A 71,919-nucleotide genomic window follows, 5' to 3' on the forward strand; every position below is an offset into this window, starting at 1 on the left:
CTGGGCATGGGAAGCAGTCTGAGTTTTGTCCATTCTTGTTGCAGAATTCTAAAAAGGAAATAGTCCCATGGCCTGGGTAGCAATCAATGATAGCTAAGAGTTCACCAAGGGCCTGGTACAACTTGCTGGAAGCTGCACCTATGTGAGCCACATGCTACATGGAGAGCCCTTTAAAAGAACCTTGTGGCCACTGCTTAGTCACTGAAGATGAGTAATAAAGTCTTTTCCTGGGAGCCTCCACGTCCCCGTTGCCTGCCGTCTCTGAAATGTGGTGGCCCAGTGTAGTGTCTCAGAGACTGAGTCCTGTGCTCAGCAGCCAGAACACTGTAACCCTTGGGCAAGGGAGGGAGGAAGCCTGCCACAGGTCAACACACTAGGGAGGGTTGGGTTGCCATGTTTCCCATCAGCCAGAACACTGTAACCCTTGGGCAAGGGAGGGAGGAAGCCTGCCACAGGTCAACACACTAGGGAGTGTTGGGTTGCCATGTTTCCCATCAGCCAGAACACTATAACCCTTGGGCAAGGGAGGGAGGAAGCCTGCCACAGGTCAACACACTAGGGAGGGTTGGGCGGACATGTTTCTCATTAGGGTGATAGGTTTACTACCTTAAAGGGAAGTCTTTAAATGTTGTATCTGATTTGAGAAGGCGCTGTTCCATACAACTGGACAGAGGGTGCCCAGGTAAAGCATGCAGGCTTATGACAGAGCCATCTTCATATGTCACTTCTGTCCTTGGAGCCCAGTCATCGCCTCAGCTGCTGCATGAACATCTTCATTATACCAAAGCTTCTGGCAAAACTCTGCTGTCCTTCAGCAGTCCCCCCGTGACACCCCAGACTGCCAGCGAAAGGTTCAGTCGAATGCTGGCACTGTGTACTGGGCCGTGACAAGACTGAGAACAGGCCTTGGGCTCAAAGAGTTCTCAGTAGGGACAGGAGGAGGCTGTCACATGAAAGGATTGTCATGTACTCATGTAGAACAGTACAGTGAGGGACAGGGACTCACGGACTACCAGGTTCTTCCACAGTAAAAAACCAAGCAACTTCTGACAAAGAAATCCAAAGAAAGGGAAACTTGATGCTATCCATCCTTTGAGCTGGCCACATTATAAAAACCAGAGGTGGCCAAGCAAAATTGACAGAGCCATGAGATCAGCCCTGAATGAGGCCAGGGGTACTGTGGGAGACATGCAGTGTGGGGAAGTGGTGCTAAACATTGATGAATGTTCTACTTTCTTCCAGACGTCTCTTCCTTGTTTTAAGAAAAGGGGTTTAGTATGTAGCTCATGGTAGTCTCCAGCTCACAATCCTGCCTCAATGAAATTGCCTGTCATGAGTGCAAAGGAAGCATGAAACACTCAACAAACCCGCTTAGGAGTTTATTAGAGGAGATGTGTACAGGCCTGGTGAAGTCAGCGTGCAGAGAGAGAGAGTGCTGAAGATGGCGCATCCAGCTTTTAAACGCTGCCTAGCGCATGTGCACAGGGGGATGATGTAGCTACATCATACACAGATGATGGAGCTCACGCAAGGGCTTACGTAGCTGCGCCATATGTAGGCGATGCAACCATGCAGCCTTTTAAGGTCCCCAGGGTGGCTAGGTGTTTTTGCCTGAGGGTCCACACATGCGTGGCCCTGGAACCCAGAAGTGCCAGCTGTGCTGGTTGGCTAAAATCATAACACTCAGCCTCCCAAGTTCAGCCGCTGAAGACCTATAGTTTGAGAAACATTTCCGGGAGGGAAGCAGGACTTGTTAGTGGGAAGGCAGCGCAGTCCCTGAATCACAGTGTTAACTATTTCCACCCCTCACTGCTTCAGCTCAGTTCCCAGGAGACCAGCAAGTTAAACACATCAAGAACCTGGGGCCAGAACCCCCAGAAGTGGAGATGCCAGGGAAGTCTTGGGCACGGGAAGCTGATTGGGTTTGTCTGTCTAAGTCTACCCATCTGAAGAACTCCAGCTCCCTCCTAGTTTGACCTCCTGACCTTTTGAAAATTGTCGCACAAAGCCTGTCATGGTAGTCCTGCTTGTAATCCAAGCACTTGGGAGGTGGAAGCAGACAGATCAAGGCCTGCTTCAACCATTTAGAGTTTGAGATCACTCTAGATTAAGTACACTGTCTAGGAAAACAATGTAGCAAAAGCTGGACACAGTAGTACACACACTTTTAATTCCATCACTTGTGTGGTGGGGACAGGGTTATCTTCCACTGTGTAGCAAATGTGAGAGCAGCCTGGGTTACCTGCAATTCCTTCTCAAAACAAAACACATTAATCAGAGAAGCTCCTCCTCCCAATCCCCCCTGCCATAGGCAGCCGCTGAAGAGAAGGCTCCTGACTGGCCAGAGTGCTAAGAGTATGTGACTGGTGAGTACCCAGCCCTGATATGACATCTGTACCAGGCCTTTACCCAGAAAGGCCCAGGGACCATCATAGAAGAGAGGGTGGAAAGGTTTCAGGAGCCAGAGTGCTGTGAACCGCTGTCTTCTAGACATGCAAGGCTGTTGCAATCATGAACTCACCGCCGCTGTGGTTTTCTGGGCACAGTCAAGCTGTTCCCTCAGTGGCAGCTCAAGGCTACTGGGAAGGAGAAATCATATTGTCGGGGGTGTGATCAATGACAGGTTGCCTAGGCTCCAGAGTCTGTCCCACGTCCACACACATAAGAGCATCACTAGGTGGACCCGGTAGGTTAATCAAAATATCATCTTTAAAGGGACATGACGTTTGGGGATACCAGGAGGAGTTGGAAGGTGAGAATAGGGGTAGTTATGTTATTTTTTTTTTAAAAGTATGTATTTATGACATTCTCAAGAAAAACGTAACAATAACAATAGAAATATAGCAAAACACTAGGCTTACCCTAACATTTAGCATGCTTAAATGTGTGATTCAGAGGCACTGAGTGCATTCGTGTCATTGTGCGGCCAACACCACCGCTCATCCCCAAAACTCTTCCATCTTCTGGGACAGAAGCCTGGAGTGAGAGGGACTCCCGCTGTGCTAACCTTTGATCTGTGGATGCCCTGCCCTGTCCATTCTCCGCTGCCAATAGTCTCTGGACTAACAGATCCTCCGTTTTCCCGACTGGAGTGTGACACTGTTCTGTGGCTGGGCTCTGGTGTGACAGCTCTGAGAGGGAGTTAGCTAATGCGAGTGGACATCTCCACCCCAAGTGGAAAACTGAGGCAAGGGGACCCCGGAAGTCTACTCCCAGCACAGTCAACAAATAAACAAAGGCTCCGGAACTTTTGACATGAGATCCTGGACAGTGAAGGACCCGTGCCGAGCAGAGGGCAGAGCAGGTGGAGACAGGCAGGGGAGAGAGATTCGGAGCCTCTGTGCACCCAAGAGCCCAGCTTTAATTACATTCTGATGGAGCGGTTTGTCCCCAGAGGAGACGCTGCCGTTCACAGTTACTGCTTCCGTCCTTCCGGCTAACATCGTCAGTTAACAGATCGTTTGGCCAGAGGCTGAGTGGAGCCTCCCCAAGATGGAGCTCTGTGGGACAGCAGCAGGGCTGGTTGCAACTTGTCCCCTACTGGAGCCCTGCGGGCCTGCCAAGCGACATGGCTCCTGTGTGGGTAGTGTGACTGAGTGGATTTGACTCTGCTGCTTTGCCTCCCATTACCAAGCGGCCTGAGAGCATAAAAGCCAGAGAAGACGGCATTAAGGTGGCCTGATTCGTGACCGGGGAGCAAAGGGAAGAGGAGGAGGCGTAGGACTGCAGACATGTTCTCCCTGTTCAGTGGCTTAGCTTTCCTGGCTGGTTCCTTCCTGGTCCTGAAGCTTGTCACCTTCTGCTGGAAAAGGAGCCACCTTCCTCCTGGCCCCTTCCCTCTCCCCTTCCTGGGGAATTTATGGCAGCTAAACTTTCAGTTGCACCCAGAGACGCTCTTCCAGGTATGAAGCAGGACCTCAAGTGTGAGGCCCGAAAGGGATAGACAGGAGACCTTTGTCTTCTCAGCCTAGGGACACTGGAGGTAGAAGCAAGAATTGGGGCCAAATGTGAGAAGGAGGAGATCCTGGTCTTGTCACTGTCAGTGCTGAAGCCTTGAGCCTCTGTGTCCTCACCTGCCAAAAGCAGGGGCATACTGAGCTCGTAAAAATAAAGACGTGCAGGAAGTGGGCTGGGAGAATGGGGAGCTCAGGCACAGGAGAAGCCCATCCAAGAAACTCTGGATGTTTACGGCATGTACAATACTAGAGCACACCTGTTCCCAGGACTGGTGGGGTGTGAGCGTTGACCCCCCAACTCCAGGGAGTCTGTCATCCTGGGCTGGTTTCTGAGGAGCGGGTAAGTGCTCTGAGGCGGTATCCTGGAAGTTGAGTGTTGGGTGCAGGAAGGCAGGGATTGCTGCCAAGACGGCCATCCCAGCAAGTGAGGCCTGTGCTGCCCGGTCTCTCCACAGCTGGCTCAGACTCATGGCAATGTGTTCACCGTGTGGTTGGGCTCCACACCCGTTGTGGTGCTGAGCGGCTTCCAGGCGGTGAAGGAAGCACTGGTCTCCAACTCAGAACAGTTCTCGGGGAGGCCTCTCACCCCATTCTTCCGAGACCTGTTTGGAGAAAAAGGTGAGTCTGCCCTTCCAGAGAGGGAGGGAGGGGCAGGCTGTATGGAAGGGCACAGGACTGAAGCTGTACATCACTGTACAGCATTCAAGAGGGCTGTTACCAGGGAGATGTACTCAAACCCTCTGTGTGAGGGGTGATGTTAAACAGGCCTGCATCCGAGCCCAGCTTAGCTCCTCCCTGGTTTCGTGGCCTTGAGTGCACCACTTCCTGCTCAGACCCTCGATGTGTTTGCTCATCATAGTTAGGAAACTGTTCTCCTTCCCCAGGTGTTGGAGAATATGCCATCCAAAATACCCAAAAGAGCCCATGACTGTGCCATCTCAGAAAGGGCCTTGTCCCTCCTGGCCTCCCCTTACGCCTCTTTGTCTCTTTCCTCCTTTATTTCCTCCTTCACTTCTGTGGGGACTTGGGCAGAACAGACTGGAGAGCTGGGGACAGACATATCGGAGCCCACCCTCAGAGCCCTAGACTCACTGGCTACCACCCCACAATCCCCCTCTTCTCTTGGTCAGAGCAGCAGCCCCGCGCAGCGTGAGAAGGTTATTTGAGGGTCTGCTCTCAAGGCCTGGTGGAGTTGCCTAAGGGATGGGAGTGGGGCTGGTGACTGTTCTCTCTCCCTCCCTGGGCCCAGGAGTTATCTGCAGCAATGGGCAGACATGGCGGCAACAGAGGCGCTTTTGTCTGAAGACTCTTCGAGAGCTGGGCCTTGGCAAGCAGGTGCTGGAGTTGCAGCTGCAGCGTGAGGCAGCAGAACTGGCTAAGGTGTTCAACCAGGAGCAGGGTATGAGCAAGTGGGCCTATCCTTGTGTGCCCCCACACTCATGCACACCGTTGCAGAGACTTGTGTGTTTGTGCATACGTGTGGTGTGTGTGTGTATGTGTGTGTGTGTGTATGTTGTACTCCTGAAGCCTAAGAACATTACTAGTGGATTTGACTATAAGTTTTCCCAAGGTGAGTGGACACAGACCTAAGAATACTTAAGTAAGCCTAACAGTGGTGGCACACGCCTTTAATCCCAGCGCTCAGGAGGCAGAGTCAGGTGAATCTCTATGAATTCAAGGTCGGCCTGGTCTACAAAGCGAGTTTCAGGACAGCCAGGGCTGTTACAGAGAAACCCTGTCTCGAAGAATGCCTACGTAAGTAGAAAAGCAGATGTATTCTCTGTCAACACCTAGGGCCGTTCATCCTGGCAGCCTTGTGCACATGTTGATTTTCCTTCCTGACTTTCATAAGCCACAACCCTTCCTTCCCTGTGCGGAACCAATACTCACCCTGCCAGGCCTCAAAAGACTTAAGTTCTCCCCGAAATCTGGGTGGTGGCATGCGCCTTTTATCCCAGCACCTGGGAGGCAGAGGCAGGCGGATCTCTTGAGTTTGAGGCCAACCTGGTCTACATAGTGAGTTCCAGGACAGCCAGGGCTGCACAGAAAAACCCTGTCTTGGGGGGAGAAAAACTGTCCCTGAGTCCTAGGCACAGCTAGTTCCCATCCCACCTTCTTCCCAGCAGTGACAGGCCTGCCCCTTATTAAGAGTCTAACCAGCCTCTCACAGCGTCTTCCATAGAGCATGGCCCACAGAAGGTGTTGGGGAGCACCTGACAGGCACTTGAAGGAGGAACGAGAATGAATTAAGAAACAGAAGTGTTTGAGGCTGGATGAATGCTGAGGCGGAGCCCTCTGTGCCTCTTCACCCTGATCCCTGTCCCTCTCCTCACAGGTAGACCCTTTGACCCTCAGGTCCCTATTGTCCGATCTACAACGAGAGTCATTGGGGCCCTGGTGTTTGGCCATCACTTCCTCTCGGAAGAGCCCATCTTCCTGGAACTAATTCAAGCCATCAACCTTGGCCTAGCCTTTGCCAGCACTATTTGGCGCCGGGTAATTGGCTTTGAGGGAGGCTGGTATGCAGGCCATAGGAATGTCTGGATCCAGGTCAGGCAGGAGCCTCAGCCAGGGTCTGGCTGGGAGGGTAAACATAGGCAGGAGGCGTGGCAGGGTCTGACTCTGGGTTCCTCAGGCTCTCGTTTCTGTCTAGACAATTTGGGGCTCTCCACATAAAAGGCAGCCCTGAGCTTTTAAGTCAGAAGGCTAGCCCATTTTGGAGCTATCAGTACAGTGCTCAGCTGTCCTGACACGGGACTGGTGCCTGAGTAGGCTCTGAGTGGACCATTCTCTCTGTAGCTATACGACATGTTTCCCTGGGCCCTCTGCTACCTCTCGGGGCCCCATCAGAAGATATTTCAGCACTGTGAGGCTGTGAGGGGCTTCATCCACCATGAAATCATCAGACACAAGCTCAGGGCTCCGGAGGACCCCAAGGACTTCCTCAGCTGCTACCTGTCACAGATTACCAAGGTTAGCCTGGAGCACAGGGACTGAGGGGCTGGGTTCCTGGTTTGTCTCTCCTTTCTCAGCCATGAGCTCTGTTTCTCATGTTTGACTTGTGCAAACTTTTGGGGACTTTGAAACTTGGGTTAAGAAAGGATCTTTCCAGACCAGAGCTGGCTTCTCTGCAGATGAGACGCCATGAAGCAGAGGGTGTAGCTGGAGGGGGCAGAACTCCACCTCAGTTCTCTGCTGAAGCCAATCTAGTCCAAGGACTCAGGCCGTCCAAGGGGTCCCACCCTCAAGAAGCTCTGGTCCTATAAGTATTGGGACACGTCAGACCTTAGAAAGACGCTAGGGCTGCTCCTTCTCCAACCCCACCAGACCACGGACGACCCCGTTTCCACGTTCAACGAGGAGAACCTGATCCAAGTGGTGATTGACCTGTTTCTGGGAGGCACCGACACCACGGCCACCACACTGCACTGGGCACTCATATACCTGGTCCATCACAGAGCCATCCAGGGTAGGGTGCCCTCAGTTATGTCCCACCTAACTTCCCTAGTCTGTTAGTCCCAATGGGGGCTTTTGGCTTCAGGCACCATGCCCCCATCACTCCGTTCTGTGGCCATGGGGGAGGGTCCTGTTCTTATCTCTGTGGCACATGGATCAGGCACCATGCACCCCCCCCCATCACTCCGCTCTGTGGTCATGGGGGAGGGTTCTGTTCTCATCCCTTGTCGCACTGAGATCATTGACAGATCTGACACAGAGTCAGATGTGAGGGATTTCAGTCGCCAGCCTGTGACTTGCTGCGTGACCATGGGACTCAGAACTGTTGTAACCGGGGAAGCATTGCTCCACTCACTCAGTGATGATTCAGGGCCCACTAAGTTCCAGGCTCTGGGCTAACGTTAAGATTACAGTTGTGAGGAACGAACGTAGCTGGAGTTCTCCAAGGAACAAACCAAGCTACAATCAGCTATGAGGGCAAAAGTACCTGCCCTGTGGAGCCTTGGTTTCGTCACATGTCAAATGAAGACAACAGTTCCTAGGCTGTGGGACTTACATCCAGGGCCTCTCCCACGGAACAGCTGGTGGTGGGGTGGGGGTGTGACCTAGGGCTGTGGACTTGAGCAGCTCTCTCTGGGTGGAACACCAGATGGAGGCGTGCAGTGGGAAGGGGAGGGAGGCTGGGCCTCAGGCGCCTTCCCAAGACCCTCACTGAGCCATCCACAGAGAGAGTGCAGCAGGAGCTGGACGAGGTGCTGGGCGCTTCGCAGGCCATCAGCTATGAGGACCGGGAGCGACTTCCCTACACCCGCGCTGTCCTCCATGAGGTGCAGCGACTGAGCAGCGTTGTGGCTGTGGGCGCTGTGCGCCAGTGTGTGACTTCCACCTGGATACATGGCTACTATGTGCCCAAGGTAAGTAGTCTGCAATGGGCCCAGCACTTGCAGAAAGCCCACCTGCCCAGCACAGCCACTTGCTACAGCTTCTGTCACCCTGACAACTGGCAGTCACTTGGTCATGAGTAGCATTTGGGATATAACTACGATAGGATGCTGTCATTGATAATCTTGAAGTTTCCTGTGGTTCAGGGGTAATTTTTCTTTCCAGTGCTTGTGGTCCACACATATTTTATGTAGTTCTGCCCTGTGCAGGGCCCTAGGTTTAATAACCGACCACATCAAATAAACCAACCAATAAAAGTTAGTAGTACATACCTGGAACTCAGGAAACAGAGGCAGGAACATCAGGAGTTCAAGGTCATTTTCAGCTACATAGTCAGGGCCAGTCTAGACTACATGAGATCCTGTCTCAAAAACACAACTAGGGACTGGAGTGATGGTTCTGTGCATCTTGATCTTGCAGAGGACCCTGGTCAGTGAGGGAAAGTCAAGGCATTGGGAACCTGAGAGAACTGGTAATTCTACCCAGTCAGGAGCAGAGAGTAATGAACCAATGCCAAGTTAGTGCCCAGCTTGCTTTTTCTACCCTTACACAGGCCTGGGTCCCTTGCCTAGGAAATGGTGCTACCTTACCCACTGTGAGTCGGTCTAGCCACCTCAGATAGCATAACCAGAATAATCCCCCACAGCCAAGCTTGAGGCCCAGCTACCAGGCGATTCTAGATTTTGGTGAGTTGACAGTTACCACTATCAACACGCTGATTCAATAACTGAGGGACAGTAACAGCAACGGGTCCACCAAAGTGGACACACGAGGTGTCTCTGCTCAGACAGTCTGCGTGACGGTAAACTTCAAACTGCCATTTACCCAGGACAGGCTAGAACAGTCCTCAGGAGGCAGATGGGTCTGTAACCTGGGGGAAAGGCATGCTGGTCTTTTATGTGTGGATATGGGGTGTTCTGACCCAGCTCCACCAACCAAGATCAGTCCGTGCTTTGCATGGCACCACATACAATTTGGGATGGGATCTATGAGGGACCATACCCTCTTTGCAGATGTCTCCTTCACCCGAAGGAGGTTCTTAGGAACCGTTGAGCTGGGCTAGAGAGATGACTCAGCTGTTAGAGGCTTAGGCCCACAACCCAAAGGACAAGCACTGATGACTTGGCTGAAGTGTGGCTTGGAGGTAGAGCACATGTGCATGAAACCTTAGGTGTATTTCCCAGCACCACAGGGGAGGGTGTGGGGGTCATAATGCATCTGGCTATTTAATTTCAGGCAGAGACCCGGGACATTCCCAGAACTGTAATGGGGGATGTGCAGCTCACCCCGGTACTGGTGGAAGCATGAGCCTCCCCATCACCGCTATGTAAAGCCACAGGGGTGACCAGATCTGGGTGTCCTATTGGCCCAGATGGCTAGAGCCTGGCCTGTGCCCTCAGCCCAGGTAGTGCAGCAATCTCAGCAATAGCGCACATCTACTGGAAATCTTTGCGTGGCTCCCCTTCTGTGTTCTGCATCAGTTTTTGCTTGGGATGCAGACTTCAAATTCTTTAGAAGTGTTTGTTTTGCTTTGGTTTTAAACTTGAAGCTCTCTTTGTCAAAACCAAGAATCCTGATGTCAGTCAGTCTCTTGGTGCCCATGGGATACTGGCCTAGTTCTATGGCATTGAAAAAGCACTCACAGGGTAGGAAGCCTTCACCAGAATCCTGAAGCTGAGTATCCGAAGACTTGGGGCCATAACTAACCCTCATTCTTCTTTGCTTGGACCTTTTCATTGCCTCCCTTCTCGCTCCTCCCACCCTCCTTCCTTGCTGTGCCAGGACTCCAGGGTTAAACTCAGGCCCTTGTGCTAGGCAAGCGCTGGGCCACTGAGCTATGTCCCTAGCTGCTAATGGTGTTTCTCCTTAGCCCAGGGCTGGCCTGGGAAGGACTGGAGATTCCTAGGGCTGAGGCCTTTGGCCCTTTCTGCTCCCATTGGCTCAGTGTGATTCTCTTTTCAGTCACACATTCATTTCACTCGTGAGACAGAGTGGGCACTGGGGTTAGGGCTGCAGGGTAGGTAAGGCTTAGAAGTAGGGCTATGGCGAGTGTCAAGGTGAGGATATATTCATGGTCTCCCCAGTCACATTTCCATCTCTGGCTCGACATTTTCTCTTTCCAACACTTGATCTTTCTCCCCCCGCCCCGTCCCCCTACCTTTTCATTCTCTCCACTCTTCCCTTCCCCCATTGTGGGCTGCCATGAATCCAGAGGAATGAGACTCAGCTCCGTATTGGCTGTGTGTCTGGAGGGAGGGCCACCGAGGGCCTGCCTGCTAGATCTCCCTGGGTCCTTGGCACCCTGGCCACCCCTACCCATACACTGGAATTACGTTAGCCCCAGGCCAAGGCTGGGAAGTGGTCAGTCTGAGCCCCCATGAGCTACACCAGTTCTTCTCTGCAGGGTACCATCATCTTGCCTAATTTGGCCTCTGTGCTGTATGACCCTGAGTGCTGGGAGACCCCTCAGCAATTCAACCCTGGCCACTTCCTCGACAAGGATGGAAACTTTGTGACCAATGAGGCCTTCCTGCCCTTCTCTGCAGGTATTAAGCACAGAGCTGGGGCTTGGAGTGGTAGGTGGGAACATAACTGGGACAGAAACAGTCCCCAGCTGCCCTCTGACCTTTCCCTCTGCTTCCAGGGCATCGGGTGTGTCCTGGAGAGCAGCTTGCTCGAATGGAGCTCTTCCTGATGTTTGCCACCCTCCTCAGGACCTTCCAGTTTCAGCTACCAGAAGGGAGCCAGGGCCTCAGACTGGAATATGTCTTTGGGGGGACACTGCAGCCTCAACCCCAGAAGATTTGCGCAGTGCTTCGCCTAAGCAGCCTCCCTAGGGAGGAGGGCCTGTAGTCACCAGGAGTAAGCAGACCTGCCACTTCAGCTGCCAACAACGCTCTCAGCCCTGCAAAATCAGACAACAGGAAGAAGTGGGTTTTCACCTAGCTTAGTTGCCCACAGTCTCACACTGATCTGATGGTAATCCCAGCAAATGGACTTGGCAGGGGTCCAGCACCAGTCACTAACTGGGCGTGAGGGTTCAGTTCTTAGAGTAAGATAATTCTGTTTTGGCAGAGGAGGATTTTGTAGCATTTGGTAAGGCTTGACACTGGATCAGTTCACATAGATCATTTGGAGGAAGTCAAGTGGCTTGATGTAGCCAAGTAGATTCAAAGGGAAAGGCTTTCCCACAATACTGTAAATAATAGTGCAGGAAAATGTTGGGGAGTGGTAACTGGTGGGGGTGGGATGGGGCAGGGTGTGGGGGGCACACAGTGGTCTTTGTCCTCTTCCTCCTCTCTCTGGACTAGAGGGAAGAAGTACCTACATATGTTGTCTAGATAACTGTTCCCATCAAATTGTCCATCAAGGACCCTGGATCTACTTTCCTTGAAACAACCCCAGTGCTTTGAAATATTGTCTCCAAACAAATCTCGTTAAAAAGAATTACTCGCATTAAATGGATATTAAAATAAAAATGGGAACCCCCACAACACACTTGCTAGAATTGCTAAAAACAAAACTCTGACAATCCTAGGAACTAGATTGCAAAGAACTAAAAGCATTGCTGGTATGACTGCTGCAGCGCCCACACTGCTGGTGACTGCTGCAGCGCCCACACTGCTGGTGACTGCTGCGGCGCTCACACTGCTGGTGATGACTGCAGCGCCCACACACTGCTGGTGACTGCTGCGGCGCCCACACACTGCTGGTGATGACTGCTGCGGCGCCCACACTGCTGGTGTGACTGCTGCGGCGTCCACACTGCTGGTGACTGCTGCAGCGCTCACACACTGCTGGTGACTGCTGCAGCGCTCACACACTGCTGGTGATGACTGCTGCGGCGCCCACACTGCTGGTGTGACTGCTGCGGCGCCCACACTGCTGGTGACTGCTGCAGCGCTCACACACTGCTGGCGACTGCTGCGGCGCTCACACACTGCTGGTGACTGCTGTGGTGCTCACACTGCTGGTGACTGCTGCAGCGCACACACTGCTGGTGAACCGTCAAATGGCAAAATTGTGGTGGAAAAGAATTTGGCTGTTCTTTAAGGGAAAAAAAAGAGCATTGCACCACAATGCTGACCATCCCAGGCCTTAGCATTTTTATCGAATGGCACTAAAAATGTTTGGATAAATGTGAATTGTTTGATTCCATTTCTATCTACTTTTTTAAAAAGTAAAACAAATAATTTTAAAAAGGATAAGTGGTTGCCAAGGTGGTTTGGGAGTAGGGTTGACTATTAAACAATAAATGAGTGGAGGCTGGAGAGATAAATTAGTGGTTAAGAGTACTGTATGACAGAGAAAGACAGTACTGGGGTTCCTTCATCTTGTAATCTTGCTGAGACCATTTCAGGTTTGGCTCGAATTTCATCTCCTTGATGGAGAATGCCCTGGAAAATTATCAAGCTCTATTCTGAGAACCCGAGCTAACTCGTTTTTGTTTTGATAAACTGCCTGCTTCAGCAGAACCCCTTCCAGCTAACTGCTTATCTTAGCTGCTGTTACTACTTGCTTCTGCAAACTCCCCCTGAGGAGGTTTTTGCTCTCAACAACCGGTGCTCTGGACACTCAGGGCTACACCTGCGTCCCTGAATACCTGAGTGTAGTCCCAGCCAGCTGGAATAAAGACTTTCAGTTGTCTATAAACTGTGTCTGAGTGGTCTTCTCTGATGGACTCCTCATATCAACTGATCTTCCCAGGGGACCCAGGCTCGATTCCCAGTACTCACGTGGTGGCTCACAAGCACCTGTAACTCCAGTTCCAGGGACTCTGATATCCTTTTCTGACCTCCAGCACCAAGCATGCACATGGTGCAGACATGCACGCAGGCAAACTTATACTTTCTTTCTGAGCTACACCCCGACCCTCACATCTTTTAAAGAACGTGAAAAGAGAGGTAAGATATTGCCGCCCCAAAGTTTGTTTGCTGTTGTTTTTTAAAAGATATATACCCTCTGGGTGGAATGTTGTGGCACACAGTTTTAATTCCAGCACTTGGCAGGCAGAGGTAGGCAGATCTCTTGAGTTTGAGGCCAGCCAGGTCTCCAGAGAGTTCCAGGACAGCCAGGGCTACACAGGAAAACCCTGTCTTGAAAAACCAAAAAGGGAGCTGCCCTTAATCCCTCCCTGGCAAAGGCAGCCACTCTCCTGGATTCCTCCTTCCAAAATAAATCTCTTTCTCAGAAAGGAAGAAAGAAAGGAAGGAAGGAAGGAAGGAAGGAAGGAAGGAAGGAAGGAAGGGAAAAAAGAAAGAAAAATAAAAAACCAAAAAGAAAAATCAAAAGATATATGCCCTCTGGTCAGAAGGGGTCAAGAAAGAACAGAAAACAGCGTGCTCCTCCCACACCCCCAGTGTCTTGCCAGTACAGTCCCATCATCCTGAAAATTCCCTCATTTAAAAATCATTTTATGCTTATTTATTTTATGTATAAGTTGGCCTGCATGCATGTCATAGCTCTGGTGGTCACGGACTCACCTCAGCTGTGACTGCTGCCACAGATCGTATGAACAAGCTCAGCCAACACTCCAGCAAGCAGCACTAACTAGACCCAGTGGGTTACAAAACAAAAAGAAAATGGATAGGTAAGGGGATGTTCTAAGAGGTTTCTGGGGAGACTGGGAGGGAGGAGTTGCGGATGGATAGTTCAGTTGGAGACTCCGGCTTGCCCCTGCCTGGTCCTGGAAGCCCTCTCTCCCCCTCCAAACCCCAACCGCTCAAAGTCTCCAAGGGAAAGTGGCCTAAAAGCCCAGCTCTGCACTCTTGGTAGCTGTTGCAGCTCCCTCCCCTAAACAAGTTGCCACTCGCCCTAGTACCCACCTAATCACTCGGCTTTTGACTGTACTTGGGCACAAATCAGCTTGTGGTGAACTGTTATCGTACACGGTGTGAAAATGTATTGCTGTGACTGGTATAATAAAAGCTGAATGGCTAAAGCTAGGCAGAAGGTGGGAGTTCTGGGCAGAGAGAGAAAGAACTCTGGGAAGAAGAAGGCAGAGTCACCAGCCAGACTTGGAGGAAGCAGCAGGAACCGTATGGAGAGATGAAGTAACGAGCCACACGATAGAATGTAGACTAAAATGAGTGGGTTGATTTAAGACATAAGAGCTAGTGGGAGGAGCCTAAGCTAAGGCTGAGCTTTCATAATTTGTAAGTCTCCATGTCATTTGGGAACTGGCGGTACAAAGACTCCTGACAGTGGGCACACCATCACCCCTCACCTACAGTCTATAAAACTTCCCTACCCTGGCCTAGGTACACATGACTTCTCTGTCCTCCGTCTCTGGGACCCGAGAACCCGACTAGGAGTCGCTTTGTTCAATATACCTGTTGTTATACGTTTTCAGTTTGGCTTGATCTGGCTTACTGCATCAGTGGAGAAACTTATGCAGGGGAGGAGGGGCCTGCTAGTACCTGTAACTCCTGAGCCATTTCCCCAGCCTCCATTAAAAAAATAAAATAATCTAAAGAAACAAGCAAAAAAAGGAAACACTGATAGCAATGTATGAATGGGAAGAAAAAAAAAGCAATCTAGTGACTGGTATTAGGTTGGTACAGAAAATTAGAGGCGGGAAAAGTCAATAGAGGGTAACAGGAGTGATGAGTTGGGTGGAGATGAGACCATTGTGCCTAAGGCAGAAAGGAGAGGTAAAGCAATACAACCAATAACTTAAAACAAGCAAGGCTCTCGGGAGGCTGAGACACAGACCCTGTAAGTCAGGTCAGCCTGTGATGTCTGGGAAACCCACGAGAAGGAAAATGAAAAAGGAAAGAATGGGGTGGGGAGAGAGGAAGAGAAAGAGAGAGAGAGTTTCTGAGGGAGACCCCCATCATCCTTTTCCCTCTAGATAAATGAGATGATAGAATGGTCCTGGGGTTCTTCGGATAGATTACAATCTAACAGTGTAAACCATGGTCATAAGGTTGCGGAGGGAGCTAAGAAAGGTCTTTTCCTATTAATGGGGTTTATTGTGGGAGTCCTAGAAAACTGCATATTTATAGCTAGAAGAGGAAAAAGACCATGCTTGGGCATTAAACATGATTCATTGCTATTGTTGAAACATCCTGATTACAAAGGAATATTATCTTCACAGCAAATGTTAATAGTGAGGGATGCTCAACTCTCGGCTGGCTAGAGACCAAGCTGACTCTTGTATGGGAAAGAGTATGGGAAACTCTTCTCTCTTCCCACGCCTCCTTAATTTTCTCATAGTTTTTCTTCCTGGCTCGATGTTGTTATGTGATGTTGTTGTTTGAGTCCCCCCAAAACCAACTAGGAGACCAAGTCCTGTATGTAAAAGCAAAGAGCCTTTATTTTACACAAGTTAGCAAACTCGGAAACTCTGTGTGTCCAGTGTATTGGTGTGATGGGAGAGCCCTGTGCTTAGTTGGGGTTGGATTTTTATAGTTGCAAAGGTAGGGTTGAGAGATTTCTATGGTTCAGGACCCCTGATTGGCTGACATTTGTCTAGGGGTGTCCTGGTGAAAAGCAATGGGTGTGTGCTGGCAGGTGATCCTATCAATGGGTAGTGCCGGCTTATGGTTTTTTCTGGACTCCCTCCCTTCCCCATGCTGCCTGCTATGGCAACTGTGCAGCCTGGGCCCCATTTTTGTGACCAGGCTGCCCTGGGCCCCACAGATGCAACCAGCAGAAGTGAAGATAGAGACACTTATGGCTCTCTCTTTGGCTATCAGACCATTGAAATAATGGACCCTGAGAAAATGGAACCACCCCAGAAATCTCATATTGGGAGGAAAAAAGAAAGGTTGCCCCTCTGGGGGCAGTCAGAAAAGGAACTTGTTTCCTCAGGAAGATTTACAACTTGCCAAGGGGGTCATCCTGCAGAATGGAGTTGAGACAGCGGTGAGGGTGAGGAAACACAATTTCCTTACTGCATACCTCTTGCCTTCTATTGAAGATCTATCCTCATGTTAGACCCGGACGATGAACTTGGGGAGTCACTGGAGCTCTTTGTTCTCCCCAGTGTGGCCCCACTGAATAAATATTTTCCTGCTTTTTCCTATCAGTTCGACTGTCTAATCAGCGTATTGAAGACAAGTGGCCAAGCCTCGCTTGTTAGGGTTGCCAGTGTACAGGATCAGACCCCAGCAATTCTGGTATCAGTGCCTCTGAAAAACCACCAATGGCCGGGCCGTGGTGGCTCAAGCCTTTAATCCCAGCACTGGGAAGGCAGAGGCAGAGGCAGGTGAATCTCTGTGAGTTCAAGGCCAGCCTGGTCTACAAGAGCTAGTTGCAGGATAGGCTCCAAAGTTACAGAGAAACTCTGTCTCGAAAAGCAACAACAACAAAAACAAAAAGAAAAAGAAAAAGAAAAGAAAAAGGACCAATGGCTGGGTATGGCTGCAACTAAGGCATGGGGATGCAGCAGCAGGAAATGGAGCTAACTGACAGACTAGAATCTCAGATTGGGTTAAAGATATGAGCTCTGCTCTCTTACGTATGGGGGTATCAGAACAACAAGAAGTAATGCGGGACAAGTGACAAGCTCTATACGCGCAAGTCATTTCACCGGTGCCTCGGAGCCTCGGGAGCAAATGGTGCCTTGTGATTAAATGTGATAACCTGAGGGTGTCCAACACACAGTGTCACTCGGAAGCTCCAATTTCTCCCAGCCACGCTCACCAGGGGCTTCCACGCTGGGGCTCGTCGGAGTGGCGGCCGGCCGGAACCGGCTCCGCCTCCAGGTGGCGCTCTAGGCAGCGCCTCTTCCTTCGCCCCGGAAGTGGTTCCGGGGCTGGGGTTGGTAAGGTCGGGCCATGGTGGGGCAGAGGTTGGGAAGATGGCGTTGCGAGGTTGGGCACAGCGAGGCTGGGGCTGCGGTCAGGCTTGGGCGCCTCCCGTGGGCGGCGGCTGCCCGGAGCTCTCTGCGGCCCAGGCCCCGCGGCTGCTCGGACGCAGGTAATGGCTGCCGCTTCCGGCTTCCCGGTTTTCCCTTGGGCTGGGGTCGCGCGCATCCTCGGGAGACCGGCGGCGGCGATGGCCGCGGTGGCAGCCTGGGTCCCCCGCTCTCCGTTGCCCACGAGTTCGTCCCTAAAGCTGCCTCCTCTCCGCCACGCTTTTCCTTGGTCCTTCGTTCCCTGCTCGCTTCTGTGGGCGTCGCCCGGCCGAGTTCTCCAAGTCTTTCCCAGTCGTTGCGAGGGACGTGGTGGGAAGGGGTACTAACTTCTGGGGGTTAATTGCGTGTCCGGTTCATATTCTTGAGAGGAAAAATACTGAACCCGCTTTTTAGTGAAGCAATCACAGAGCTGGTAGAGTAGCTGAAGTCTGATTTCATTTCCTGTGGCTGGTAATCGGAAAGCCCGTGCCCCACCCGTGTGCCTTCTTAGTGCTCAGAAGAATTAAAGACAGCACGGAGTCGGGGGAATACCTTGCCCGAGAGAAGCCTTTTTCCTCCCTCCCTCTCTCCCTCCCTCCCTCCGCCTTTTTCTTTCTTTTCTTTCTTAAGGAGTTGAGACTTAGGAATTGATTGATGGCTTTGGAAAGAAAGTCATCCTAATACTGCCTTGGAAAGTCCATGGCCTTTCAGGCCGGCCAATTTTGCATTAGGTGTAATAAAAGAAAAAATTTCAACACTTGAAAAACTAATTTTGACTTTGAAATTTCAACCAAAGATTTCAACTTTGTGATTTCTACCTGATTTGATGGAACGAGAACACCAAGGAGCCTGAGGTCTTTGTCAACATGTGGGCTAATCAGTGGGAAATTAAGTTTCGGCTTGATGAAGCTACCATGTGATCTTAAAATTTACCTGAGGTGGGCACAGGCTTGTAATCTCAGCTCTTAGTAGTCTGGAGCAGGAGGACTGTGAGTTGGAGCCCGGGGAAAGATCTTTATTGAAAATGAATAAAAGTAGAAGTCACCTGGACCGTTTGTAGAGAGTGTCGTTTCTCAGGTGTAACCCAAAATCAGAATCAGGAAGATGATAAAAGGGGAAGAACGGGTTTTTTGTTTGTTGGTTTTTGACAAGTACCCCCACGTGAAGTTTATCAGCATTTATGGAAAAGGTTGCATACAACATAGCCTACCGTGAAGTTTCTGTGACCCGGGGTAACAGTTCTTCAGGCATTATTTAAAAGCCTGGTGTGAGCCGGTTCATTAGTAGAGTGCTTGTCTAGTATGCACAGTCTCTTTGAGGCCATACGCACAAAGCTTCTCAAAGTAGTATAGTCCACTTTGGTTTAGGCCTGTAATCTCAGCACCTGGGAGGTGGAGATTGTAGGATCCTGCTGTCTCAGCTCCCTCCCCCTAATATATGTGATAATGAAAATTCATATGGAAAATTTGAAAGTAACATTCGTGTGTTGCATGGGAAAATGTGTCAGATGAGAATGGGTGAGCCTGAAGTACGGGCTTTGCTCCAGTCTCCTGAAGGACACGCTTACTAGGGAATGGAGTTCTTTCTTGGCAAGCATTGGTCTGTTCTGAGTGGCGGTGGTTCTAAAATTGCATGCAGAATGATCTGGGCCTTGTGGCTGTAAAGAGGTCTCAGGAATTTGTATTTTATGTTGTGATTTAGAGGCCTATAAAAATTCAAAGTCCCAAGGCACCTGCCGAAAATTGTTTCCATATTTATAGGAGTTGCAAGATTTTATGATAGAAGATCTCAGTAGTCCACAAGTACTAAAATACTTATTTGGTCTTTCACAGGCACCTAAGTTTGAAAGTTGAAACATGCATGATTTTCCAATTGAATGAAATCCAAGGGAAGCCAGTGGTTGATTGGCACCTCTGTGGGTGTAATTTTGTTAGGTTTAAATGACAGTCTTTAAGAAAAGTTAGGTAAGATACTCCACAAAGTAGTAAATCAGGCCTATTGTTTTTACTGTCTGTTAACTCAATATGTGTTTGAGGAAAATAATCTCGGCCTTCAAGGGTTGATATGGAGCCAGGCATGGTAGCTCATGACAGTGATTCCAGCACCCAGGAAGAGGATCCCTGCAAATTTAAGGCTAGCTATGTATGTCTACATAGCTTCCTGGCCAGCCAAAGAAAGCTACATAGCAGAACTGTCTCAAACACAAAACACAAAGTGGGGAGGATTTGTAGAATTTCTTCCCAAGCCTCCAAAACCTGTTTTTAAGTAGAATGATTCCTTTTTTTTTTATCCTACTTTTTTTTTTTTAAGTAGAATGATTCTTATCAGCCATGTCTAGACATATTTCTCTGCTTGAGTATTAGGCTATTTCTTCTCAGCTTTGTTAATAAATGTAACAGTACCAACCTGTATGTATGTATAAGTTGTATCAATACTCACATGCTTACAAGCAATTTATATTAATTACTTTTAACCTCATCATTTAGCCAACAAACAATACATGGATATGAGTTTTCTATTTAAAGTTATGCCTTGGGGCTTGAGAGGTAACTTAGCAGTTAAGGGTGCTGGCTGCTCTTCTGGAGGACCCAGGTTCAGTTCCCAACACTCACATGGCAGCTCACAACTGTCTAACTCCAGTTTCATGGGATCTGACATCTCTAGGTTCCTCAGGCACCAGACATGTACATATACAGACACACATGTAGGTAAAACACTCAAATACACATAGACAGAAACATTAAAAAAACTTCCTCGTTTCCAGTTTTCCTCATAATTTTTCACCTTATGTATTCATCTGAATGAATAAAACTAAATGTCTATGCTTTAGAGTTTCAGTGTAATTTTCAAACTTCAGAATTTTAAATGATTGATGAGATGCAGAAGTAATTTTTTATTCGAATTGACTTTTTTTTTGGGTATAGTGGTACAAGTCTGTAATCTAGTACTCAGGAGTCCGAGACTCAGGGGTCAAGAATTAAAGAACCACCATCCTAAGCCACATGAGACCCTATCTTAAAAGGAGAAAGAATAGTCGATAAGTTTAAACTGTTGAATTCATATTCTTAATTCCTGTTCTGGTAAGAACTCAACAGTATTGAACTACAACTTTAGGTCTGTATAATTAATACATTCTGGTAATGATCCTTTGGTTTGGTCCAAAGTGACATTACATGTTTTGATTACTTATTGCTTTATTTATTAGATCTACTTTTGCTCTTTAAAATCATTGGGTTTTAGAGAGATAGCTCAGCAGTTAAGAGCACTCACTGCTCTTGCAAAGGACCTGGGTTTGATTTCCAGCACCCATGTGACTTCTCACAACTGTCTGGAACTCCAGTTCCAGGGGATACAAAACCCTCTCCAGGCCTCTGCTGGCATCAGGCATGCAGTAGTATACAAACATACATACAGGCAAAACATCCATACACATAAAGCTTTTGGGATGAGAGAGATGGCTTAGTGGTTAAGAGCCCTGGATATTCTTCTAGAGAACTCAGATTCAATTCAATATGTGGGTGGTTCACATATTACCTTTATGCCAGCCCTAGAAATCTGTTAGTCTTCTGGCTTCCACAGGCACCAGGTATGCATGAGTTGCACAGACATACATATAGACAAAGCACTTATCCATATAATTAAATTTAAAACAAGCTTTAAAACATGACTTAGGTGTGCATTTCACTATAAAACTGATGGTGGTTTAGATAAATAGCAGTTACTTATCTAAGGTGTTTTGAGGGAAGTAGCTGCTGTCTTGACTCGTAGTTTGAAAATGGTAAGGTTTAAGTGTGAATTCCTTTGACCTTTCTCTTGGCTTTAGGTATTCCTTATTCAAGCCAGTAGGAGAGGTGTGTGTGTGTGTGTGAAAGAGAGAGAGACAGAGACAGAGAGACAGGCAGAAAGACAGAAACTAGGGATGTGTATTCAGGTTTCAGTTAGCCAAAATTCTGGATGATTTGACACATACAGCATACTGAAAACTGAAAAAATGGGGAATGGGGTTGGCTGTTCAATGGTGTTTGCTCATCAGACTGATAACTGTCATTGAAGGGAGTTTAGAGTTATTTAGAGCAGCCTTAGCATTGGTTGAATGAATGGATAATCCTCTGAAATCCAATTCTTAAATGTAATCCAGGCATGAAGGAGGGAACTAGACTAGGAACAAAAAGCTTTGTTTGTTTATTTATTTTGAGACACAGTCTTACAAAGCTCAGCGTGTCCTCAGACTCCATATGTAGCAGTTCTGCCTCCCTCCATTTCTTGTTTGCTGGGATTACAGGTGTGTGCTACTATTCCTGGTCTGTACTATGTTGGGGATTGAACCCAAGCCCGCATGCGTGTTAGTCAAGTGGTCTACTGACCTATATCTCAGTCCCCCCATTTCCTTCTTTCCTCCCTCCCTCCCTCTTTCTCTTTTCTTTCTAACAAAACTAGGGCCTTCAGTTGTAGTCTGGGCTCGTCAGGAACACACTGTTCCTTAGCCTCTTGTTTAGGGTGTGACGAGAAGAAGAGCAAAAGAAAAGTGCACTTCAGGGACTCTCATGGATTGCGTTTGCAGAGATAAAGGAATTAGAGCCTTTGAGTGCATGCACGTCTACTACCAAGGAGCTCAGGAATAGAACCATCAGTGTGAAAGATCAGTTTGAAGAGTAGAGCTCACAGACACACAGAGGCTGGGCCTGGGGGCTCTGGTTAGTAGTGTCAGATGCTTTGAGAAGGCCAAGTTAAAAGTACTCAAACAGTAAGATCGTTTGTTTTTTTAGTAAGATCGTTTTTGAATGTGGTTGATGTCCCTAAAACAGTGAAATAAGAGAAGAGGTGGGAGGAATTTATCACTTCTAATGATCAGTACTCATCAAATGAAACAGTTACGGTTGCAAGGAATGTTTCTCTTGGAAACTGACCAAAATTGAAACAAACAGTTATTTTATATGTATTGAAGCTGACAGTTTATGGTTCTACTAGGTAGGAGAGACCTCCAACCCTGGGGGGTGGGTATGAGGACATGCTCAAAAAGTAAAATAGAAACACAAAGAAATCGTTTACAACTTCTGTAGTTTTTTTCTCAGACAACAATCCATATGGAGACTAGAGGAATTCTTTTTATAATTTTATAAAGTAAAGCCCAGTGGTGTGCCCTCTGAGCTACTCTAGTTTGTGTTGTATTGTTCCCGGGAGGACTAGGGTGACTCCTTGATGGCTTCTGGCAGGGGTTGCGGTGGGGAAGGACTCCGCTTTCTTCAAGAGGCTGGCCGCTGGCAGTTTGACCATACTCCAGTGGGTAGGTATATGGGCAACACAAATTGGACTTGACATTTTTTCTTTTTCTTTTTTTTTCCTTTGGGGTAGGTGGCAAGGGAGGTGGGTGGGGTGACATGGTAAAATGGAGAGGTGAATGTGATCGGGGGCATTATGTGAGTTTCTCATAATAAAAATATGTTGGGAAAATAGACACCTAGTTGAGGTCTTTGCTGTTGTTGGATTGCTGTGAAAATAAAGTGAGATGGTGGTGACCCAGGCCAGAGGAGGCTCCTAGGGATTGTCTGTGAGCCACACTGTCTCAACCAGGTTCCTACCCGCCCTCCACAGGTATAACTTCCTTCTTCAGCAAAAATGTGGATTTAGAAAAGCACCAAGAAAGGTTGAACCTCGAAGATCAGACACGGGGTCAAGTGGGGAAGCCTATAAGAGAAGTGCCTTGATCCCGCCTCTGGAAGAGACAGTCTTTTACCCTTCCCCCTACCCTATACGGACTCTCGTGAAGCCCTTTTTCTTCACTGTTGGGGTAAGAGCTCATATTTTCCTAGCTTCCTGCTAGCTCTGTATTCAAGTACTGCCCTGGGTGGGTTTCTGTAGGAACAGATGGGTGGGACTCAGTGGGACTAGGAAACTGGCCTGGGGATTCAGATTAAAGAATGAATCCAATAATTGCTTTCAGAATTCAGACCTATTATATGAGCCTTGAGGAAGACAATTCTGGGCTTCCTGTTTCATATAGCATTTTAGGTGGCACTAAGTTGGTATTTTATTTATCTGGAGAGCTGTGGCTAGAAATAAGCCTAGATGCCTGACGTTAATAAAGGAGCACAGGGCCGGGCGGTGGTGGCACACACCTTTAATCCCAGCACTTAGGAGGCAGAGGCAGGTGGATCTCTGTGAGTTCGAGGCCAGCCTGGTCTACAAGAGCTAGTTCCAGGACAGGCCCCAAAAACTATAGAGAAACCCTGTCTCGAAAAAATAAAATAAAATAAATAAAAATAATTAAATAAAATAAATAAAGGAGCACTGTAGGCTACTGTGCTAGGTGGAATATTGTCTAGAAATGTATTTCCTTTTCAGAGTATTTAAATATTTTCTCTAGTTCACAGGTTGTGCATTTGGATCAGCTGCTATTTGGCAATATGAATCATTGAAATCCAGGGTCCAGAGTTATTTTGATGGTATAAAAGCTGACTGGTTGGATAGCATACGACCTCAGAAGGAAGGAGACCTCAGAAAGGAGGTGAGAATAAACCTTGCTTTCTTTATCCTAGCTAACCACAGTATAAGAGTCTGATTATTTAGAAAGTATTCTTTTTCTATTTAGTTTTTAAACGTTTATTGTTGTGTGTTGGAAAAAAGGTGGGGGTGAGTGACATGGTATTAAAATGGTGGTCACAGAACAGTTTTTGTTTTGTTTTGTTTTTTGATGCAAGGTCTCATTCTATAGTCCTGCCTAGCCTGAAACTCGAGATCCACCCACCTCTGCCTCCCAAATGCTGTGAATAAAGGCATGTGCTACCATGCCCAGCTTTTTATAGTGGGTTCCGGGGCTCGAACTCAGGTTGGCTGTCTTGTCCCTACTGACGCCTGGCTCTAGAAGGCGTTCTTACTTAATGTCAGCATTCCACCCATAGATGTGAAGTTGATAACATAGCATTCTTCTTTTGTGTCCTTTAAGCACAGTAGGTATTTACTAATGCATGTCTGGCAATGTTGTAATTGACACAATCACAAGATTGTCCTTCAACCTGCGTGTGTCAGTCACCACAGAGAGTTAAAGGTTCAGGGGCTCTTTTCTAGCCCTGCTGTAGTAGCCAGTGCTCACTTTCTTTACCCTGCTAAAGTAGTTTGTAACAAGATCACAAAGATTGAAAAACATATGTATCTATGTGTGTATATATGTACACACACACACACACACACACACACACACACACGTGCGCGCGCACATGTGTGCCTGTGGGCCTTGTAGACAGCCATCCAGTGGATTTTACAGCTGCTCTGTTGTGCTGTTTATGGACTGCTAATTTCCCATTGCTTTATGTCCTGACTGTGTTTGGGATGGGATGCCAGAAAGAGATGCAAATTTAGAGCTTGTAGAGTTGTATTTACTTTGTATGAAGCTGATGGTTTTCTTTCCTCTTAACTGAATTCTCAAAAAAGTTTCTAGATACAGTATTTTATTTGTCAATACATACTGGGTACTGAGGCCATTGATAGCATACTTAATTCCACATCCATTTCTTTTTTAAGATTTGTTTTTTTATGTACATTGAGGATTTTGTCTGATGTATGTCTGTTTGAGGATGCCAGATTCCTTGGAACCAGAGTCACGGACAGTTGTGAGCTGCCATGTGGGTGCTGGGAATAACCCAGGTCCTTTGGAAGAATAGCCAATTCCCAAGCCATTGTAACAGCTGAGCCTTCTCTGCAGCCCCTCCACATCCATTTGTTTTCAAGCTTCATACTCCCCACCTGCTCAGCCTTGAACTCAGGGCCTTGTACAGGCTCAGCAAAGCATCTACTTTTTCTTTGTTAGTTGGGCTCTTAAATTTGTTTTTTTTCTAAAGTGTGTTTTGTTTTAGCTGCATCTGTTTCTGTGCAACATGTGCATTCAGTGTCTTCAGAGCTCAGAAGAAGAGTGGTTTTGGATTCCTGTGGAACTAGAGTTACAGATAGTTGTGACCCACCATGTGGAAAAGCAGTGTTCTATCTGCTGCCGCATTTCTCCAACCCCCAAAAGATTTATTTTTGCTTGTGTGTGTGTGTGTGTGCCACATATTTGCAGGTGCCCAAGGAAGCTAGAGGGGGAATTAGATCCTTTGGAGCTGGAGTTTCAGAGGAGTGTGAACTGGTCCTGCTGTGAGTGCTGGGAACTGAACACAAGGCCAGCAAGTATGCTCACTGCTGACCGTCTCCATGGTTCTTTAAATTCTTTCCTGAAAATTATAGGTGACACGTATATCAAACCTTAATCCAAACGTAAGGTAGATTATTGCATTAAAATCTATGTTTATTAAAGAAAAACAGTTATGGGTACAAGATGAAAGGTGAAGTCCTGGCCTGGCATGGTTGTTTGGGCCTTTGTCCCCGCTACCTGGAGATTTCTGAGTCCGGGAATTTGAGGAAAGCTTCAACAACAGAGCAAGCTCCTGGTTAGAAAGCAGATTCTTAGAAACCCGTCTGCACCACTGTACATTCAGCTCTGGGGACTCGCACGGTTACAGTTACAGAAATGGAATCACATGCAAACTAGAGTGCTGTTCCTTTTCAGTCTTGACTTTTCATATGAACGTCTGGCTCAGTTTCATAAGTAGCATTGTTTTTGAAACAAGATGTCAAATATGAGCTCAGACTGGCCTTGAATTTGTTATGTGTACAAGGATGACTTTGAATTTCTAATCCTCTTGCCTTCACTTCCCAAGAGCTGCGCTGATACGGGTGAACTAGCAAATTGTTTTCTGTGTCCTGCTACGGAGCTCAGGACTGTGCATGCCAGGCACACCACAGCCCTAGAATAGTTCTTATCACACATCTTAGACATGGAAGCATTTCAGGTCGAGAAGCAGAGATGCTGGTGTAATGCAGCCTGCTTGTCAAACAGTTCTCAGCACATCCTTTCCCTTCCCTTACTAGAGCAGTGGGAAGGAGCCATCAGCAAATTTAGTCCCTAAATATTTCAAAGCGTATTCTGAAAATGTAAGTTCTTTCTTGTTTTCTTGGTTTTTTTTGGTTTGGTTTTTCAAGACAGGGTTTCTCTGTAGCTTTGGAGCCTGTCCTGGAACTCCCTTTGTTCTTTCTTGTTTTCTGAAGTGAGTGATATTGCTGCATTAAAAATGTGGCCCCAGGTGTGGTGGCAGAGGCAGGCGATCTCTGAGTGTCAGGACAGTCAGGCCTCAACAATGAGACTGACTCTTTAAAAAAAATTGACAATTTTAGTGAAAATTACAGATAAATTTTATGTTTTGAAGATTTAGTTTATTTTATGTGTATGAATGCCTTGCTTGCGTGTATGTGTATGCACCATGTTCGTGCCTGGTGCTCACAGAAGTCAGAAGAGGACACTGGATGCCATGGAACCCGAGTTCCAGTGGTTATAAGCCACCCTGTGGGTGCTGGGAATTGAACACAGTTCCTTTTTAAGAGCAGCTGGTGCTCTTATGCATTGAGCAGTCCTCCAGCCCTTTCCTGCTGTTTTGAGATGGGTTTTGCCCTGATGTTCAGGCTTACCACCAGCTCCTGGGCTTAAGTGTTTCTTTTGCCTCAGTCTTGACACCATGCCTAGCACGTAGTTGTAACTTTTTTCTTATTTTTTTATTTTTTATTTTAAGATACACATTTTGTGTGTATGTGTACGTGTGTGTGCGTGAGTGTGTGCGTGCATGTGTGTGTGTGTTGGGGGAGGTGGCAGAGGCCAGCAGTGTATGTTGGATATTTTGAAACTTTTTACAAAAGTTTGGGATATAAACTTCAATCCTCATAATTTTGAAGCAAGTGCTCTTGCCCACTGAGCCTTTTCTCCAGTTTCTTAGATTTTTTTGTTTTTTAAAAATTAGGTTTATTTATGTATTTATTTATTTTGAGTTAGAGTCTCATTGTATAGTCCGCACTGTCCTGAAATTCACTCTGTAGACCAGGCTGACTTGAAATTCTCAGAGATCCGCCTGCCTCTGCTTCCCATGTGCTAGGATTAAAGCCTTGCCACCACTGCCAGCTCTTAGTTAGCAATTTTAAACTCGATAGGACCTTAGCTCCTACTTCTTCTAGTGTAGCTCTGTGCTTGTCTCTCGGTAGGCCTCATGACAGTGCTGCTAGCTAGCCTTGATTACTGCATTCTGGCAGCACTTGGAGTTAGAAATGGATGTCTGAGCAGTGATTCTGGAGAGTGTCTGAGTATAAAACATGCTGTCAAGAGGACACAGATGCGGACGCAGACTTAAACATTTCCCCACAGCACAGCACAGAACCAGCTGTCATCTTAAAACAGCAGATAGTATAAGGTTGATTTGAATCTTTAATTAATTTTTGTAGTCTTATGCCTTGTAACACATTCTTATTCTATCATTGAATTATCAGTTTTATGTGTAACTGTTTTCTGTACTGCATTCATTATTGTGTTTTTCACAGCATTTTTCAGTATTTAGCTCTTTTTTCCTGTAGTTAATCATTTATATTTATACCTATAATTAGGGAATTGTTAAAAGACTTTTTCAGTAGGAAGAATGTAAAAATGAATATTATGTGGGAACAACAAGGGAGATGCTGAAATTGGATGAAATTAGTTACTTATCAAGGACATGAAATTAATACTGTTAAAGAAGTTTCTGATCCTCCAAGTTAAAATTGAGAAACAATGTTGTGACCAAAGGCTTCATAGAGGTTGATAAATTGGGCTTGACAGGTTTCTTGGTCACAGCCACTACTATTTTAAAGAGTTCTGGAGTATGTAATACAAGAAAAACGTTTCATTTGAAAGGGAATTCTTTTTCTTAAATAGTTTCAGTCCTAAGAAAAAGCACCCGCCTTTCCCTTAGTCTGAAGTGTTTCACATAGAGTTATATGCAATTTTCCTTCTGTTTTAGATTAACAAGTGGTGGAATAGCCTAAGTGATGGCCAGCGGACTGTGACAGGTTTGTGTTAGCTTACACGTTTTAGCCATTCAAGGGAAGAGAAATCAGAACGAAAGGTACAGTATGTCACAGGCAATGGCTTTCATACCGTGCTCACTGGTGCCTTAGAAGACAGGGAGTCTCTGTACCTACATACCTCTGTGATAGTGCAGAGTAGTGTGGAGGTGGGCATGAGGGCCACGTCGGTAGTAGAAGGACAGAAAGATCAAGATCAGTTTGTTTTATATAGCAAGGCATTATCAAAGTCTGGATAAATGTTTTCAAGATGTCCTGGATCACTTTTCTAGTTTGTATATAGCATGATATCAACCAGATAAACAGTACTGCTTGTAAATATTTATGGGTACTTGTAATTCCCCATTAAAGAAGGTGGAAGAATGCTGGGATATAGCAGAGTTGGTAGAGTTCTTGCCTAGCAAGGCCCGGTTCAGCTGCAGCTCTACACAGACTCAGAAAAGTGGCACATGCTTGTAATCCTAGCATTTGGGAGGTGGAGGCAGAGGATCATAAGTTTAAGGGAATATAAAAGGTTTGAGGCCAGCACTGAATACAGAAAACAAAGAAGCCAAAGGAGACATTGCTCAAGACCCAGGGGTCTCTACTTTCTGAGCTGCTACAAAGTTGTTTCTGTTTTGTAGATGAGGAGACTGGCTTCTAGAGAACGAACTTTTCTGTCCTCTTTAGTTGTTTGAGAATTTTATTCATGTATAAAATGTGTGAAAAAGAACTTTTTGAAGTCAAACTGCTAGTAAAATAGAGGTTAGTTTTAAACCAAGTCCACCTTCCTGCCTATTAACTCATGTTCAAAAGGTTCCCTTAAATGTGAGCATGCAGTCATGTAATTCATGCAACCATGGGGATTTCATTTTGTTCTTTTTCTTTCCCCCCCTGACTTGAGGGGTGAAAAGACAGAATCTGTAGATCACACTGGCCTGGAACTCAGAGATCTGCCTGCCTCTCCTCTACCTCTTGAGGACTGGGATTATAGGTGTTAACCACCACACACTTGCTTCTTCTCTACATTTTTATGGAAAGAGACATCTGACTTTTTAATGTAGTAGCTTTATGATATTTTGTGGACTTAAAAACTTAAAGAAATGGATTTGTAAGTTCTGTACAGTTACATAAGTAGTAAACATGATTTCTAGAGAGTAGCCGGGTACTAATTACTCTCAAACAGGGTTAGACTTATTGGTACCCTGTTTCTTTTAACTTCTTGGTAGATAAAAGTGTGTTTACATTTCTTAATTTAGACTGTTTCTTCTATATGAGGTTAATTTTTCCTCACCTTATTGGAAGCTGCTGTGATGTGATTGATATGGTTTCTTTAGAAAGCACTTTTGTTTTTCTGAATTCATTGCTTTTTTTCATAAATGACACCAGCTACCTTGAAGGTAAATGTAAGCATCTTGAGGACAACAGTGAGATTAGCCTATACTGTGTACACAGTAGCAGCAGACCCTGAATCAGCCGAGTAAGGCTTTTCAAGTTGCCATAGTCAAGGTTGTAGAACGTATTAGGCACTGTGATCTTAATAAATACAGTCACTTCAGAGGTAGCTCTATAGAGAAGCATGTCTGTTTCCACTGAGATTAATATGTTTTGTTTGCCTGTTTTCAAAAAAACAACCAAAATTAACAGCATTTCCTTAGGGTAGCAATATTTTTTTTTCAAAATTACATCTATTTATTTGTGTGTGTGTGTGTGTGTGTGTGTGAGAGAGAGAGAGAGAGAGAGAGAGAGAGAGAGAGAGAGTGTGTGTGTGTGTGTGAGAGAGAGAGAGAGAGAGAGAGAGGTGTGCTTATGACACAGAGTGCCTATGTTGAGGTCAGAGGACAACTATCAGGAGTTGTTAAACTGGTGTGACCCAGGGATTGAACTCAGGCTACCAGGTTTAACAGCCAGCACAGCCATCTCAGCCCTCCTTCAGCATTTTTATTGCATTTCAGAGTCGCTTGCTATGTTGTGTGTTCCAGGACCATAGGTTTTCTCCCATTTAATATATGACAAGGCCTGGGCTCAAACTTTAAAACTGTTTCTCAGCTGGGCATGGTGGTCCACACCTTTTCAGGAAGATCTCTGAATTCAAGCTAGCCTGGTCTGTTCAAAATTTTGCCATGTCAGTAAATAGTTAATTAAAAGAAGTTAGAGCTGGAGAGATGGTTCAGTAGTTAAGATTACTTACTGCTCTTCAGATAAAATGAATTTGGTTCCCAACACCCACATCCAGTGGCTTACACCCACCTGTAATTCCAGTTCCACAGGGCTGCAGCTGCTCTGTGTGTGCACATACCCACATTCAGATACACACATACATGTAGTTAAAGATAACACAAATATTTAAAAAATGTCAGGCACTGGAGATGTAGGTTAGTTGGTAGAATGCTCACCTAGCTTTCACAGAGCCCTGAGGCCAATTCTTAAACTGCAAATACTCATGAGTGGTAGTGTCTGCCTAGCACTGGGAAGGTGAAGGCAGAGGATCAGGTCATGATTGACTACCTAGTGATGCAAGACTAGCCTGGACTACTTTACACACACACACACACACACACACACACACACACACACACACACACACACGGGGTCGGGTGGGGAGGAGAGAGGGGGGAGTGAGAGAGAGAGAGAAGGAGAGGGAGAGAGGGAGGGGGCACACATGCACTCTGGGAGTTAGGCTAAAGGATTATGTTGAGTTTTAGCTTAGCCTGAGTTATATAATATAACCCCATATCTTAAAATCAGTTGAGTGCTAATTAAAAATTAGAATTCTATCCTAGAATCCTTGTACTTTTTATGTTTTATTAATTTTTTTCATTCTTTTATATGGGTGAATGTGAGCATGTGTGGGTGAAGTTGGAGGCATATGCAGTGTCATCTGTGGTCACTTTCCACTGAACTGGAAACTCAATGATTTTACTAGACTGGCCAGCAAGGTCCACGATCTTCTGGCCTCCACATATATATTCATGGCTGTATATTATTTCCCTTCTCGGATTTTTGATGGTGTTGAAGACTAGATAATTGTAGTTACTTTCCTCTCCTGACTTGGCTAAGTCAGTTATTTATTATATAAGATTTAAGCTAGTTAGGAGAGGATATTTGTTCTTATTGTATGTAATTTTGTATTAGGCTTAGAACACTCTTATTTAAACAAAAGGGGGAGGTGCTGTAGGAAGGCTTGCAGCCTGTGGTTACCCACCTACTGGGGCGTGGCCTCTTATACTATATATGCGGATGCAGAGCCTGTGTCCACCCCATCTTCTTCCTTTGCCCTGGCTGCTCGTTCGGATTGTGGATTGTTGGATTTGATCTCTGTCCACCGTTCAAGCAGAGAATTCTGGTTTGTGAGTTTACCCCTAAATAAATACCTATTTCTCAATTCTGAGCTAGTGTGGGATTTCTTTTAAGCATCCAATCATCACTGATGTTTGCTTTGGAGTCTTGTGTTCTTGAAAAGTCATTTTTTAAAGGTAGGGTAGAAAGCTCCTTTCAATTTGTTTTTTAGTTTTATTAGTTTTGGAATGTATCATTGTTGTGTTATTGTTATTATTTCAAAAAAGTATCTTACGGTATAGCCCAGGCTTGCCTGGAACTTGCAGCTGTTCCCTGCCTCTGACTCCCAAGTGCTGGGATCATAGGTGTGGAATATCATATCTGGCTTTGGAAGTTTTCTTGTCTTAATCAGAAATACCTCCATAGTCTACAAGTTGATGAGGGTAAAAAGGTAGAGGTGTGTGTGTGTGTGTGTGTGTGTGTGTGTGTGTGTGTATGTGTGTGTGTGTGTGTGTATACAGCCGTGAATAAATATGTGGAGGCCAAAAGTTGGTCACGCCTCTTCCTCAGTTGTTCTCCACCTTAGGACAGGGTCTTCACTCAACTGGAGCTCACTGGTTGACTAGCAAACCCCAAGATCCCCCTGTCTCCATCCATCCATGTGGGATTGATTAAAGGTGTGCATGAGCGCACTCATCTTTGTTTAAATTTTTAAAAACTTTTACATGGGTATTAAGGATTTGACTCAGTTCCCCGTGCTTGCACAGCATCTTTACTGACTGAGCCAGTCCTTAGCCCAGAAAGAAGTCTATGTACTTACTCTGTTGGTGTCAGTGAGGTAAAGGAGAAGTCTGAATAGCCTTCTTCAGAGTTAGACTTGACACTGGTGCTTTTCCATTTTGATTACTTTCCCATTCTGCTTAGATTTTCAGCCTGACTTTGGGTGGGTGGGTGGGGGTGGGGATTCCCTAAACAACCCTGTAACAAGCTTTTTTTTTTTTTTTTTTTTTTTTTTTTTTTTGGTTTTTTTGAGACAGGGTTTCTCTGTGGTTTTGGAGCCTGTCCTGGAACTAGCTCTTGTAGACTAGGCTGGTCTCGATGTAACAAACTTTTTAAAATATAGTCAGAATTTCTTTTGTGGAACTGTCAGCTCCCCAATAATGACATGGAGACAATATTATGAAAGCTTGTCCTTAGCATAGGCTTTTTCCAACTAGCTCTTATAACTAAAAGTCTCTATTAATTTACATTCTGCCATGTGGCTTGGTAATCTCTGTTTTGTTCCATATGTCTGACTTAAAAGTCTATGGTGATATCTGTGTGCCTAGGTCCCTCTTCCTCTCCCTGGAAATTCGGCCTATTCTCTACTGCTTAGCTCTTGGCCATCAACTCTGTTAAACCAATCAGAAGGCACCTGAAGTGGAAGCACATCTTTACAGTATACACAAATATTCTGCAGCATTTCCCCCCTTTTGTCTAAATAAAAGGAAAGGGTTTAACTCTAACACTGTAAAACTATATATAAGAAGAACAATTATCAGATCTAAATAAAAAGGGAAAGATTTTAACTCTAACATAGTAAAACTATATACAATAAGGGCAATTATCAGATAAGAATTATGTTCACAATGTATAGTCCATGTATATTTTCAAATTCAATGTTGACAGAGGTTTCTGTCCCGGGTCCTGCAGCCATTCAGTCCCAAAGAAACACTCAGAGGTCTACATTAATTATAAACTGATTGGCCTAGTATCTCAGGCTTCTTATTAACTCTTCTAACTTATATTAGCCCATAATTCTTATCTGTGTTAGCCATGTGGCTTGGTACCTTTTTCGGCAAGGAAGTCATATCTTACTTGTTCTGTGTCTGGCTTCCTCTCTGTCTGGGTGACAACTGCAGACTGACTTTCTCTTCCCAGAATTCTCCTGTTGTCATTGCCTCACCTATACTTCCTGCCTGGTCACCCCACCTATACTTTCTGCCTGGCTACTGGCCAATCAGCATTTTGTTAATCGAGTACAAGAAACAAATCTTTACAGGGTAAAACCATTGTCCCACAACAGTTCGGAGAAAGTACTGTATTATTTATACTATTTTAATGAGTCCAAAGTTTTAACTTAAATAACTTTCTATCATAACTTGTATTACCATCCTAAAAATATCATTTTAGACCTTAAAGCATCTTCTTAGATCAACAGTTTAATTTTTTTATCTCTCAATCTTTATAAACTTTGTATCTGTTTTGTAGGGTTTTTTTTAAACTGATAACAAAGAAAAGGATATAACTATCTAGTCTTCAGTTCCCATCAGAGACCCAAGAAGGATATAATATTACCTGAGTAAGCAGAAAGTGCAGAGCAAACAATTTCTCAAACTAAAATTACAGGGACAGCTGGGTTCCTGGATAGTCCTAAGGATTAACATCGGGGCATTCATCTTTGGCTTCTGTAGAATAATATCTGACAGACTTTTCTGTGAAGCAAGAATTTTGAAGGAGTGTCCTACCTTGTCTTGGCAAAGTTTGGCAGTCACTTTCTTTTGTTTCTTCCTTGTCCAATTTGGACAGCATATTGTCAGCAGTCGAGGCAAGGAGAGTTTCTTGTCCAGTGACTAACCTTGCCACAAATAAAAGCAAACTGTGTTAGTTCTTTGATTCCCATCATTCTGTTTAAAAGTAAATTGGTGCTGCCAGAAGCAGACATCTTTCACTGTCATGAAAAGTCTTAAAAACATTTTAAATGCCATATTCTGTAGGTTTATGATGTGTTTGAAAACCATCTTTCTATTTAAAATTTATCTCTGTTTGACCTGGAATACGTACCAAACTGACTACATGTTTGATTGTTATAGATGACTACTAACTTGTGTCTCTTTATGATACTAAACAGCTTTCAAGAACTAAAACTTTACATTTTTAAATGAGCTGCATAGGTGTAACACCTTAAGCAAGAATAGAAAAATATATAAAGTATAGCAAAAGTAACCCTTAAATTTGTATCATATACAAAATCCTTACCAATGTAAAATATTTCAGACTAGTAGTTGTTTTTTAGTTCAAAAGTAGACTCAACAATTCACCCTTTTATCCCATCCTTTTTATTCTAAATCCCCCTATTTTTCCTTCAGAAAGAGATTCCTGAATCTAACCTTCTTTACTCAGCTTTTTTCCTGACCATGACCAACAACAACTTATAATCAACCTCCTAAACGATAATAACCATCCATATTCCATTGAACAACCAAAAGCCACCCATCCCACCTCTTGGGAATGTGGGCATCATGTTTTCTAGACTACTTCCTATTGTCTGGGGGTGATGGTATCTCTAAGAGACCCTGAGAAAACTGGGTAGAGACATGGTAGATACTTGAGGCTGATAGGCTGGCCAGCCTGGAGTACACAACCCAACACCAGGTAGCGATTGAGACCCTGCAACAGCAAGGAAGGCAAGAATGATCTGAAAGTTGTGTGTGTGGTTCTGCCACAAATAAATAACTTTGTCAAAATAAAAGCCAGTTCTAGAGCATTTGCAGCTTTCCAGAAAAGCCTTGATTCACCACCATGTGATGGTTTTGACACTTTAAAGGCATTGACATGGTTTGTGCCTCTAAGCACACTCCCCCTTGCCAAATACATAGTGCACTCATGTAATTGTGGCAGGGAAATGCCAGGTGGACTGGGTCAGACGTTCTTGGCTTTTATTTAACGTTATTCAATTCTATTTTGTAGGTATCATAGCTGCAAATGCTCTAGTATTTTGCCTATGGAGGGTCCCATCGCTGCATCGAACCATGATCAGATATTTTACATCCAACCCAGCGTCAAGTAAGTTTATCTTCTGTGAATTTATTTTGAGGTAGAAATAATATGGAAAATATGGTTTGTTTTAATCAGAATGTTACAGGAATGAGTTATTTGTCAGTAGTTAAGCACAAAGTACAGAGGTACCCCCCCCCCCAATTAGATATGTGGTTGGAGAGATGGGTTAGCAGTGAAGAACACTGACTGTTTTTCCAGGGGACCCAGGGTTTATTTCAGTCACCCACATGGTGACTCCCAACTGCCTTTAACCTCAGTTCCAGGATATCCATTGCCCTCTTCTGACCTTGTTTGAGCACCAGGGGCACACGGACATACAAACAGACAAGCACCCATACACTTAAATTAAAAGAAACTAAAATAAAGATTTTGAAGTTAAGATCTATAATCATTCAGGCTTATTTTTTGAGGACAATGTTATATGTAATTTTGTGTCTGTAATTGAAGTAATTTCCTCATGCTATAGTGATAAGGACAAGCTTTTGAACTTCAGAATGATCACTGGATGTTTAAGTAGGGACATCTTAGGAAATGCTCTGTTAAACCATCTCATTTAAAGTTTTAACGGACTGTTTTGGATTCTTATGCTTGATTTAATAACAACAATGAGACAAGCTTAAAATGAGTAAAACTTATGGCCTAGTATTGCATGCTTACCACATTCTTCCTTCTCTTGTAGAGGTTCTTTGTTCTCCAATGTTGCTGTCAACGTTCAGTCATTTCTCCTTGTTCCACATGGCAGCAAATATGTATGTTTTATGGAGTTTCTCATCTAGCATCGTGAACATTCTGGGTCAAGAGCAGTTTGTGGCAGTGTACCTGTCTGCAGGTAATAGCTTTACTGTAAGACTCACTTCCCTACAGAAGGGACAGAGGAATGGTTACAGTGATATTCTGTACACAGCAAATGCTTGGGATGGATTTATTTATCAAACGTGTGTATAGAAGGGCATCACAGCCGGGGAATGGTGGCGCACGCCTTTAATCCCAGCACTCGGGAGGCAGAGGCAGGCGGATCTCTGTGAGTTCGAGACCAGCCTGGTCTACAGAGCTAGTTCCAGGACAGGCTCTAAAGCCACAGAGAAACCCTGTCTTGAAAAACCAAAAAAAAAACAAAACAAACAAACAAAAAAAAGAAGGGCATCACAGACAAACGGAATTGTTCCTTCCCTGCTTCTCTTCTGATAGATCCCCATGTATGCTTGGTTTTCAGTAAATCAAGCTGAGATTCAGGAATAGAGTACTATTTAAACATAGCATTTTTATCTCCCTGGACATTGGTTTTGAATTCAGATCAGCCATCTTATAAATAGATGGTTTCCAGACTTCCCAGCTATCCTCACCATGTGGTTTATTTCCCCCAGTGTGTTCAGTTAGAAATCTTTAGATTAGCCATCAGAGTACATAACTCAGTGGTGTGAAGCCCTTACCTAGCATGCACATGATTTAGGTTTGGATCCTTAGCACCAAAAAAATTAGTGAGTGTCCCTGGGAGTGGTGGTGGCTTATGCTACAGACCAGCATTTGGGAAACTGAAGTACAGGGTTTCATGAGAGTTTGAGGCCAGCCTGGGCTTCAGAGTGACAGCCTGTCTGTAAACAAAACAGTAGTGAGTATGCTCTGTTCCCTCTGTAGAATGGCATGTTGACTGTCCTGGATGGCCTCTTATCCACATCTCAACTGCAGAATTGTAGCATAGGATTCCAGGTTGCCACTACTGCAGAATGAACAGTTGATCAAATTTTACTTTTAATTTTATTTTATGTATATGGGTGTTTTGTGTAATAGTAGTAGGAGCAGTAGTAGTATGTTTTTTACTCTTTTTGCTCTTTGTGGGGCCCTCCACCTGGCTCCCAAATAAATCATACAGAGACTTATTCTTAGTTATAAATGCTTGACCTTAGCTTGGCTTGTTTCTTATCAGCTTTCTTAACTTATATTATCCCTTTGCCTTTTGCCTCTAGACTTTTCCCATTCTCTTACTTCTCTAAATCTTACTCTTACTCTGTGGATTGCTGTGTAGCTGGATGGCTGGCCCTGGTGTCCTCCTCCTCTGGCTACTTCTCCCCCTCCCAGATTTCTACTTTTATTTATTCTCTTTGCCTGCCAGCCCAGACTATCCTTTCTCCTGCCTTGCTATTGGCCATTCAGATCTTTATTAGACCATCAGGAGTTCCAGACAGCAAAGTATTGCATCTTCAGAGAGTTAAACAAATGCAACATAAACAAAAGTAACATACCTTAACATAATATTCTCTAGCAATTTCGCCTATATGTGTATTTATATAGCGCATGCAGGGCTTGCTGAGTCCAGAAGAGGGTGGATTTCCTAAGACTGGAGTTACATGGTTGTGAGTCATCATGTGGTGCAGGAAATTGAGCTGGGGTCCTCTAGAAGAGAAGTCCTTAATCCTAACCATTGGGCCATGTCTCCAGCCTGTGGAGTTGTTTTTAAAAATGACTTGGAGAGGCACACTTTTATCCCGGCATGGGGGAGGCAGAAGCAGGTGGATTCTAACTTCAAGCCAGCCTGGTCCACGGGTCCACAGAGTGAGGTCCAGGACAGCCAGGGTACACAGAGAAACTCTGTCTTGAATCCCCTCCCCACCAAAAAAAGACACTGAGAGTCAGGTGTGGTGGTACATGCCTTTAATCTCTGCATTCAGGAGACAGAGGCAGGTGTTCGCTGTATGAGTTTGAGGCGAGTGTGATCTTTATAGTGAGTTCCAGGCCTGTCTCCAAAGAAAAGAAAAATGATGTCGAGTTCTATGGCACTAAAGCCAGTAGGACCTAATAGACCCCCTGTCTCTGGAGGTGAGTCCAGAGGTCTGAGATAGTTGGGAAGTTTGAGTACTGGCCTTTTTTCATGTTGTAGATTAGGACAATGATACCTGAGAGGTAAGGATACCCTGTGTCACTCGGTGAGTTGTGTGTGGGGTCTAGGAAAGGACACGCCATTCAGGACATTGCCCTATAAATGAGCTGAAATGATAGTAGAATGGGCTTCATACTGGCACCCTTAGATTGATCTGAATAGAAACCTTACACCATTGCTGTAAGCCCAATACTCAGGAGGCTGTGGCAGAGGATAGTGGGTTTGAGGTCAACCTGGGCTACAAAGCAAAATACGCCACTAAAGAAGAAGAGCAAACCAGTACTACAACTGGAGTGGGGACTAAAATACAGACGCTAAGGGCTGGGGCAGAGTTCAGTGCTAGTGCTAGTGCTAGTCTGGTGTGCTTAAGGCCCTGGGCTCAATTAGCAGTATGTCTAAAAGAAAAAATACAATAGTACTTTTTATAGGTGACTTGTTGAAATGTGGCTTATTTTATAGGTGTCATTTCCAATTTTGTCAGTTATGTGTGCAAAGTTGCCACGGGGAGATACGGACCTTCACTGGGTGCAGTAAGTAGTCTTCATTTCCCCTCCCTCCCTCTCTCTCTCTCTCCCTTCCTCCCTCCCTCCCTCCCTCTCTCCCTCCCTCCCTTCCTCTCCCTCCCTCCCTTCCTCTCCCTCCCTCCCTTCCTCTCTTTCTCTTGTATATCTAATTAAATATTTTCTGATCTAACTTTAAATTTCATTGAGAAATGATTGTTTATGAGAAAGCTGCAAATGAGTACAGCTTCCATATACTCTCATCCTTCTGTTCCCTTATGTCTTCCTGAATCCGTCTAAGAGTAAATAATGAGTAAATTAACATGGAAACGATTTGTTTGACACAGTTTTGTCAAACTTGGAGTTTGTACATTTGTACAACTGAAGTGTTGAGACTGCAGCTTTTTTACTTCACCTTTGTTGGTTGTGTGTGCCATGTGTGGTTGCTCTGGGACTTGTGTTGGGGGGACAGAACATAACTTGGTGGAACTAGTTCTTTCCTCTTTTTTTTTTTAGTTTTGTTTTATTGTTTGTGTTTTTGAGACAGGGTCTGACTGTATATTTCTGGCTGGCCTGGAATTCACAGAGATCCACTTGCCTTGGTCTCCTTAGCTGAGTGCTGGGATTAAAGGTGTGAGCCACCATACCTGACCTGCCTCTATAGCTTTTAATTATTGTTTGTTTGTATGTATGTACTGGAATATAGTACGTTTTGGAAAAAGTATGTCAGAATAACGAGAGCCCACTCTAACATTAGATAAATGTCATTACATACTTAAATCTGCTACTGTGCTCTGAACACTGCCTAGATTCAGTCACTGGACCATTCATGGTGGCACATGCCTTTAATACCAGCACTTGGCTAGCCTGGTCTACATAGAGGGTGCCAGGTCAGCAAGGGCTATGCTGAGACCTTGTCTCAAGCAATGAAACAAACCAACAAGTGCTGTGGACATTTTGTGTATAGCCCCTGTGTGGACAGTGCTTTCATTTTTTAGAGTCGAGTGACCAGATCATAGGGTGCTGACGTTAATGTTTAAGAACCTACAGACTGGTAGCACGTGGACCGCTGTGTTCTGTCCTTTCCTGCCAGCAGAGTGTGAGAGTCCCAGGCTCTATGGCTTCACCCACTCACAGTGTGGCCTGGTGGCTATTTTTCCCAGTAAAAGCAAATGATGTTGATGATTTTGTGTTTGTTCTTCAAGCATCATCTTTGAATTATCTTTTGCTCATTAATACTTTTAATTGAGCTTGCTAAATATTCACAATATGTTCTGGGAACAAGTGCTTTGTTAGGCCGTTGTTTGAGATGTACTTATGTACATCCTGTTCCCTCTACCTTCCTGGCTTTTATCAGAATTTTAACCAGCAAACATTTTTTTTAACTTACCTTGTCTTGTCTTGAACAATTTCTTTCAAAGAGTATGCTGTTAATTTGCATGAAGCTTAATTTACTTACTAGAAGTCCCTTTTGGTGTGTAGTGAGGAAAGTTTTCCCTGACCCAATCACAAAGACTTTACTCCTATGTTGTTTTATTTATTTAATTCTATGCTTCATTTTAAATCAAATCTGAAGTCTTAGCACAGATCCACTAGCTTTTAACATTTTGCCATGCATCATTTCCTCTCTAACCATACTTACTCTTTTCAGAACCATTTGAGCAGTTTTTATCTCTCTCTCTCTCTCTCTCTCTCTCTCTCTCTCTCTCTCTCTCTCTCTCTCTCTGTGTGTGTGTGTGTGTGTGTGTGTGTGTGTGTAAGACAGAGACAGACACAGTGTCCTTGGGCACACATATGCTGTGGTGTGCAGATGAAGGTCAGAGGACAGCTTTTGGGGTTGGCTCTTTTTCTGCATTTGGTTCTGGGTGCTGGATTCAGGTCATCAGGCTTTAGTGTCCAGTGCTTTCTGTGTGTTGAGCTACTGTCCTTAAGAAAAGTTTCTTATATTGTGTCTCTTTGTTTCTGTATACTTCAGCATTTGCTTCCTAGAAACACAAATATTTTTCCATAGTCCACAGCACCATTATTAAAGAGATAAACTTTATAATCCATATACTACTTATGAAGTTGTTCTAGTACTGTTCCCCGTAAGCTCATGTATACATTTAGTTGTTATTTTTTTTTTTTGGCTTCTTAAAGCTGTCACATTTCTGCAGGTTGTCCTTGTTTTTCATGCTCCCAGTGGTTTAGAACAAACAGGGAGGCTATTGTGGATTTTCTTTTTCCTCAAGACTCAATCAGCTTTTTTGTCTTGGGCGGGAATATTAGATAAATGGTATCCTCAGGACCATTTCTGCTAGGACCAGGCACGTGGTGTCGTCTCTTTTTGTGGTGAATGTCTCAGATGTTGTCCAGTCTCTATACTACATTTTTCTTTTAAAATTAATATACGTGAGGAGACATTTTTAGGTTATGTAAATACTTTGTTCATCAACTTCTCCCTGTCACACGCTCTGCTGATAATAATATCTGTTGATTAGTTCGAGTATGTTTTCACTGTGATTCTTTTTGCAAAGGTGACATGTGTATCCTCTTAGCTAGAATCAGCACTGGCATAGCCCCTTTGGCTCTAGGCCATACTTGATGTCTTCCATGCTGTCCTTTTTGTGTGCTGGGATGTTACGCCAAGACTCCTTCAGTCTGTCACAGTTTGCCTTTCTGACCCAATACTTGAGAAGAATGACAGCGAAGCCCTTTGTAGAGTGTCTATGGAGATTTATTATTTTTGATAAGTAGATTTGTTCTTAATACATTGTTCCTTTAATAGACATCTTTGTATCTGCTGTGACCTGTGTTAGAAAAAAAACTACCTGAGTGCCTGCCACGCTGTGTTTTTACCCTGTTCTCTGCACTTCGCACTCGGCTCTTTGAAGTCCTCTGCCAAGCTGTGCAGCTCACTTGGTTCCGCTGTGTTGCTCTCCAGCATGCGCTACCTGTCTCTTCCCCTAAGCTCCATGCAACTGATGGCCGAGTCTGGGTTTCCATGTGCTGCCTTGGCACACAGCACCTCTCCTTCTGATCTCAGAATTGCTTGTTTTTCTTCACTGTCTTTCTTGCTGTGCTATAAGGTTCATAAAGTTGGAATGTTTTTTCACCTCTGTGTCTCTAGTGTATAATATCATGCCAACTGTGTTAGGATTCAAATAGCTGAATGAATGTGTATCATGAGAGCTATCTTAAACAAGGAACTAGGATTGAGTTTTTGAGATAGTCTACCATTCAGAATATTAGGATTATGATTAGCATTAATAGAGGTTTGTTAAATTTCTGTATTGCAGAAAAATATCTCAAAGCCATTATTAAATTTAAATTGTAAGAAAAAGCTGCCCACTCCATAGCTCACTGCAACAGTTAGAGAGCTGCTGGACTTTCTTTCTTAAGTGTGTGGCATGTTTAATGCTGTCCTTGGCGCTCATGAAGGATGCATATGGTCATATGATATATTTAATTTCTCCGTAGTGAAAGTATAGTCTGTTTCTAGGGATTATTTGCAGCATTGTGTGACAGCTTGGATCCCTTTCCCTGATACTGTTCACATTCACAGTGAAAAGTTTTTAAGATTTGTGTTCCCTCTGGATGTGGAGTGCACTGGCCTGCTCAGAGCCTAGGCATCCCATGGTCACATGGTATCCGCTGTCCTCACCACCGTGTTCATTACCTTGCAGTCAGGAGCAATCATGACTGTACTTGCAGCAGTCTGCACCAAGATCCCAGAAGGGAGGCTCGCCATCATCTTCCTCCCGGTGTTCACCTTCACAGCAGGCAATGTGAGTACCCGGTGGAGTTCTGGTTGCAGCCTGGTCAGACAGCGTCTGAAATCTCGCCCTTAAATTGAAAGTGGAGGAGCAAAATTGTACCATTTCTCTTTTCTCTCCCTGGCTTCCAGGCGCTAAAAGCCATCATTGCCATGGACACAGCTGGGATGATCCTGGGATGGAAATTCTTTGACCATGCAGCGCATCTTGGGGGAGCTCTCTTTGGAATGTAAGTTTGAGCAGAATCAGGTGCTGAGCTGTTGCTTTCCCCACCCCTTGCTGGTCCTATCTTACTGGTGTATAGAGCTGGTGCAGCCATTTTTCTCCCTGCATTGCGTGTGTAGGAGAGTGTGCTGTGTCTAGGTAGAGGCTGGTGTGGACCGTGTGCCAGTGCGGATGGTCCCTGATGTCTGCTACATGCCAGCACCAAGCCAGTTACCTTAGGTTCCTGTTTAATGATAGAAACTGAGTCACAGGAATAGCAGGTGTTGAAGTAGAGACTAGAAAATTAAATAGAAATCCACGGTTTCGTTTTGCAGCACACCAGACTGAGCACACTGGGTGTGTGGTCACACACACAGCTGCACTTCAGGAAATTTGTTTTTGCCTGAATTTAAACAGAGCAGAAGATCTTGCTAAGTGAAGCAGTGCTGCCTAAGGTGATGGAACCAAGTGCTGCTGTGCTGTGTGTAATTTCCATGGTGACTGAAGAACGGCACATGCGTGTTCTAGCTCTTAGAGCGGCACATTATAAACAGTCCGAGACAAAGACTGAGAAGTAGCTATGCTTTGTGAAGTCTAAGTTTAGCTGTACTTTACATGTATTTTCATAGCATCTTTTCCCCTGGTGGGTTTTTATTGTTCTACCTTTTCTTTTATTCTGAAGTTAATTGTATCAAATACACTTTAAAGTCCAGGACCTGAAAAGCAGAGGAATCCTTTCTCTTGGCTCTTCTAATTTCAACCCTTTTCGTGTAGTGGATCTCAGTCATGTCCCAGACTCATCTTTTTTGTGTTTAGAAAGGAATCAGAAGCTTGGGCTGTTGAGAGGGCTCAGTGAGTAAGGGTGCTTGCTGTCCAGCTTAATCCCAAGTGCAATCCCCAGGATACACATGGTGGAAGGTGAGAACTGGCTCCTGCAAGTTATCCTTTGATTGACATGCACTTCCTCACACACGTGTCCATGCACCCACACATGTGTACATGTATCCTCACAGGTGCATACACACATGCATGCTCCCCACATATACACATATACATACCCATACATGTGTACACCCACATGCATGTATACATGTATCCTCACCGGTGCATACACACATGCACGCTCCCCACTTGTACACTCCACACATAATACGCATATACATACCCATACATGTGTACACCCACATGCATGTATATCCTCACAGGTGCATACACACATGCACGCTCCCCACTTCATATACGCATATACATACCCATACATGTGTACACCCACATGCATATATATCCTCACAGGTGCATACACACATGCACGCTCCCCACTTCATATACACATATACATACCCATACATGTGTACACCCACATGCATATATATCCTCACAGGTGCATACACACATGCACGCTCCCCACTTCATATACACATATACATACCCATACATGTGTACACCCACATGCATGTATATCCTCACAGGTGCATACACACATGCACGCTCCCCACTTCATATACGCATATACATACCCATACATGTGTACACCCACATGCATGTATATCCTCACAGGTGCATACACACATGCACGCTCCCCACTTCATATACGCATATACATACCCATACATGTGTACACCCACATGCATGTATATCCTCACAGGTGCATACACACATGCACGCTCCCCACTTCATATACGCATATACATACCCATACATGTGTACACCCACATGCATGTATATCCTCACAGGTGCATACACACATGCACGCTCCCCACTTCATATACGCATATACATACCCATACATGTGTACACCCACATGCATGTATATCCTCACAGGTGCATACACACATGCACGCTCCCCACTTCATATACGCATATACATACCCATACATGTGTACACCCACATGCATGTATATCCTCACAGGTGCATACACACATGCACGCTCCCCACTTCATATACGCATATACATACCCATACATGTGTACACCCACATGCATGTATATCCTCACAGGTGCATACACACATGCACGCTCCCCACTTCATATACACATATACATACCCATACATGTGTACACCCACATGCATGTATATCCTCACAGGTGCATACACACATGCACGCTCCCCACTTCATATACACATATACATACCCATACATGTGTACACCCACATGCATGTATATCCTCACAGGTGCATACACACATGCACGCTCCCCACTTCATATACACATATACATACCCATACATGTGTACACCCACATGCATGTATATCCCCACACTGTACTGTGGAATTACATGCCCCCCAAAAGGAGGGATGGATAATTTGTCTACGGTCACACGGCCAGTGACTGCAGGATACTAGCTTGTTACACTGCTGCATCAGGAAAGTTTCTTCAACACTGGTGTAGCTTGGTGGTGATGCACAGCCTAACGTGTGGGGTCCTCAGTTCAATCCCCTGAAGCAAAACTGTGTCTTCCTACTTGGCCTTAGCCATGCCACTGGTTAATCTATATTCATGAGTATAATCGAGTAGTTGCCTGCCAGACTGAAATGTTTGGTTCTGCTTGCAGTTAGTAGGCTCAAAAGATTTGGAAAGATCATGTTCATGGTGAGTTCTTGACAAGTGATTTACTTCTAAGGGTTTTACATTTGTTCTTGGGACAGTCCTTTTTCTCTTCTACATGCATGAGAGAATCTTAATTTAGCTCCAATTAATTGGTGTGTTTCGTTTGTTTGTTTTTAAGATGAGGTCTTTCTATGTAGCGCCTGTCTGACCTCTTATTCAATATACAACTCAGGCTGTCCTTGAACTTGTGACAATTCTCATGCCTCAGTTTCCCGAGTGCTAGGATTACAGGTGTGTGTTATTGTGTCCAGTTTTTATAAGCAGGAATTAAAATCCTGGTATAAGGCAAAACCTTTACAATAAAAATGAATATTCAGATATTTTTGACATGTTAAAATGTTACATTGCTGTTTTGGTACTATGTAAATCAGATAGAGCACTGTTCACAGTATATTTATTTTTATGTGTATCAGTATCTTACCTACATGTATGTCTGTTTTCCACATTCATAACTGGTGCCCACAGAGGCCACAGGAGGGCAGCAGATCCCTTAAAACTGGAGTTTCAGGCAGTTGTGAGCCACCATGTTGATGCTGGGAGTTGGACCCGGGACTTAAAGAGCTCCAAGTGCTCTTAACCACTGAACCATCTCTCCACCCCTTCAGTCTTTTATACCTTTTTTTTCTTTTTGAAATAGGCTCTCACTATATAAGCCTGTCTGACCTGGATCTCTGCATGTAGACAAGGCTAGCCACACACTCAAAGAGATCCCTCTACCTCTACCGCTTGCCTCTGTATCTCTGCCAGGATTAAGAGCATGGCCATCATGCCCATTCTCTTAAAAATTAAAACCAGGCGTCTAGGAAAGGATGAGGTCAGTCAAGTCTGCTGTCTGCCTCTGAGAACATGAAGTCTGTTTGGAGAAATGAGTACACAAGTCAAGGTTTCAAGAGTAGGTGCTTTCCTAGGCTGCCTTTCTCTGTCAGCTCACATCTTCAGAAGCCAGTGCCTTTTCCATGGGAGACTGAAGATGCCCTAAATGAACCCCACAGCCTGTTTCATGTGGTACAGCATGCCCATGTGGTTAGCACTGTCACTCAGTTCCTGTGAGATGACTTCCATGCTCTTTGTGAGCAGTAGTTGGAGCACAGGATTTCAGGTGTGGGTCCTGCTGGCTAGCTCTTTGCTGATTCCTAGTCAGAGGGCTGAGCAGATTAAGGAATTACACCTTTGACCTTCACTGCTCATTGTCTGCAGGCAGGTTTTGGGTGGGCAGGCCTCCTCCTGTGTGTAGGCGGGTGGAAATGGCAGGAGGACATATACCATTGTAGTCCTCATTGGTAAGTCCCATACCTGACATTTTTTTTTAATCATTGTAAAAAAAAGAGTCAGTGTATCTTTGGTCACAACTTGGGTGACACACAAAGCTATTAGCATGTTAAGCAAATTACTTTCTTATATACTTCTTTTTCTCTAGTCTGTAAAGAGAAAAACAAAGGTAGATATGGTTGTTTATGCTTCTCTTCCCAGCTTTTGGGAGGCAGAATTGTCATGAATATCCAGCCAACTTGGGCTACATTGTGAGAACTTGTCTCAGAAATAAACAAGGAATCATGATGGTTAACTTGAAGTGAATAAAAAAGTTATAATTTAGGGCCTTTGAGATGGCTCTTTGGGTAAAGGCATTTTGCGCAAAGCCTCACAGACTTAATTCCATCGTTGGGACATTCCTGATAGAGTTCTAAGACCTTTACACACAGATCATGGTATCTGTCCCTCCTCCCCCAAGATACAGAATGTCAAGAACAATCTTTAATAACTGTGTAAAGCTGTGACACATTTCCAAGCAGCCACTCAGGCCCATCCTGCTTTTATCCTTTATATATCATAAATATCAAAGCTTTATATCAAATTACGTGTTGTATTCTGTTTTGTGGAGTGACTGTGACAACTTGGGGCTGCACAGACGGCTCAGCAGTTCAGAGCAGAGGACCTGAGTTCCCAGCACCCACATGGCAGCTCACAACTGTTTGTAACTCCAGTTTCTGGGCATGCAGTACTGTCTTCTGGCCTCCAGTATCACTGCATACACATGGTGCACAGACATACATGTAGGCAAAGCACCCACTCACAGAAAACAAATACTCTTTTTAATGAAAACAAAAAGCAAAGCAAAAACAAAAAAATCAAAACAAAACAAAAAACTGGTGTCCCCCGGTGCTGCAATGATGTTTATTTAGATTTGCATGTCACATAGTTTGAACACTGGACTATTTGTCTTTCTCCAGATGGTATATCACTTATGGTCATGAACTCATTTGGAAGAACAGGGAGCCTCTAGTGAAAATCTGGCATGAAATAAGGACTAATGGCCCCAAAAAAGGAGGTGGCTCTAAGTGATGCAAAACTGGCCAGTATGGTACATCTGCTCCTTGCTGCCTGGAAGACTCAGCATCCTGCCACCCCGGTGTTTTAAATGTTCTCAGTACATGTCTCATTAGCAAATAATGGCAAAGTTATGAAATAAATGTTTATATCTCTAGTTTGTAAATGGTATTTGCTCCTTTGGAGTACTGGTGCTCTTGCTTAGTTTGTGAAATATGACATTCTTCAAGCCTAGAACCTGGTGAGAGATCCTCAACAGATTTGATGGGACCTTGGAGGAGCCTTGGTTTTATGCCTGACCTGGCATCTACTTAGCATTGGGTTCTGACTTCCTTTCGACAGTAGAAAGTTGAGGGCATTTTCTGTTTGACATAGTCTGGAATAACAGCCACAGCACTTCCAAGCATTTCCCTAAATGACTTTTCTGGCAGTGAGCAACATATCCAGAAACTTGTTTTAGAATTTACTTTCTGGATAAAAGATGCAGCTAGATAAGAGGAGAAGAGGGGGTTGGGAAAATGGCTCAGGCAGAAGAGTTGCCTGCCATGAACATGAGGAGCTAAGGTTGGATCCTAGCACCCATAGAAAACTGTTGTGGTGGCACACACCTGTAACCCCAGTGTGGTCGACAGGTGAGTCCCCGGGCTCATCAGCTAGATGGGTTACCCAATTGATGAGGTCCAGGTTAAGTGAGAGACCTGTCTCAAAGGGATGAGCATTAAGTGATAGAGCCGAACTCTCGGTGTTTTTCTTTGCCCTCTGCACATGTGTAGAAATGCATGCTCGTTGGTGTGAACACACCACCACAGAAAATAAAATGGGGAGCAATTGAGGAAAAAACCTGGATTCTATCTCTGGTCTCCACATATGTGTACACACATGCATGACCATCATGAACTCACCAGCCCCATCCCACCTCCAATCGAAGGAAATAAGGTGGGTAATAAATACAGAAAGGAAACCTTGTTTCAACCTTATGTTTAGAGATATGTGCTCTGATGGGATCAAACTGAACCCTCTGAATGTGCTGACAATTGGAGCAGACTGAGAAACCATGATAATGGCACTGGAATTTGTCTCTACTGCATGTCCTGGCTTTTTGGGATCCTATTCTATTTGGATATGCATACCTTCCTAAGCCTGGATTTAGTGGGGAGGGCCTTGACTTCCCACAGGACAGGGTACCCTGCCCTCTCTCAGGACTGGAGTGGGGGAGGGGTGTGGGGGGAAGTGGGAGGAGGGGAGGAAGTGGAAATTTTGATTGGTATTAGTTATAAAGTTAATAAAAAAAGAAACTAGAAAAAAAAGATATGTGCTCTAATTTGTAATCAAAGGCTGCTCATACGTTTCCTGGCTGCCCAGACCTGAAATAATCACACAAACTATATTAATTGCAACACTGCTTGGCCAATTACTCTAGCGTATTCCTAGCTAGCTCTTACATCTTAACCCATTTTTATTTTATATTTCACCACGAGGCTTGTGGTTTACTGTGAGGTTTAGTCTGGCGGCGGCTGTCTCCTGCAGCGGCTACATGACATCCCCCTGACTCGCCTACTCTCTCCTCTATCTGCTTTGAATCCCCGCCCTGCCCTATTCTGCACTGCATAGGCCTAAAGAGCTTCTTTATTAACCATGGTGTTCACAGCATCCAGAGGGGAATCCCACATCACTACCTAAAGCATCATCTTTTGCAAATACAGCTGCTTTCTGGAAATTTCCATTCACACATCCCACCCCACCATATGCTCAGATAAGTGACATTCCAGGGGACAGCTTGTGTTATTCCCTTGGACTTAATGCTTTTTTCAAGTCATCCCCATCTCTGTAGCAGACTGCTGGCAAGGATTTGTCTTTCCATTCTGCCTCTGTTCTCTGGGGACTCCATCAAACCTTCATTTCCATCTTCCTCTACCTCTGGTAGAATTGCTGTGTAAGTATGACTTCATTTAAACAGAAGCCACATTAATGGTTTTTCTTCTGTGAGTCTGAGTGAGACTTTAGCTCAGCAGTGATAACTACACTGAGATTAGATGTTTCAAGACAACATTTCTGTGCTTTTAAAATTAACCTATTTTAGAATTCTTTTGGTATGTAGTGTTCATTCATATTTGCTTTACAAAATAAGTCATATATTTCAAATGCAATTTCAAGTTGTATTCCTAGTCAGTAAAGAGAAGGATACTTATTAATACCTCCCTTTCAAATGCACATATATATATATATGTATGTATGTATGTATGTATGTATGTATACAAGTGTATGTATGTGTGTGAGCCTTTTTCCTTCAGTGATGAGGTAAAATTATTTTTGTTCTCCTTTATGTCAGTCAACAGATTTTTGATTTTAAAAACCTATTATTCAGTATGTGTTGATCATGTTTTTCAGTAAACCACAGATCCATTGTACATTGCAGTCAAGCTGTCCACTGAGGCAGTCTACCACATGCTCATCTAGACTCTAGCCCAGTGAAGTCTCTCTCGCCCTCCCATCCATGCCTCTTCCACAACCTGCCTGAGCTAGCCAGGGTCCAGCACCACCTACTCAGCTTTCTCTGGTCTTGCCTGCCTGCGCTACAACCAGTCTCAGCTTCTGTCATGACCCAGCCACAGACCACACTCCCAAGCCACATCAAGCCATTTTAGCCAGTGTAATACACCCCAAAATCCAGGCTCAGACCAGGAGGCACATGCTGTTTGCCAGCTTGGTCCCTACTATCAACCTTCATTCCACCCTAGCTCTTTCCACCCTCTAGGCCCAACCCATACTCCTCTCTTTAGCCCCAACCTACTCTGTCCACATCAGACTTAGAAGTGAAGTTGGCATGCCCGAATCTCATCCCCAAAATACAAACAACATGAAAGGTCAAGTCAGTATCTTCTCTCCAAGATCTACCAGTAGAAATGTTTGCCAAGAATTATTTAGATGAACCCCAAGACACGGATTTAAAAGAAAAATCATAAATCTGTCAAAGAATTCAAAGAGTTCAAAGAAGACAATGAAAAAGTTCAATGAAATTCAAGTTAACTTAAAAGAGAACAAAGGCCAGAATGATGCTCAAGAATATGTAAGCAGGCCCCAGGAATGGAGTACAGGCACCCTCCAATTCCCTAAACTTTCTAGCCATTCAGTGGGGCTTCTCCCCGGCTACTGGCTTTCTCTATTTATCCCATCCCAGCTTGCCTCCAAGCACCCCTTTCCATCTGTGGGGTCCAAGGATTCCCCAACTCAGCCTGCTTTGGGGATGAGGGTCTGGGGAAACAGTGGTGAGTGCTACTACTGCAGGGGTTTTTTTGTTCCACAAGACCCTGTACCTACCACGCCCGCCCTTTTCTCTGCAAGGTCCTTGGCCAGCAAGAGGCCCTGCTCCTGTACCAGGAGATCCATCCCGAGGGGTAAGTGTGCATACCTGGCCGGACACCCCAGGAACAGAGTACAGGCCCCCTCCTATTCTCTAAACATTCCTGGCCATTCAGCAGGGTCTCTCCGGCTACTGGTTTTCTCTATTTACCCCTTCCCATCTTGCCACCAAACACTCCTGTTCATCTGCGGGGTCCTTAGATCCACCAACACAGCCTACTTCAGGGTGGAGGGGATCTGACAGCCAACTCCAGTGCTGAAAGGACCTAAGAGAGGGCAGACCAAGAAAAACCCCCAAGTACAGTTAGCCACAGCAAAGATTGGACCAAGATGCCAAGAGTCTCCTGACCGCATTTGAAGGAAGAGATGGGCAGGCGCCAATACAAGAATTCCTCCAAGGGGCTGGAGAGATGGCTCAGTGGTTAAGAGCACTGACTGCTCTTCCAGAGGACCCGGGTTCAATTCCCAGCACCCACATGGCAGCTCACAACTGTCTGTAACTAAAACATATATATATATATATATATATATATATATATATATATATATATATATATATGAATTCCTCCAACAACCTGAAAAGCAACATAACACCAGAATCCAGCAAACTTGCAACAGGAAGACTTGAACACCCTAATCCAGAAGAAGTAGAAGAAATTGACTTTATGAAAGTGATAGAGACCCTTTAACAGGATGTGAAAAACTCCCTTAAAGAAATGGATGAGAAGACTAACAAAAAGTTAGAAGAAATAAATAAATCCCTCAAAGATACCCAAGAAAACTAAGAAAAAGCAATCAAACAGGTAATGGAAACAGTTTAAGACTTGAAAATTGAAATGGAGGCAATGAAAAAAACACAAACAGAGGGATGGCTGGCTATGAAAAATCTGGGTAAACGAACAGGAACTACAGAGACAAGTATAACCAAAAGAATACAAGAGATAGAAGAATCTCAGACGCTGAAGATACTATAGAGGAAATAAATTCATTGATCAAAGAAAACAGCAAATCCAACAAATTCTTAACACAAAACATCCAGGAAATCTGGGACACCATGAAAAGACCAAACCTAAGAATAATAGGGGTAGAAGAAGGAGAAGAATTACAGCTCTAAGGTCCAAAAAAATATATTTAAAAAAATTATAGAAGAAACTTTCCAAACCATACTTTCCTATGAAGGTATAAGAAGCATATAGAACACCAAATAGACTGGATCAAAAAAACAAACAAACAAACATCTCCTCACCATATAATAATCAAAATACAAAACATACAGAATAAAGAAAGAATATTAAGAGCTGCAAAGGAAAAAGGTCAAGTAACATATAAAGGTAAACTTATCAGAATTACACCTGACTTCTCTATGGAAACCATGAAAGCCAGAAAGCCAGAAGGTCTTGGATAGATGTGCTGCAGACACTAAGAGACCATGGATGCAAGCCCAGACTACTATACCCAGCAAAGCTTTCTTTCACCATTAATGGAGAAAACAAGATATTCCAGGACAAAAACAAATTTAAACAATACATAGCCAGAAACCCAGCCTTACAGAAAGTACTAGAAGGAAAACCACAACCTAATGAAGCTAACAACACCCATGATAACACAGACATCTAACAAACCTCCACCACCAGCACAACTCAAAGAAGGGAAACATGCAAGCACTACCACTAAAAAAACAAAAAAACTGGAGTTAACAACCACTGGTCATTAATATCACTTAATATCAATGGACTCAATTCACACACAGGTTAAGCCAACATTCTGCTGTTTACAAGAAACACACCTCAACCACAAAGACAGACATTACCTCAAAGTAAAGGGTTGGGAAAAGGTTTTTCAATCAAATGGACTTAAGAAACAAGTAGGGGTGGCTATACTAATATCTATTAAAATTGACTTCAAACTAAAGTCAATCAGAAGAGATGGAGAAGGACACTTTATACTCATAACAGGAACAATTCATCAGGAGGAAGTCTCAATCCTGAATATCTATGTCCCTAATATAAAAGCACCCACATATGTAAAAGAAACATTACTAAAACTCAAAGCACACATCAAGTCCCACACACTAATAGTAGGAGATTTCAACACTCCTTTCTCACCAATGGACAGGTCAACCAGACAGAAACCTAACAGAGAAATAAGAGAACTAACAGAGGTAATGAATCAAATGGACTTAACAGACATCTATAGAACATTCCAAACAAATAGGAAAGAATATACCTTCCTCTCAGCATCTCATGGAACCTTTTCAAAACTGATCACATAATTGGTAACAAAGCAAGCATCCACAGATACAAAAAAATTTTAGTAGCCACCAGTGTCTTATCGGATCACCATGGAATAAAGTTAGAATTTAACAACAATTCTACCCCAGAAAGCCTACAAACTCATGGAAAGTGAACAGTCAACTACTGAGCCACCCCTGGGTCAAGGAAGAAATAAAGAAAGAAATTAAAGTCTTCCTTGAATTCAACAAAAATAAAGACACAACATACCCAAACCTATGGGATACTATGAAAGCAATGCTAAGGGGAAAGTTCATAACACTAAGTGCCCACATTACAAAGCAAAGCAAAACAAAACAAAACAAAGCAAAAACGGAGAAAGCTCACATTAGAGACTTAACAGCACAGCTGAAAGCTCTAGAAAAAAAAAGAAGCAGACTCACCCAGGCGGAGTAGAAGACTGGAAATAATCAAACTGAGGGCTGAAATCAACAAAATAGAAACACAGAAAACAATCCAAAGAATCAATGAAATAAAAAGCTGGTTCTTTGAGAAAATCAACAAGATTGACAAACTCCTATTCAAACTAATCAAAAGGCAAAGAGAGAACACTCAATAAGATCAGAAATGAAAAGGGGACATAACAACAGACACAGGAAATTCAAAGAATCATTAGGTCTTACTATAAAAGTCTGTATGCCACAAAGTTGGAAAATGTAAGAGAAATGGACATTTTTTTTAGATAAGTACCATATACCAAAATTAAATCAAGACCAGGTAAACAATTTAAATAGACCTATAAGTCGTGAGGAAATAGAAGCTGTCATTAAAAACCTCCCAAACAAAAAAAGCCCAGGACCAGTTGGTTTTAATGCAGAATTTTACCAGAACTTCCAAGAAGAGCTGATACCTATACTCCTTAATGTGTTTCACATAATAGAAACAGAAAAATCATTGCCAAACTCTTTTTATGAATCTACAGTTACTCTGATACCAAAATTGCACAAAGACTCAACCAAGAAAGAGAATTACAGACCAATCTCGCTCATGAACATCGATGCAAAAATTCTCAATAAAATACTGGCAAACTGAATTCAAGAACACATCAAAAAAATTATACAGGGGCTGGAGAGATGGCTCAGAGGTTAAGAGCATTGCCTGCTCTTCCAAAGGTCCTGAGTTCAATTCCCAGCAACCACATGGTGGCTCACAACCATCTGTAATGGGGTCTGGTGCCCTCTTCTGGCCTTCGGACATACACACAGACAGAATGTTGTATGCATAATAAATAAATAAATATTAAAAAAAAATTATACATTATGATCAGGTAGGCTTCATCCCAGAGATGTAGGGCTGGTTCAACATACGAAAATCTATCAATGTAATTCATCATATAAGTAAACCAAAAGAAGAAAACCATATGATCATTTCATTAGATACTGAAAAAGCATTTGACAAAATACAACACCCCTTTATGATAAAGGTCTTGGAGAGATTAGGGATACAAGGTTCATACCTAAATATAAGAAAAGCAATATACAGCAAGTCAATAGCTAACATCAAATTAAATGGGGAGAAACTCAAAGCCATTCCACTAAAATCAGGAACAAGACAAGGCTGTTCACTCCATATCTCTTCAACATAGTGCTTTAAGTTCTAGCAATAGCAATAAGACAACATAATGGGATCAAGGGGATTTGAATTGGAAAGGAAGAAGTCAAACTCGTTCTTTACAGATGATATGATAGTGTACATAAATGACCCCCCAAAACTCTACCAAAGAACTCCTACAGCTGATAAATACCTTCAGTGATGTGGCAGGATACACGATCAACTCCAAAAAAAATCAGTCACCGTCCTATACACAAATAATAAAGAAGCAGAGAGGGAAATCAGAGAAACATCACCTTTCAGGATAGCCACAAATAGCATAAAGTATCTTGGGGTAACTCTAACCAAGGAAGTGAAAGATCTATTTGACAGAACTTTAAGGCTTTGAAGAAAGAAATTGAAGAGGACACCAGAAAATGGAAGGATCTCCCTTGCTCTTGGATTGGGAGGATCAACATAGTAAAAATGGCAATTCTGCCAAAGGCAATCTATAAATTCAATGCCATCCCCATCAAAATCTCAACAAAATTCTTCACAGACCTTGAGAGAACAATAATCAACTTTATATGGAAAAACAAAAGACCCAGGATAGCCAAAACAATCCTATACAATAAAGGAACTTCTGGAGGCATTACCATCCCTGACTTCAAACTCTATTACAGAGCCACAGTAATGAAAACAGCTTGATATTGGCATAAAAACAGAAATGTTGACCAATGGAATCAAATTGAAGACCCGGATATTAACCCATCAACCTATGAACATCTGATTTTCAACAAAGGAACTAAAATTATACAATGGATGAAAGAGAGCATCTTCAACAAATGGTGCTGGCATAACTGGATGTCCAACCTGTAGAAGAATGAAAATAGATCCATATCTATCACCATGCACAAAACTCAAGTCCAAATGGATTAAAGACCTCAATATAAATCTAACACTGAACCTGATAGAAGAGAAAGTGGGAAGTAGACTGCAACACGTGGGCACAGGAGACCACTTCCTACGTGTAACCCCAGCAGCACAGACAATAAGAGCAACAATGAATAAATGGGACCTTCTGAAACTGTGAAGCTTCTGTAAAGCAAAGGACACTGTCATTAAGACAAAAAGGCAACCCACTGAATGGGAGAAGATCTTCATCAACTCCACATCAAACAAAGGTCTGATCTTCAAAATATATAGAGAACTCAAGAAACTAGACATTAAAATTCTAAATAACCTAATTAAAAAATTGGATACTGAACCGAACAGAGAATTCTCAACTGAAGAAGTTCAAATGGCCAAAAGACACTTAAGGTCATGCTCAACCTCCTTAGCGATCAGGGAAATGCAAATCAAAACAACTTTGAGATATCATCTTACACCTGTCAGAATGGCTAAAATCAAAAACACCAATGATAGCCTTTGCTGGAGAGGTTGTGGAGTAAGGGGTACACTCATCCATTGCTGGTAGGAATGCAAACTCGTGCAACCACTTTGGAAATCAGTATGGCGGTTTCTCAGGAAATTGGGAGTCAACCTACCTCAAGATCCAGCAATACCACTCAGGCCCACGAGGTGTTAGTCCACCCACTGAAACCGTGTGCCTGATCTAATGGGAGCTCACCAAATCCAGCTGGACTGGGACTGAACGAGCATGTTATCAAACCGGACTCTCTAATGTGGCTGACAATGAGGACTGACTGAGAAGCCATTGATAATGACACTGGGACTTGTTTCTACTGCATGTACTAGCTTTTTGGGACCCTAGTCTGTTTGATTTCACACCTTCCTAGGCCTGGATGGAGGGGGGTGGGCTTTGGACTTCCCACAGGCAGGGTACCCTGCCCTTTTAAGACTGAAGTGGGAGGGAACATGGTGAGTGGGGGAGTGGGAGGAGAATGGGAGGACGGGAGGAAGTGGTAATTTTGAATGGAAAAATCATAAAAAAAATTAAAAAAGAAAAAGAATATGTAAGCATAAGACCTGATGGGAGTGACGAAGTCACTCCAGGACTGAAGATCAGAGTTCAGGAAGACAAACACTCACGAATAATTAAACTGAAACGAGAGTGAAATTGACAAACCTAATAAGGCATCTAGAAAGCTCAAGGAAAGGCTTATAAGTAGAATGAATCAACTAGACGATAGGCTGTCAGTATTTAACGATAAAGTAGAGGATCTAGACCAAATATGCAAGGAACATGAAAATTTTAAAGCAACACAGAAAGAGAGCAAAAGGGAATTCTGAAAAACCATGAAAAAAATTAAAATTTAAATTATTGACATGGATGAGAAGGAAGAATCCCATGTCAATGGCATAGGCCAGATCTTCAACAAGATCATGGAAGAGAATGTCCCCAAACCAAGGAAGGACACACCCATACAGACGGATGAAGTACACACAACCAAATAGACAAGTCAGAAAAACAAAACAACCAAAACTCCTGAAGGCATGTCATAGTTAAAACACTAAACATGCTTAATAAAGTGTATTGACAGCTGCTGAGGGAAACAAGTCACATATAACAAAACCTACCACATGAACAGTTTGCTACGTGGATGGGGATGAGACATAAAAAAAGCATTATTATGTCCAACTGAATAACAAATAAACTGTCCCCTGGAATGCCATTTCTCTGAGCAGATGGTTGGGTACAGTGGAATGTGTGAATGGAAATTTCCAGAAAGCAACTGTATTTGCAAAAAATGATGCTTTAGTTAGAGCACATATCTTTAAACATAAGGTTGAAACAAGGTTTCCTGTCTACCACTTTCCACAACATAAACAATCTAAATGAATTTATATTTATATAAAAAACAGTAAGTAAAGTTTTGTTCTGAAGAGAAGAGTAAGCATAACAGGGAAATTGGAAAGAAATACAAAGAAATAATTATTTTAAAACGAAGTGCTAGTCAGTATGTCAGTACAACCATAATTTACACATACATTAAAAAATATTTATTATATATACAGTATTCTGCCTGCATACATCCCTATAAGCAAGAAGAGGGCATCTTATATCATTATAGATGGTTGTGAGACATCATGTGGTTGCTGGGAATTGAACTCAGGTCCTCTGAAAGAGCAGACAGTGCTCTTAACCTCTGAGCCATCTCCATAGTCCCCTACACTTCATTTCTATAATCATTTCTCCAAAAAATGTGCTGAGTGGATCAAAAAATAAAAGCCATTTGTCTGTTGTCTACAAGAAATATAACTTAGGTTTAAAGAAAGAAAGCAGTATGTTTGAGTAAAAGGAGGGATAAAAGTACTCCAATCAAATGAGCCCAGGAAGCAACAAGAATTGCTGTATAAATGTATACACACCAAACTGGTGCACCCAGATTTATAAGAAATGTACTACTGAATTTAAATACAGAGATTGTCAATCCATTAACATTAGGTAATGAAAATAGCCAACTTTCTCCAATTGGTTGGTCATCTGGACAAAAAATTCAGAAGAATTAATCAACTTATTGCATCAAACAGACTTAACAGATATCTACAGGATAATCCACCAAACACTGAAGAAGAAGGCACTTTCTGCCCATCAGCACAAGGAAGCTTCTCTAAAATAGACCACACCCTTTGGCACAACCCAAATCTGTATCAATTAAAAAAGACTGAAATCTCTGATTGTATCCTATCAGACTGCAGTTCAATAAAACTTAACATTGACAGCCAGCAAATCTGGTAAATATACAAACCCATGGAGATTAAAGAACTCCACCAACGACAGGAGCTAGAGAGGACAGACCTAGTGATGGCTGCCCTTATCTGGCCAGCTGTAGAGTCCTGGTGTTTCCTGTGCGGGCCAACACAGAGCTGGGGGCCAATGTCTTTCCAGTCCTGACCTCTTCCTGTCTGGCCTAGGAGTTGCTTCAGATTCAACATTTCATCCCTCTTGGTTCTTAGCACAGTGTCCCAATACCTGCACTAAGTCTTAACTCCAGAGGGCCCTGGTCACATGAACAGGCTTACTCAGGATGCAGTTTGGGTCCAGTGGCAGCCAGGACCTCTGAGCCTGCTGTGTTTCCAGCCCAGGTGGTCCCACGAGGGAAGTAAGACTTTTGTTTTCCTTAGTTACCTGTAACCACTGCTCGAATAACTTACTGCCCGTGGGATTTTAAATCAAGTAGTCTTTATTTCTCTGGAATCAGTGCATAGGAGTCTCATTACATTTTTGTGAGCCATCTCTTCACCTCTTCCATTTTCCTATCATTAATTAGAAAAGATATGTTCAATGATTCTTTATAGCCCTGGCAATCCTGGAAGTCGGTCTATTGACCTCACTGGACTTGGACTCAGAGATCCACCTGCCTCTGCCCTCTGATTGCTGGGATCAAAGGTGTGTGTCACACCACCTGGCCTTTCAATGTTTCCTGAAAGTAGATGCTTTATATAAAAAATTTCAAAACCTGCTACTTTTCTTTTCTATTTATTTATTTATTTATTATGTATACAATATTCTGTCTGTGTGTATGTCTGCATCCCAGAAGAGGGCACCAGACCTCATTACAGGTAGTTGTGAGCCACCATCTGGTTGCCAGGAATTGAACTCAGGACCTTTGGAAGGGCAGGCAATGCTCTTAACCACTGAGCCATCTCTCCAGCCCAAAACCTGCTACTTTTCATTCCTGAGTTTTTACTGGTGTTCTGTCTCCATTCCATCTCAACCTACGTCTCCGTAGCTAAGGGAATGAGCAGTTCAAGAGGACCACTCCTCAGGTTTCACTCAGCAGTACCTGCTTCCCGAGACCTGCCTCTGCTGGCGGAGGCTCTGACGTCTTCCTTTATCTCAACTCCCTACAATAAAACCTTTATCTACACCTTATCATTCCTTGCTGCAAATCAGGGAGCCAGAACTCATGGCAACTAACTGAGGGGAACTTTTTTGTGACCATGATCTTCCAACAACCTAACTCCTAAGTTAAAAACTCTCCTAGGGTAAATAGAACGTATTCACTGAACTCAGGGACCTCATCTTCCCAAGTCAATCTGCTGTGGGAAAGAACCAGGAACTGGACTGCGTGTGTATGGAGCTGGACTGAAGCAGCCATGGATCTTGGCTCCCTGTCATGCCCACCTGTGTAGTGTGCCATTCATCTCGGACCACAGCTACAGCCGCAGTGAAGTGCTTTCAGGAAAACTAGAGAAAGGAGACAGTTGCTTAACAGCCACAGGCAGAATTAGGGATACACAGCTAACTGGCTGGAACTGAGTTAGCTCCAGATGGAGCGGCAGACAGAGGGCCATGGATTTTATATCAGACCTAGCCAGAGAAAATAGCACACCCTCATCCCATCCGGTCAAGCACTCTGATGGGCACACAAAGATAGATGTTCAGGAGGAAGGGCTTTCTGCATTCCTTCAGTGTCTGAAACCTAGAATGCTTGATGTAAAGAAAGTATGATCCCTAATTTAATAGTGCAACCCCATCACTTTCCCCACCTACTTGGTGAGTCACAGTCTTGCCCTCAGACTGGAGAATTCTAGGGGGATTCCATCTAGGACACACGGACCATTTGTCGGAGTTCCTGAGCGGTGTGCCCTTCACCTGTCAAGACTTACACACAACAGTTGAATGGTGTGGGGGCATATTATCCTTTTGTTCCTGTTTGTGTTTATTTTTTCATTATATTTATGCTTATTAATTTTGAAAGATTAATACTTTGTTAATACTTAGTACTTCCTGTTTCAATTGTGCCTACCAGAAAATCTTTAACGACACTCTTCTTTCTATGTCTACAAAATATTTATTTTACATTGCAACACCTACAATAGTCAGTGGCCTGGGTCTGATATCTCACCCTCCTATTTATCTTTTCTCCTCTATGCTTTATAAACTTTATCGATCTTTTCTGGTTCCCATACTTACATGTTGGTAACAGTAGCTGAAACGATTAACTACATTGAGCCCAGTGCCCTTGGTTTACTTGTAGTTCATTAATTTCTGTATTGATTTTTCTCTCCTTTTTTATATCTTCTCATCTGGTGGCATTTGGTTTGCTGTGTTGTCTTTCTAAACTCTTGGGTCTTGTGTTATGTCACCAAGTCATTTTTCTGTGGGTTTTTGTGTGTATGTGTGTGTACACACACGCATGCTTAAATATATTTCCCTCTGTGTTCTGTTTTCATTTACTTTCAGTTTTGATCCTTTACACTGTCTCTCTTTATTTTAACTTTGACACATTACTCTTCCCTTGTGTGCTGAGCAGTCTCTGTGAGTCTCCACAGTTACTAGATATCACTCTGCTGCTAATTTTAAGCTCTGTTTCACTGTGGGAAAGACAGAATGCACAGGGTTATTTCAATTTATATGGTGAGATTTGTTTTGTATCCCACTAGGTGCTGTATTTTAGAGAAACATGAGCTGCTGAGTAGAACACATACTCTGGAGTCTGTGCTGTATCTGTAGATCTGTTATTTTGATGGACAATCTCGTTTAATTCTGATGTTTCTCTGTTAATTTTTGGTCTAGATCACCTATCAGAGAAAATGGGTTACTGGAATCACATACTATTACATAATTGTGTTCATATGCTTCTTTGTTTATTTGTGGGCTTTTGAGAGAGGGATTCTCTGTGTCATCCTGGCTATCCTTGAATCTACTCTGTGGACCAAGCTGGCCTTGAACTCACAGAGATCCACCTGCCTCTGCCTCCTGAGTGCTGGGATTGAAGGTGCGTGCTACCACCGCCTGGCCCTCATCTGTTTCTTGAAGTCCGGTATTACATCTGTCATGAGAATGGATGCACCTGTGCTTTGTACTTATAGCTGCGATTATAGGATGTTCTTGGTTAATTGTTCTTTGAACAGACTGGAACGTCCTTTTTTATTTCTTCTCATTATTTTTAGTTTAAAGTCAATTCTGTTGGAAGTTAAGATAGGCCTGTATGGTAAGAATATTACACTGTGTGGGGTCCACACTCTCCACTCCACACTGAGTTTTCTTACCTATCATCCACACCTACACTTCTTCAAAATGTGATGTATGGTTTTACTTATGAGACACACACACACACACACACACACACACACACACACAGAAGAGGGTGAGCAGGTGCCCTTGGATATCATAAGAGTGCATCAGATTCCCAGCTCTGCAGTTCTTGGCATTCATGAGTTTACCTGGATGTGGGTACTGAGAATGGGCACTGTCCTCCAGGAAGAGCCTCATGTGCTCTTCCCCACAGAGCCATCTCTCCAGCTCTGTCCTACCTCCTCGTAGCTTCTGAACACTGAGATATATTTGTTTTTGTTTAAGGTATGCATATTTTCCTGCATGGATGAATGTTCACCAAAGATATGAATATAATATACATGTGTATATGTAACAACAATTAAAGTATATGGAAATGAAAGGGGAGGGGTATACAAGACGGGTTACAGGGAGGAAAGGGAATGGAGATTATGATATAATTACATTTGGCTAAAAATAACTCATTAATTGGGAGTATTACACAGAGTCATAAATAGGTAACTATAATATTAAAAACACAAACAAAAGTGGCTAATATAATGAATGTGATTGCAAAACATATGCACCCTAAAGTTTTGAAGGGTTTTTCCAGCTTTTCTCTCCTAGTATGTATTAATTCTACAAAAATAAGTATGATTTCAACTCATTTATAATGTGTTTTTTCTGACAATGTACTCTAGGCTACGCTCAACTTAAGTAGAGGTTCTATGGGGACACTGCAGGCATGGTGGGACCCCTGTGTGCCCTGGAGTATAAACCAAGCATATCTCCCAGTCCCTGGGATTCCACATGGCTTGTTTTGAATCTATTACTAAGCAAACTGTGGACTGTAACAATGAGTATTGTTAGGAATATTTCCTAAGCGAGCTCTTAGACGACGCAAAAATTCCCAATCAAGCCAAATCAAAACAAGGCGAATTAAGAAATATCCAGGTTTAATGGGAGATCTGCGCTCTCGGGTGGCCCCGAGGGGGAAACGGGAAACCGCAGAAAAGTGACCCCCAGGAGGAAGAAAGGGGGACCACGTGTTCTTCTTTTGGGGATCACTTAAGTACCCTGGGGAGTGGTCCTGACCCCACCCCCAGGGAGGGATCAGGACCTGGCCCGCTGGGATTTGAAGTCCAGACCAGGCCTGGTGGCTGAGATAGATGCCAGGGACTGGGGCCTAGGCTCCCAGCCTAACATTCCAGACTCTTTGGCTATAGGGGTGACAGAAAATTGGAATGGTAATTATGACAAACACTTAGGCTCTCTTTGGAAAAAGGGTGTAGACTCAAATCCGGCTACTTCCTGCGGGCAGGGGGCGGCCTGGGGAAGGGGAGAGCCAGGTGTCCACATTTAGCGAGAGGTGTGGCTGGAAAGGCATCCCATGAACTGTCATCCCGGAGAAGGCAGGCAGCTGTTCCTTGGGGGAGATGAGAAGGCAGGTGTCTGGAAAAAAAGTTGTTATCGATAAAGGTGAGTATGCCAGAATGAGGAGCAGGTAGGCCCTTCATTTGGCATCCTGGAAAACCGGAGGGTGGAAGGTCCTGTCTGCTAGGCAAACCAAGTGTCTTGAGCAGGTGCCCGCTTTAGCCTGGAGAGATGGTACCAGCATGGGTGTCCCAAGAGCTTGGCAGCTAAGGGTGTGGTGAGGATTAGTGTGTGAGGTCCTGTCCTTAAGAGGGAGAGATAGGGAGGGTACCCCGCCAGTGGAGGAGAAAGTATAATAGAGACTTAATGGGCCTCAACTTGAAAATACCAAGTATATGTGATTAAGTTGTCTTTGCACAGAAATTTATTGTGTTTTTCTTTTCTTTTCCTTTTGAGAAAGGGTCTCACTGTGTAGCTCTAGCTGTCCTAGTACTTGCTAGGTAGACCTGCTTGGCCTCAAACTCAAAGATACCTGTATGCCTCTGACTCCCAAGTGCTGGGGTTAAAGGCATCTGCCACTCTGCCAGACATGGGCATAAAATTATTTTCATTCCGAGTTATAGTTTGTATCCATTCTTCAAATGGACTTAGATGATCAAGAATGAACGTCTATGATGCATGGGTAATACAGTGAATTAATTAGAAAGACTATGAAAATACTGTAAGGCCAATATAGGAAATCTTAAGATATTTACACACACACACACACACTCACCCCACCCCCGACCTTCCCACTGATATATATTGAAGTGGGAGACAGTATCTCACATTGTGTTCTAGGCTATCCTGAAACTCACCCTGCAGATATCAGTTTCCCAGTTAACCTCCTACCTAACCCTCCAAAATGCAAGGATTACAGGTTTACGCCATTATGACTTGTCCTGAACACACACACACACACACACACACACACACACACACACATTGTTGTTGTGGTTTTTTGAGACAAGGTTTCTTTGTAACTTTGTAGCCTGTCCTGGAACTTGATCTGTAGATCAGGCTGGCCTCAAACTCACAAAGATCTGCTCCTCTCCGCCTTTTGAGTATTGGGATTAAAGGCAGGAACCACCACCACCTAGCCTGAACTTATATTTTAAAACGTATATTTCAGGTTTATAATCCAGTTTAATATTTGTTGAATTTCTTCTTCAAGGTTTTAAAATATTTGTGATTCTCATGCCAGGAAAATGAATTTGACATGCAAAAGTACTCTCTTTGATTAAATTACTACTCTGGATGTGTCCTTGAATGGCTATCATTGTGTAACTCCTGTAAGATACTCATGTTGGATTGACTTTTTACATCAAAAATATATTGAAGTTCTCTTTCCTGAAATTTGTGACTATGAATTTATTTGAAATAAGTCTTCACATTTGCAAGACTGCTGAGTGGGCCATCATCCCATGAGAACATCCTTATAGAGGAGGAATGTTTGCACTGACACATAAAGCAACTATGTGAATGGAAGGCCAGGGACTGAGTGGCCACACCAGAAATCAACAGGAGAGAAGTTGGTATCCAGAGGCAGGAGGAGACAAGAGATTTTTTTTCTATAGATGTCTTTGATAGAACTTTTCCCTGGTTGCATTGAATTTGGGATTATCTGACTCCACAACTGTGAAGATAAATTTTTGTTGGAAGTTTTGGTTTTGATCCATTTTTATTTATTTCAAAATATATTCCTGATGGCCATATAATTATTCTGAATTATGTTTTGTGGGAATCATATCCAAACTGATGCCAACAAGCATTTAGAAATCAGTATGGCAGTGTCTTAGAAGAATGGGAATAAGTCACATAAGTCACAAAACAATCCCACACCAGTTTGGAATTATCATTAATAAAAGGGTTATTTATTTAAGAGGAAAACTTACAGATCACTGTCTTAGACAACAACCAGGAACAGAATCTAGTAGCTGGAAATGGAGTCAGAAGCAAGAGACAGACAGAGAGAGAGAGAGAGAGAGAGAGAGAGAGAGAGAGAGAGAGAGAGAGAGAGAGGCTACCACTTCTTTTTAAAGCAAAAGAGATGTCATTGTTTTTTACTGTTGAGTAGTACCACATTTTATTGTATAAATGTACCACATTTTTTTACCCATTCTTCAGTTGAGGAGCATCTATGTTGTTTCCAGGTTCTGGCTATTACAAATAATGCTTCTGTGAACATAGTTGAACAAATATCCTTGTAGTATGATTGACCATCCTTTGGATATATGTCCAAGAGTGGTATTGCTGGGTTCTTAGGTAGGTTGACATGTGCTCAACTATGTTCATAGAATTCAACCAACAACACTAATTTCAGAAAGTCTACACAAACTCATGGAAATTAAACAATGGTCTCCTGAATCATAAATGGGTCAAGGAAGAAATAAAGGAAGAAATTAAAGACTTCCTAAACTTCAATGAAAATCACCATACAACATATCCAAACTTATGGGACACAATGAAAGTAGTGTTAAGAGGACAGTTCATAATACTAAATGCCTACATAAAGAAGCTGGAAAAATCCCACACTAATGAATTAACAGAACATTCGAATCTAGAACAAAAAGAAGCACTCTCACCCAGGATGATTAGACAGCAGGAAATAATCAAGTTGAGAGATGAAATCAACAAAATAGAAACAAACAAACAAAAAATAATACAAAGAATCAATGAGGCAATGAGTTGGTTCTTCAAGAAAATCAACAAAATAGACAAACATTTATCCAAACTAACCAAAAGGTAGAGAGAGAATATCCAAATTGACAAAATTAGAAATGAATAGGGGGACATAACAACAGACATGGAGGAAATCCAGACAATCATCAGGTCATACTTTGAAAACCTGTGCTCTACAAAATTTGAAAACTTAAAGGAAATGGATAACTTTCTGGGTAAAAATCACTTACCAAAATTAAATCAAGACCAGATAAGCAAATTAAATAGACCTGTAACCTCTAAAGAAATAGAAATAGTCATCAAAAGTCTCCCAACTGAAGGAAGCCCAGGACCAGATGGTTTCAGGGCAGAATTATACAAAATTTTCAAAGAATTAATACCAAAAGTCCTCAAATTTTTTTCATACAATAGAAACAGAAGGAACATTGTCAAACCCTTTTTATGAGGCTACAATTTACACTGATACCCAAAACACACAAACACATTACTAAGAAAGAGAATTACAGGCCAATCTCATTCATGAACATTGATGCAAAAATACTAAATAAAATACTGACAAACCGAATCCAAGAACACATTAGAAAAATCATTCAACATGACCAAGTAGGCTAGAGATGTAGGGGATAGTTCAACATACAAAAATCTGTCAATGTAATCCACCATATAAAGAAACTGAAAACAAACAAAGAAAAAAAACCCCACATGCTCATCTCATTTGATGCTGAAAAAAACCTTTGACAAAATACAACATCCCTTCATGATAAAGGTCCTGGAAAGAGCAGCAATACAATGAACATACTTAAACATAAGACAGGCAATATACAGAAAGCTAACAGCCAACATCAAACTAAATGGGGAAAATTCAAAGTGATCAAACCGAAATCAGGAACAAGGCAAGGTTCCATGTTTTTTTAATACAGTACCTGAGATTCTAGCTAGAGCAGTAAGACAGCAAAAGGAGATCAAGGGAAGTACAATTTGGAAAAGAAGTCAAACTCTCACTGTTTGCTGATGATATGAGAGTTTACATAAGTGACCACAAAAATTCAGCCAAGGAACTTATACAACACATAAACATCTTTATTAAGTAGCAGGATAAGAAGAAAATCAGTAGCCCTCTTCTATATGGATGATAAATGGGTGGAAAAAGAAATCAAAGAAACATCACCCTTCACAATAGAGTCATAAGCAACATAAAATATCTTGGAGTAACTCTAACCAAACAAGTGGAAGACCTAAGAACTTTAGATCATTGAAGCAAGAAATTAAAGAAGACATCAGAAAAAGGAAAGATCTCCTATGCTCTCTTGGATAGCTAGAATTAATATAGGAAAAATGGCAATCTTAGCAAAAGCAATCTACCGATTCAATACAGTGTCCATCAAAACCCCAGCAAAGTTCTTCACAGACCTCAAAAGAACAATACTCAAATTCATATGGAAAAAAAAAACACCCAGGATAGCCAAAACAACCCAGTACAATAAAGGAACTTCTGGACTCATCACAACCCCTGAATTCAAACTCTACAACAGAGCTACAGTACTGAAAACAGCCCAGTATGGCCATTAAAACAGACAGAAGGACCAATGGAACTGAACTGAAGACCCGGATATTAATCCATACACCTACGAACACCTAATTTTTGACAAAAAAGCAAAAAATATAAAATGGAAAAAAGAGAGCATACTTGACAAATGGTGCTGGCGTAGTGACATCAACATGTCGAACAATGAAAATAGATCCATATCTATCGCCGTGCACAAAACTGAACTCAAAATGGTTGAAAGACCGCAACATAAAGCCAAATGCACTGAACCTCAGAGAAGAGAAAGTGGGAAGTATACTTGAATGCATTGGCACAGGAGACCACTTCTAATTATAACCCCAGCAGCACAGACACTGAGAGCCACAGTAAATAAATGGGACCTCCTGAAACTGAGAAGTTACTGTAAAGCAAAGGACATGGTCAACAAGACAAAACAACAGCCTACAGAATGGGAAAAGATCTTCATCAACCCCACAGCAGACAGTGATCTCCAAAATATAGTAAGAACACAAGAAATTGGCCATCAAAAGAACTAATAAAATCCAATAAAAAATGAGGTATAGACTTAAACAGAGAACTCTCAATAGAGAAGTCCAAAATGGTTGAAAGACACTTAAGGAAATGTTCAACATCCTTAGCCATCAGAGAATTACAAATCAAAACAACTCTGAGATTTTGCTTTTCACCTGTTAAGAATGGCCAAGATCGAAAATGCTGATGACAACTTATGCTGGAGAGGATGTGGGGTAAAGGGAGCACTCCTGCATTGCTGGTGGGAATGCAAACTGGTGCAGCAGCTTTGGATATCAGAATGGTGATTTGTCAGAAACTTAGGAAACAATCTACCTCAAGACCCAACAATACCACTTTTTGGTATATACCCAAAGGATGCTCAATCATACCACAAGGACATGTGCTCGATTATGTTCATAGCAGCAACATTTGTCATAGCCAGAAACTGGAAACAACCTAATTGTCCCTTGACCAAAGAATGGATAAAGAAGATGTGGTACATTTACACAGTGAAGTACTACACAGCAGAAAAAAATAATGCCATCTTGAAATTTGTGGAGAAATGGATAAATCTAGAAAACATCATATTGAGTGAGGTAACTGGGACCCAGAAAGACAAATATAATATGTACTCACTCATGATTGGCTTTTAGACATGAAGCAAAGAAAAACCATCCTGCAATTCACAATTCCAGGAACACAGACAACAAAGAGGACCCTTAGAGACACTTACATGGGTCTAATCTACATGTGAAGTTTAAAAAGACAAGGTCTACTGAGTAAATTGGGAACATGGGAATCATGGAGAGGGTAGAAGGGGCAAGCGGAGGAAGGGAGGGGAGCAGATAAAAATATGTAGCTCAATAAAAGCAATAAAAAGGTGTAGAAAAAAAGGAAATCTAAAGACGTGTGTTAGCTGAGGGAACTCTGGGATGAAGCTTGGGCTGATGCCGCATTGAGGAAAGTTAGGAAGACTTGAGGTCTGGGGAAGAATGAGGGGAGGGAAGCACAGGGAGGAGCCATGGATAAACCCTTGGTGTAATAACTAGTGTACGTGCTGCCCTGTGGCTGTGGAGAGGACCTGAGTCGGTGGCCGTTCACTTCCCAACCCAGAGGAATGATGTATTTTATCTTAACGGTTGTCTTAAAAAGAAGTAAAGAAGATTTCTGTTAGTTTGTTCTTAAACAAATCAATGAGACCGTCTTGGGTAAAGGGAGGGAATTTAGCCCATCAGTGTGTTATAGATTTTTCTTTTTGGAGAGCGAGAAATATATAAAATAAAAATGAAATAAAACATGGAGGAGCCATCCAGATGCTGGGCTTGGGAGGGGATAAGGTAAATAAAGGAGCGGGGAGAGAAATGAATTGCCAACCAGGAGGAGTTGGACTGTATTTTTGAAAGACTGGGCGAGTGGAGCACACACACACACCTTTGGAAGAAAAGTGTGAAGGACTAGAAAAAAGCAAGTGGAACCTGGGGTTAGCCATTGAAGCGGGGGTGGGGGGGGAGAGCCAAGGAGCCAGTGGCTCCCAAAGCTGGCAGCTCCCAGCTGTTGTGCAGGGGCGAGGCAGGAACGGGGCAGGAGAGGGCAGTAAGACAAGGGGCTCTGGAGTTGGGTGCTGAGAGGTGCACTAGGCTGGTAGGGATCCCTGGGCCTTGTGCACCCCTTGCCTGGTTGTGGGCCGGCCTCCTTGACCACCAGGGAGTCCTGTAGTCTCCGTTCTTCTCTGCTGCCACCTCCTGGTGGTACCTGGGAAGCCCTGTGCGTTAAGTGACAGTAGCAGCCCGTGGCAAGGGCCTCAGGGGAGCGGAGCCAAATTAGCCCATAATTTCAGCTGAAGAGGGGAACAGCTCCACCTCCAGGTCTACCTGGAACTGTTTAGCAAAGCCTTCACCCTGCAAGTATGACTGTGAGCTGAGGTGCACTGAGATCTCCAACAGGGTCCCCCACTCCTGCAGATCACCCCGCTACTCTCCGCGGGCCCTTGCTTGGGAATGTCTGGAGTGCAGCTGCTAGGTGGGTCTCAGGGAACCGCCATGCAGCAGAGCAGGGAAGCAAGTTTCGAGCCTTGCTTTAACCCATCTGTAAATGGGCACACTGAGAAAGGATGCTGCTTGGCCTTGGGGAGCTGCCCTTGGGAGCTTCATGCTTATGGAAGGTCCCCAGCTAGGAATGGCCTGTTCCCGGAGAACCCAGAACACTTAGGCTATGTTGATGTGCAGACAGACACTATTTCTGTATGGGAGGAAGGGGAACATGACCCAGTTTGGTTGCATTTGTGAGGAAACATGCCACGAGTCTCACGGTAAAATACAGACTAGCAGGACTATGTTAATTTATATGTGGAACTAGCAAGTAGGAAGCCTGAGCCATCAGTGAAACAGTCTGTAATTAATACTTTTTTTAAAAAAGAAAGAAAATAACAAGAGTTGAGGGGACCATTAATTTCTCTTTATTTTTTCATGAAGGTAATTCTTCATTACCCTCCTACCCTGCAAGGCGGCAGGGACAACGATGTTGTAATTGCCAGATTAAGAACTCCTACAAGCACCCCAAAGTTGCTCTCTGACCAAAGCTTGCCTTGGGGATACACACCACATCATCATAGCTGTAGGGATAAGTCCCGCCCCTTGGGGGGCGTGATCGCCTTGGGCTAATGTTTGCCTATAAATTTGGCGAGCCTGCTCCCAGCCGTAGCTTCTGGTGGTTCTGTAAGTCTATTTCGCCATTAAAGCTGTATATATATTTTTACAATCTGTCTGCATTCGTTTATGCCGTTACATTTTGGCGTCCAACATGGGCTATTTTGCCCCCGACTCAAGAGGGTAGCCCTCTAGCTAACACAGCACCCTCCCGGGTGCTGTTTTTTAGTTCGTAACTTAGGCCCCAGTGCCGAGTCCGAGACACACTCGGCCACACAGGCCCATTCTGCCCCGCCTGCTCACCAGAGCAATTAACCCCTCCCTGCCTGCCATGGCTAAGTTTGGAGCAGAACCCCACTGCCTGAATTAGCAGAAACTCAAGCGGCAGATTTGGTAAACTCAAACAGCAGATTTGGTCTGATACGGTGGTGGCGCACGCCTTTGATACCGGCACTTGGGAGGCAAAGGCAGGCGGATCTCTATGAGTTTGAGGTCGGCCGGGCGGTGGTAGCACACGCCTTTAATCCCAGCACTTGGGAGGCAGAGACAGGCGGATCTCTGTGAGTTCGAGGCCAGCCTGGTCTACAAGAGCTAGTTCTAGGACAGGCTCCAAAAACACAGAGACCACCACTGGCAGGAACCGATCATTGCAGGTAAAAAATTTTTCTTTTATAAATAAAATGTCTGAACACATTACTGTTCAAGAATTTAACAGTTTTTTAAATTGTACCATGTGGGAGATTTTACAAGAGGTGTCTATCACCCCACATCTATGGATCCTTCTGGGATTCATAGTTTTCATTGGCACTAAATGGTTTGATAATAGAAATATGATAAAGTCTTTACGAGACGAATCCAGGATTCTTAAGGCAGAGATTGAATGCTTAAAAACAATTGAGAATGACAACAATCTTCTCAAGAATCAGTTTGAGCCGGGCGGTGGTGGCGCACGCCTTTAATCCCAGCACTCGGGAGGCAGAGGCAGGTGGATCTCTGTGAGTTCGAGACCAGCCTGGTCTACAAGAGCTAGTTCCAGGACAGGCTCCAAAACCACAAAGAAACCCTGTCTCGAAAAACCAAAAAAAAAAAAAAAAAAAAAAAAGAATCAGTTTGAAGTTCTCCAGGCTGATGTTAAGGAGAAATTCATTACTATGGAGGAGGGAACAGCTGATTTGGATTGTAAGCTTCAGTCCGTTTCTGTAGGAACTGAAATATTAGTGGCTGATATTAAGGAGAAATTCATTACTATGGAAGAGGGAACAGCTGATTTGGATAGTAAGCTTCAGTCCCTTTCTGTAGGAAATGAAACATTAACTGAGAGAATCAAAACTGCTGAATGTGACAATCAGATTTTGTCTAAAGCACATGACAGATTGACGGAAAGATTGTCAATACAAGAAGGCACGGTTTATGCCATAAAAATTATGTCCAAAGATGATATGTTATGTCTAACGGGCAAACTTCATACTTTAGAATCCTCAATGAAGGTTTTGGAACATAATTCTGGACAGGAGATTCAG

The 71,919-nt window shown here is 43.7% G+C and overlaps 2 protein-coding genes across 4 annotated transcripts; both read left to right on the plus strand.

Annotated features, from left to right (window-relative positions):
• Window positions 1-6,764: 6,764 nt before the first annotated feature.
• On the plus strand, window positions 6,765-11,207 carry LOC142843362 (cytochrome P450 2J2-like). Its single transcript, XM_075960676.1, has 5 exons — window positions 6,765-6,929; window positions 7,284-7,425; window positions 8,139-8,326; window positions 10,759-10,900; window positions 10,999-11,207. Exons 1-5 carry the CDS (start codon window positions 6,765-6,767, stop codon window positions 11,205-11,207), a joined length of 846 nt encoding a protein of 281 aa, XP_075816791.1.
• A 5,882-nt stretch (window positions 11,208-17,089) lies between these two features.
• Parl (presenilin associated rhomboid like) lies at window positions 17,090-47,618 on the plus strand. Of its 3 annotated transcripts, none has more exons than XM_075968905.1 (10): window positions 17,090-17,279; window positions 22,789-22,984; window positions 23,561-23,701; window positions 28,044-28,092; window positions 35,095-35,190; window positions 35,864-36,013; window positions 38,519-38,589; window positions 42,225-42,326; window positions 42,446-42,543; window positions 47,356-47,618. In XM_075968905.1, the coding sequence occupies exons 1-10, from the start codon at window positions 17,161-17,163 to the stop codon at window positions 47,465-47,467; spliced, it is 1,134 nt and encodes a 377-aa protein (XP_075825020.1). In that variant the 5' UTR covers window positions 17,090-17,160; the 3' UTR covers window positions 47,468-47,618. The 3 variants fall into 3 exon arrangements, with proteins under 3 accessions (XP_075825020.1, XP_075825028.1, XP_075825036.1); XM_075968913.1 differs by having other exon boundaries at window positions 17,115-17,279; window positions 28,044-28,148; XM_075968921.1 differs by lacking the exons at window positions 17,090-17,279; window positions 22,789-22,984; window positions 28,044-28,092 and having other exon boundaries at window positions 23,572-23,701.
• The last annotated feature ends 24,301 nt before the right edge of the window (window positions 47,619-71,919 follow it).

This window comes from Microtus pennsylvanicus, chromosome 1 (assembly GCF_037038515.1).
Source record: "Microtus pennsylvanicus isolate mMicPen1 chromosome 1, mMicPen1.hap1, whole genome shotgun sequence".
NCBI lineage: Eukaryota > Metazoa > Chordata > Mammalia > Rodentia > Cricetidae > Microtus > Microtus pennsylvanicus.

Coding starts and splice junctions, on each gene's coding strand:
- Parl (XM_075968905.1), top strand. CDS start 17,161: ATGGCGTTGCGAGGTTGGGCACAGCGAGGCTGGGGCTGCGGTCAGGCT. Junction 35,191..35,863: donor TACATCCAACCCAGCGTCAA/GTAAGTTTATCT, acceptor CTTCTCTTGTAG/AGGTTCTTTGTTCTCCAATG. Junction 36,014..38,518: donor GGCAGTGTACCTGTCTGCAG/GTAATAGCTTTA, acceptor CTTATTTTATAG/GTGTCATTTCCAATTTTGTC.
- LOC142843362 (XM_075960676.1), top strand. CDS start 6,765: ATGTTTCCCTGGGCCCTCTGCTACCTCTCGGGGCCCCATCAGAAGATA. Junction 6,930..7,283: donor ACCTGTCACAGATTACCAAG/GTTAGCCTGGAG, acceptor CAACCCCACCAG/ACCACGGACGACCCCGTTTC. Junction 10,901..10,998: donor CTTCCTGCCCTTCTCTGCAG/GTATTAAGCACA, acceptor CTCTGCTTCCAG/GGCATCGGGTGTGTCCTGGA.